We start from the raw sequence: 72,089 nt of genomic DNA, 5'->3' as shown, positions 1-72,089 counted from the left end.
ATTCTTGGGGAAAATCCTCAATTTTCCGAATGATAAAATACGGATATGCAATGCACACATGAGAAGGGACATTCGGGAATTTTAAAAAATGCAATAATGTCTTAAAACTTGCCGAATAATCAGAAAAATTTGGCCGAATAAGGACTTTTATGGAGGCCACTGGGACCTCCCAATGGGCGCCGCCTTCCTACTCAGTCGGCAATTTCAGCTACATTCAGCAATTTTTTTTTTTTAGAGTGAATTCAAAGTTCACTATATCTTTGATAAAAGTTAAATGGAAGTGCATTTGGATAAATGGAAGTGCACTTTTACATTTCCTCATTTTAACAAATTTACAATGCAAATAATGAGTTCTAATGAGTGTTTATATTGTAAATTTTAAAAAGATAATTCAATCTTAAAATATTATTTAGAAATATCTGCGAAGCTATATCACACATTAAGATTACCTGTGAGCAGCCGAGATGTAAGATTCAAATATTTTTTTCAAAAATAGTTATTCAATAAACTGTATAGAAACCCACGGAAAGTCTCAGTTTAAAAACACAAATACATTAAGAAACATGATAGCTTTGGACAGTGCACAGTGGACACATTTATAAAATTGAATCATCAATAAAAAAATTCACAGCAAAGTGGAGAAATGCATAGGGTGCCGAAATGATAAAAAAAATTAAAATAGAGAGAAGGATTTTATTACAACACAAAGTCCCATTGGTATGTATTTTTAAGTGCTTGATTTTGAAACGAACTTCTGAATACACATTCAGCACCGTTTCCCCTTTTTCTAGGCTTACGGGTAAAAACCGAAATAGTATTCTACTCGCAGTGGTTATGCCTATTTGTCGACCACACAAGTTTATTGTGTAACTAAAGCAAGACATTTGTCCGCCAATTGTAACACTCAGAAATGCCGTCGTGGAGACGGCGTGGCGTAATCGCGTGTAGGGGTGACATTAGAAACGTCAGACCTTCAGGGGTCTTTTCTGTTAAAAACCTTTCTCTGGAATCTGGAACTAGGAGCTCGAGGGAAAATTAGAGAAGAGTTGGATCAACTGTTGTTGTGTGCTTAGAACGGTCTGTCCGGCCCCTGCTGTGTGAACTTTCTGCCTGAAGAAGGAAAAAGAAGGTTATTGGCGTTGGAGCCTTGAAGAGATACAAGTGCATTGAGTTTGTCCGGCTCCCGAGTTTGGCAGAAGATTTGAGTGACTATCCTGCATAGCTATTTTATTCATTATGAATTTCAAAAGAAAAAAAAAGACTAGTTAAAGTTTTTGAACTTTATTCTCATGTGAATGAACAATAATTCTCATTGTGGCAAGTAAGGAAAAATCTGAAAAAGCATTTTACTTGAATTTGAGAGAAAAAAAAAAAGCTTATTGAAATGCAGCAGAAAAGGTATGATTATTTTAACTAATATTTTCAAAGCATTATTTTAATCTTTCCCCATTTACATAAATATATATATATCTTCCGTTAAATATTGAAAAATAAGAGTTCTAAGTAAGTTGCTGGGATGAAAAATTTTTTGTGAAAAGTTTCAAAAAAGAAAAGAAAAAGAAGAGGGGGGGGGGCAAATGAATGTGTTTTTTAGCTCTAAAATTTAGAAGAAAATGCAATTTAAAAATATTATTTAGGAACATTCAAACATGTACAACATCATTAAAATTACCATTTACCAAGCCAAAGACAGCTGAAATACGTTTCAAACATTTTTTCAACCAATAGAGAAAAAGAATAGCCAGAGCGTTATAGAATTGCATAACAAGTTTCAATTTTTAAAAAAACCGATAGGTAAATAAACATGATAGCTTCCTAGGGCACACCCGTGCAAAAATAAGGTAAATATGTTTCAAATAGAGGAAAAGATTCAAAATCTTGTCTAGAAAAGTCACACCAGTAACTCTAATGAGTGTTTAAAAAATGAGTTATAAAAAATTAAAGTAAAATGAAAGTTATCAAGAGATTCAGGATTTCTGATATTTAAAAAAAGTAAAAAAAGGTATCTTATTAGGTATCTCTAAAAAATACCACCTGTATTCAAAATTTTAAACGTTTAACCCTTCCTCAAGTTAAAATATAAAAGCTTTAGATTATCTTAGTCTGTAAGTTCAAAATGTTAACAGATTGTTTTAAGGTTGCATAATTTTGTACTTTAAACAATTAAAAACATTAGAGTGAAAATTGAAAATTTCGTCGTGAAAAACTAAAACAGCTAAAATGTTTTTTAAAAAGAAAGTCTGGAGGAGGATCTCCTACCTTTTTTTCTTTTAATAAATAAAATGATTTAGGGAAGTAGCTTAGGAGGGAGGACGGAGGAATCGCAGAACCTAATCATTTCCTTTTATCTTGTGGTAATGAAATGTAATCTAAGTTGCGTTTTTAGAAACTTACTGCAGGAGGGTCCTATGAAATCAACGAAGATCGTCTTAAACTTCGTTCTTTGGCATTCAATTTCAGGAAGTTGTCGAAAGAGAGAGCCTCTGAACCTCGTTTACCACAAATGGCCTACAATGGCACTTTAAAGATCTCAATTTTCAAAAAAATTTCGATCGAAATCACTTCGTATCACCTTCTCCTAACATCACCAATAGTCGTATAACGTTTAAAACTATATGTTTAGAACTACAATTCAAATAACGCTTAGGGAAACACTAACCGATACTCCTTTCTTAAATCGTGTGGTGTAGCAAAGATTCTATTTCGGAAGAGGCCCAGGTTCTTAGGTTCTTACCTCAAGGAGATTATCACATTAATTATTTTTCATTGAATTGCTAAATTGATTTCATTATAGATAATGCTAATTATTTATATCTGCTAATTATTAATTAATAGTTGTTTAAAACACCAATACACTCCTATTTGTTAAGTCTGGGTATTTTAAAAAGTGATAAATAACCTCAAAACTTATGCATGAGTTATATTCTTAACTAGAGGATAGAAATGCTGACATGTTTTCTCCTTCAGTATTTCTGAATATGGTGTTTGGGAGCTGACCTGCTAAGAACATTGTAAACGCTATGGTTTGCTAAGTTGGATGAGGGGGAGGAGTGGAAGGTCTTACCTAAAAATGTTTAAAACTTAAGACCCGAAAACCATTTTTGAAAACATTACGGAACTGCTTGGGAATCGGGGGCTCGCCCCCGAAAATCTTCGGAAATTAAAAGCCGAAAAACAAGGTTATAGGCTCTCTTAGAAGCGTCATGCCCTCGGTCCTTCTCCCTGGGCGCTGGGCTCTTCCCCTGGCTACGCAGCTACCCAAATCCATCAAAGTTGTCTAGAGAAATTTTTTTTCAAGACTTAAGTCCTTAAAATTTTTCCGGGGGGCAGCTCCCAAACATCATTGCAGATCGCGTAAAAATACATTTTTTGAACATCATTCGCAGAAAATTTCCGGGGAGAGTCTATGAAATCCACTCTTTTCCCACAACACTAAAAAATGTCATTCCCCTCTCCTTTCCTTAATATCACCAATAGTGGTCTATGACTGCCTTTCTGGAACTTTAATTTCACGAAATCGCCTAGGGAGTGCCCCTGAGCCCCAGTGGAACCAAACATGACTTACTATCACCTGTTTAAGTCTTCAGTTTCAAAAAATTTCCTGAGCCTAAACTCCCCCAAACATCGTCAAAGACTGTCTAATGTTTCATTTTTAGAATCTTCAGGAGCAGAAATCTCCGAACACCACTTTTTCTAGCTTAACATTACTAGCATGATATAACTCATTTTGCAAACTATTTCTCCCACACAAAGCAATTTCTCTGATTTGTATACTTAAAATCCCTATTTGTGCGCCATGGAAATGTTCAATCAGAATCAATGTACTCAGAGATACCAAAACGAATGATTACCATGAGGGTCCCCCCTCCCCCCCCCAAAGAATTATGTACAACATAATTAATTCACCATTATATTACAAAACTTTTTGAATAGAAAATGTTCTTATGTGTTAAATTTTATATGGATAAAGTACGGTTTTTTTTTCTTTTTTTCGTATTTTCCCAGAATGTCTCCTCCAAAATTCCTTGTAATTCCTCACTGCCGTTTTCTCTAGCTAATCTGCCACTGTCCACTGGACATCTGTAAATACCTACCCTCAGTGCCGGATTTAAGGGGAGGAGGAGACGGGGGTTGCCAAGGGCGGCGACTTTTAGGAGGCGGCAAAATCACCCTATTTTTATGTTTTTTTCGTTGAAACTCAATTTTAAAACTTGAAAGATGGATAAAGGCGGCAGTTTCGATATTTGTCCCGCCTCGGAAAAAAAATGTAGATCCGTCACTGCCTACCCTTTCCCCAAAAGTATCCTTAAATAGCCTAAAACTGTGTTTTTAAAACTTTAATTTCGAAAAACCTTCGGGGAGGGCCCCCGAACCCCCTATCCTTTCCTTCGCGTCAATAAAGATGGCATAAAATCTTTGTTTTTAGAAATTTCTAAGAACTCTCGAAAACCACCTTTTCTAGAAAAAAGCATATTGACTCCAGCGAAAAAAAGATGAGAATGAATCCACGGTCCTCTTGCTTCTTATATAAACCAAAGCCTAAAATCATGTTTTTAGTATGCCAATTTCAGAAATTTTTCGGAGGACAGCAGTCTATCTTGCCTTTAATCGAAATTAATGCAGTGCCCTTAGTATAGTAGCACTGAAGCACGTCTACAATTGCATGTTCCAGACTGCAATATGTAACGAATTCTGGTCAGAGATCCTGAATTTATATATATATATATATATATATATATATATATATATATATATATATATATATATATATATATATATATATGTGTGTGTGTGTGTGTGTGTGTGTGTGTGTGTGTGTGTGTGTGTGTACGTATATATAATGTGTGTACGTATGTATCTGTCGGGTCGGCAAAATGTTAGGAGTCAGTCGGCAAAATCAGTTTCAACAGCCCCCCAAACGAATGTACCTGGCGACGGCTCTGTTTACTGGTAAGACTGTGTCATTTCAGAGCAGTAGCGTAACTAGGGGTTGGCAGGAGTGGCTCTCGCGAGGGGGGCGGCAGACAGTGGAGTATTTGACTGAAAATCCTGGCCAAAAGTCCAAAATTAAAAATTTACCCGATTTTTATGAAAATTTATTCTACGATAGTTGACTAACTGGTACATTGATCGGCACCTATTTCGAAAACTTGAGTCACGTACAATTGCTCATAACCTCGGTAAAAGATAAGATTTCTATAAGTATATTCGCTTTTTTGTTACGTTTCAGCTTAATTATTACGTTTCAATGTAGATTTTTTTGTGGCTTTATAAATGAATGGAATTGAACCAAACCAATTTTACGGGATAAAGAAATGTCAGAGCTTTGTGCTAATTATAACTCAAAGTAAATATTTTTATTTTCTTTTTGTGGAAAAAAAAAAGAAAAAAAAAGAAAACTTGGTACGTGAGATTTTTAAAGGCTTTTCGCTTTAATTTATAACTAGAGAAAGCTTTTTAAATGGGTGTCGGGCTCAGTCGGGCTGTTTTGAAAGTTGCATCGTATTATTTGGCAAAGTCTCTAGTGCTAATTTCAGCAAAAAATCTTCCACCTAAAACTGCCATTTTTTAAAATGATTTTTTTTTTAAAAAAAGTGCATAATCCGATCGTTTTGCGACAAGTCATGATTTTAAACTGAATTTTCCTACAAAGATTTAATAAATTTGTAAAAAGTTATCATAAGTACTACTGAATGAAAAGATCGAAATATTTGAGCGCACAAACAACAATAAAATTTCAGACACGAGTTTCAGGGTTACGAGAAACCGCTTCATCAATGTATAAAGATGTAAGCTATGGAATGAGAATCATCCAATTAATTTCCAAACGCTTACCTCTATGCATCGCTAAAGAGATTCATTGCACCTCTAAAACATCTGTTTGCGTTCAATTATGTTAATTTTCTAATGTATGTTATTGAGTTCATAAATTAAATTATTTTGTGATCTCGCTAAGAAAATTTGCTCTTCCTTAAAATTGAGACAGAATTTAGATAAAATAAATAAATATTTATATTTTTTCAGATCATTGCTGCAAATAATGTCCCGTGGAATAACTTTCATACGGGACGGCTTAGGTCCCGTATTTTAGCTAATAAGAATATTTTATAATACGAGACAGTATTTTAAGGTAAAAAAATAAAGTAAAACGAAAAATATGATTAAACTAATTAGCACCTGTTCCTATTAACGTCGATCTGTATACTGAACTTCGTTCTATTGCTTGATTTTTTCTTTGATTTAAAGTTCTTCCAAAAGTGTACTTACAAATAAACATACTGAGAGGAATCTTTCGAAAGCTTTTGAAACATGATTGTTTATCACCCCTTAAAAATACACCATAACCAGTAATTGCCCTCAATCACAAAAATACACCCCCCCCCTTTCACTCTTAGAAGCCTGTCTCGTATTTACTGTTTCTAAATCTGGCAACCCTGCTCCTAACGCTAGCGAGCTATCCACATCTAAGACATTTTACCTACTCATTGTTAAATTGAAGTTATATTAAATTTTAGTTCCAAGTTTTTGTTCGTACAATTTTTAGCGGGAGACATCACGCTAGATAAAACTAAGGATCGACCCAAGGTACGAGTACAATATATACAATTCAAAAACAAAGAGCTTTTGAATATCCGTTTTCGAGTGTTTTTACAGTTATAACATCCTAGTTCACTTATTTTTTTACAATGGAAAAAAGGTTCTTTGTATCCCCGAAACCCTTGTCTTCAATTCTTTTTGTGCATGATTAACTCAGGGTTTTAGTGATTGAAACCAAATGAAAAGAATAAAATTGATTATTCTTTTGGTTTCAAATTTGTGTTTTGTACAGAATACTAGGATTTTTAAACCGCTTTTTCCCACCTCGAACAGTGCACTTAATTACATATCTTCAAAGGAAAACAGCCATTCGCATCAAACATGTTTACTTATCACTTGTCTAAGCATTATTGGCAAGCAGTCAACTGTGGCATCCATTTCGGATCGAGTGAAAATTAATAAAAAATTTTATATTAATTCATTGAAAAAAAATTCATTATAAATCAGTGAAACAACATAACTTCACCGTTTTCGCTGTAAATAAAGGTAAGGTGTTTATATTATTTCCTTAGAAAGTTTCAGAACCATAACATTATTAGAATATTGGATGCAGGAATTTTAGTTTACATTGATTGAATAATTGAAAAAAGTCGAAAAAGTGACCATCCTTTGTAAATTCCAGATATTCGGTTAACTACGTTAGAACTTCAAACGAATCATATTCTTGAAGAAAATTATTTTTCCTATCTAGTGATGCGTTGTTTTTTTTTTTTTTTCCTACGTTTACCAGGATCGTTTTTACGGTTGTAAACATGCAAAAGTCTAAACCGTGGATAAAATATTAAATATTTCATTTTCTAATTCAAATTTAAAAAATCGAGTTTCAAATTGTAACATCAGATCTTTCAGACAACTTGTATACCAAGTTTCGTGCCTATAAGTGGGATAGCTTCGCCGTACAGCGCACAAACGCACACAAGGGTGTCGCCATCAGAAGAGTGAAAATTTCAAACTAGCTTTGACCAGGATTTTCAGTTAAATACTCCACTGTGCGGCATTTCGACTGATTAAAAAAAAAAAAAAAAAAAAAAAAAAATAAGATTTTTTTTTTTAATCGTAGAATTTGAAAAACGCTTTCAAAAAAAAAAAAAAAAAAACCTCGCAAGAAAAAGAGCTAGAAGGATATACACATACATAGCATCTACTGAGAAGGGACATTGGGCATCATTGAAAACAATTCAAAAAAAGAAAACAAGAAAGAAAATTACAATGCTGCCTCCTATTTGTCGAATCAATTAATCAAAATATTCCAAAAAAAAATTGGGAGGTCACAACGACCTCCAGTGACTTTCCATGTGGGCGACCCTGGGGGGGGGGGCGCAATTTCTTTTGTTCGCCAGGGGCGCTAGATCCCATAGTTACGCTACTGTTTCAGGGGAATGAAGGAACGAAAAAACGGTCAGCAATGAATGCTACCTACTGGAGTTTAGGGTTAAACCATTGGATTACAATTTCAACTATCAAAATATCACCAAACAAGCAATGACTTCGTTCAAATGTAGAAGCAATTTTCACTCGTCATACCTTGACGGGCGGTTTTCTAGTAAATAAATAAAAAGCAATTTCAATCCTCACACATCGTATGAGGATAGAAGTTGCTCAAATTAATAAATAAGCTCATTTGAACATTGAATATTACTTAAAATTATCATTTCGTTCACTCTTTTCTTACTTAAACCAATTTTACGAATATTCGCTATAAGAAATAATAAAAGTTGAAAGATTCAAATTTTTACGATTCGGCGGTTTGAAAAATGTAAATAGAAGCAGTCATAATTTGACTTAATTTTTACATTGGCATACATATGTAAAATTGATTCGATGAGGAAAACGTCAACATTTTTTAAACAGGGGAGAAAATTTTTAATTTTCCATTTTGGAATTATTTTTATAGGAATTTATATTTCGTAGGATATCTAGTTAATTAATTTTGAACTTCAACCGGATCTGTACACCATTCCCTTTCTTATGCTACTGATAAAATGTTTTTTTTTTTTTTTTTTTTTTTGAGCAATCACTATTGCTTATTGTTCTCATTTGACGGTCCTCGGCGTTGTGGTTCCTTTTTCTGCTTGGACCAGGGGCCTCTGCAGCACCACCGCAAACCGGCCTCTACAGGCGCGACTGTCCCCCGGTAGCCGCTTTTCCTGGTCGGTGGCATCCATTTCCTACACACACGCACGCTCACACACACGCATTGATACGCACATTACAAACTCCCACACATAAGCCGTTACGCACGCACGTGCGCCTGCATACACATACCCAAATATGCACACGTAACATCTAGAAGGAAGGCTTGGGGGGACAGGAGTTGTTTCTGGTAACAATAAGTACAATGAGTGGGGTCCTGTCGTGATTGCGAAAAACATAATTTGAATTCAAAATTTCAGAATTCAAATTAATTTCATCTTTTTTTAAAAACTTAATTTGAAAGTAGTTTCCAGAAATCACTGCAAACTACTATATTTGGATCGAATTACTCGCCACTCTACTTTTTTTTTTAATTAATGCGCTACACTACAAAATTCTTAAAAACGTAGGTACAAAAGCGTCGCTACTTGTAGCACGCTATTTCCCAGACAGCACATATCTTCAAATATTCGTTGATATATCGTTGAACTGGTGCAAAACTCATGACATATCACAAACGGATATCGACGCAATGTAGATTTCCTCACGTAATTGGGCTTTTCCAAATATGGTTGACAAAAGTACGAAATTTGCTCAGGTTTCAAAATAAATCCAAAACATGTTTGAAAGTTTACATTTATAGTATATAGCGTATTTCTAATTTTTGTAATTCATTTGACGAGTTTTTACATGTCTGAAAACTGTTTAATCTGCTCATGCGCAACAATTTCAGTTTAGAAAAATGGCTATTTACTGACTGTAGTATGTTTCCACGTTGTCAGTTGTCGGGTTGTGTATTGTTGCGAGCGTGAGTGTGTAAATGAATTAGTGATTTCTTGTATTAACGTGAAGTAAGTAATTGCATGCTTTTTAAGCTTTTTTAAATTATGTTTTCTAAATTCAAGAAACAATGTTCTGATCATCAAGAACGACGTAGAGATAGCTTTGAATTAAAAATTCTCATATTATTATTATTATTATTATTATTTTGTTTGTTTGTTCAAATTATTGCTGTAATAAAATTTGTGAATTGTGCATACAAAAGAAATGGTTTATTGTCTACTTAAATATGAATACAAAATAGATTATCAATGATTCATAGATTACTGGCATGTTTCTTGGAAGTCTTAAATATTTAAAATTACTTTTCTAAACCGCTAAAAATAGTTAACATCAGCCATTTTTTCTTAAATTATTTAAATAAACTATACATATTTATTTATATTTGAAATTAATTTTAAAATTATTTCATTTTTCTTGTCTTTCTTAATTATTTTATTGAGTTATATTCCAAATTTGAATTTTATTTAAACTATTTTTTAAAAAATCTTAAGTATATTACTGTTTTAAAAAGTTTGACGGTAAAAAAAGTTTTTAAGACTTTCAAAAAGTGTGCAAACAGTCTATAAATTATTGGTAATTAATTTACCAAGATGCAGCAAACACATGAGAAAATCGTTGATAAATCCTTTGAAACAGGTTGTTAGTTCATCTAATATTAGTAGATAAATCCATTTAACCTCTGAAATCCGTTGAAAACTCCTCCAGAGTACAATATAACCAAAGTAGAAATATCGTTGATATTTTGTAAGCATCCAAAAAACGTTGATAATTGCTCCCAAAAATGTTGAAAGTCATATCATATCTACAGCGATTTCACGTAAAATCGCTGTGCTGGGCGGACATTTTGCTGTTTTATCAACCAGTTCTCTACGAATTTAAGAGGATTTCGGTACATGTGATCACGTTGATGTTACATTACTTCTACGATTTTGGGACGATTTGTGCTGTTTGGGTTCCGACCAGCGACCACTGAATCAGACGAACAGTGCTACCCAGCGGCCACCCAACGATGCGTTGCTATGGCGATTTCAAAATAAATTTTTTATTGGTTAATTTCTAAATTAAAATTTAAAAATTAACCAAGTGTTAATTTCGAAAAACTCCGATAGAGGGCAGTGATCTCCGAACAGTTTTGAGTTCGTTTTAGCTCTAAGCTAAAAGGGTTAAAGTGAAAAGGGCCATTTTATCATTTCTTTTGTTTAAATTATTTTTTTATGAAGCGCTGTGTGTGTGTGTGTGTGTGTTGGGGGGGGGGGGGGAGGATAACCCTCCTGCACAGTCGATGCTGTGGTAGTCTGCTGACAGTAGAAATGCAGTAACATAACAATACTGAAGTAGCATTTATGCAACATGATGTTCACTGCTGACGTGTCAGCCTTTATGCAATGCTGATGCAGCATTTTGTTTATAAAGTCAGACCAAACAACGCCGAAACACGTGTCTGCTGTAATTTACAAATTTGTGCTTCTACATACGTTGTTTGGTCTGACTTTACTATTCAGCACAAAGGTATTTATTTATCTTATTTTGTTTATAGTCTAGCCCCTGGCTCAAGCTTCTTTTGGCGCTCGCTCTTAATCTACTTCAAAATCGGTTGTAAACAAGATAAGAATGGGTTGCTTTAATCGAGCAATGGCGAAACAAGTTTTACTTGTGAAGGGTTATTGTTTTTTCACAATTATAAGTAAAAAATTTCAATAGAAAATCGGCGACAAAGTTCCTGAGAATCAGCATGCTTCCTTCTCCATTTTCTACGAGTTCGATGTGTTTGACTCCAAAATGAAACAAAATTCATGAATATTTATTCAATAATCGATTTCAAGAGTCGAATAATATCCATAATAGCTCTTGTTTCTGCTCTTTTAAGCTAAATTGTACAATTAAATGTAAAATTCTTCTGATGCGAAAGTACCAGGGACGTAAAGGAGTGGTGTGAGGAGGGCGTTGGTTTGTGAATAATTTCTTCAAAAAGGAGAAAGCTGAAAAATTTTCGTGTGAAACATTCAATATTTTATATTTTTTCTAAATACGAGAGCTATTATTTGATTCATTATGTAATATTTTAAAACTTTATTTTGTAATCTATCGGCCACGCCACGTCATTTTACACTGCACATGCGCAAATAACCTTTTCTTGTGATTCTTGTCGGTCGTGTTGGCCGCTGTTAAAAGTTTCTAAACGTCATCATAATAAATGTTCAAGGTTCAGGAAAAATACGAATTTTGGATGGAGAAAATTGTTTTTATCCCTGAGTAATTTCTTTCCGGTAAGTAAAAATCGCCATTAAAGTTTTCATACATTCCCAGATCTCTATGATTAAATGTTTACTGTATAATTGAATTCCTAACTAGTGAGTGAAATTTCCCTGCTTACTTAAATGATCTTGATTATTATAACTTTTTTGACATGATAAATGTTTTTTTAGACCTTGAGTAGTTTTCCAAAATAAGAGCTCTAAGTTTTAAAGTACTGATGAAAGTGATGAGATCAAACCTTCAATTGATTGTTTATTAATCTGATGTTAAGGAATCTGATAAAGTAAAGCATTACGATATCTGTTGGTAGTTTAACAAGAAGCACGCCTTTTAAAAGTGAAATTTTGATTGTTTTATACTATGTATTGGAAATTGTATAGTCTTAAGCTGCTCGATTACATTTTTATTGCATTGCATTTAACTTTTTAATTGGTTAGCATTTGGCTTATTAAGTCGACAATTCGATTATTTGCACTTTCCTTTTTATGTTTAGTACCTTTGCCAAGTGTGTTGAGTTTTTTAGAGAAACGCTTTCGTTCAAAGATGCTTAAAAGCAAAACGTGTGATCTACCCACTGCATTCCTTCTGATGTAGTACAATTGTAAAGCGGAATACAGCTATATTTGTGCTGTTGAATTGCCGTAAGATGTCAAAATGCTACATATTCATGTGACAGAACATTGGATTGTTGCAAACTAAACTATTTTCTGCAGATATGTTTGTTTATCTAATGGGAATAACTTTGCTGCTCATTTGTCTATTCTTTAATATTTCCTGTGAATTAAATGAAATGAGCTAGTTAATTTTAAAAATTATCTTGATGATTGATTTTTGCCGTATTTAATACTGTAGTAGAAGACCATTTTAACGCACACTTTGGGACCAGAGGTTTTGCATGAACGTGAGAGAAATTGCGTGGGGTTCTGAATAACCCTAGCAACCTAAAACTTCTATTTTCAAGTTTGCAACTCATCTGATATGAACCCGAACTTCAGTAGCTAAATTTTTAAATGCTTTATTTCAAGAACTGCCAGTAGCTAGTATCTTTCATTTGTTGAGAAAGTGCATTCATTTTTTGGAAGGTCATCTGCAAGTACAACCCAAATCCAACTGATGGTCAAATCCAAAAAAAAAAAAAAAAACCAAAATCTCTTGCATTAAATGTGAACATTTTACTACTTGCAATGTTCAATATGTATGTGATAAATGCATGTGAAATTTAACCTTTAGCCAACGGCGGTACATATGCTGTACCGACAAAAAGTGTTCTCTTCCTACGGCTGTGGTACAACGTCTGTACCAGTCCTTCCCTTCCCCCTCCAGTTACTTCCCGCAGTTGATAATCCTTTCACACACGCCTACGCAGGGAGAAAATGAATGAAACGCACTACACCCCTTTTGGGGGTCTGTCAATCAGAGGCGTTTGGCATAGTTTTGTTCCCAGTGAAGGAATGTGTGGCGAAGTTTCGAAAAAGAGGGGGAAATACTTGAAGGAAAGAAAAATTTTTGATAGCCTTTTTCTGTTTAATAACCCAATAGTAAGGCTTCCTATAATTAATAACAGCATATTTTACTGAGTACAAAACACCTATTTAGTTTAAGCAGTGTAGATATTTAGGGAGCAGAGCGCAAGAAACATCATGCATTCTCCAAAATATTTCTTTTGTTATGGTTTTATAAAAATAATTAAACACTTGAAAAGCATATCTTATTTTGCTAACTTTTCGAAAATGAATATCATGCTGAATAAGAAACAACTTATCAATTTGCGATTTGCCACGTTTCATTTATTTCTTTATTTACATTTTAACTGAAAATTATTTGTAATACCGTTTCAACAAAACATGGAAAACATTCTAAAATCAATAAATTTGAAAGAGAGGTTCAATTAAGAATCTGTGTCGTGAATCTTTTGGTTTGAAAATTGAAAGTTAGACTAAATGCTCATTTTTTTTTTAAATTATAAAAAGAGTCACTAGCACAGCCAGAATTATCTTCTAGAGGGGGTTTTCTGTTCAAAACGAGTTTTTTCATATGTAAAAGTTATTGCACTAGGGATGGCAAGAATGTAAAATCAAGGGCTCTAAGCGGTGTTTTTACACCCCCCCCTTCGCTACGCCTCAAAATCTATCTAATTGATCACTTATTGAGTGAAAAGCATAAAAACTTAATTTTGATATTTTAGAAAATATAAATGTATTTCCTTGATATTTTGTCTATAGCGAATATTATTTCAGTAGAAAGTCAAAAGGACTAAGGATATGCTGAATGAAACAAAATAAGTATGGTACACCGGGGCACGTTTACGAGGATTTTTTTTTCGCTGAATTTTTTAATTTTATGGTTCAACTTAGGAATGCTTAAACGTTATGGCCTTATAAAGCAGTTAATAAAGTATAAATTTGTGCATTCAGTTTTCCCCCTGTTTGTATTTAAGGGGCTTAAAATGTTAATTTTTAAGTCAAAGTCGGTTGCTCCTCTTTCTTCCTTGCGTAAAAAAAAAAGAGAGGTTAGGTGAAAAGATTTATAAGAGCACCTGATATATCTTACTCAGTTTTCAATGAGAGTCTAATGTCTGTTTATTTTTTTTTCTGTTAATTAATTCTTACATTTGGAACTGTTTATGCCAGTAAAAAATGAAAGAAAGAGGTTGGTTTTCTGTTTACTCATGCGTATTTTTTTTTTTTTTACTTATCTTCTCTTACTCACAAATAACAACGTACTGGGTAGTGAAAATGTATTATAAAGATAGTACATAAACAGGAAATGTTGAAAAGAGGAAAGACTTGGAATCTAAAACAAATTTGCCCAGATATTTTTCTTGTGCTTTGTGAAGGGAGCGGAACTTAATCCTTCAACAATTACTAGAGGTATTTCAACCACAATTAGAAGAAAGAGTGAATGGGGATATCAGGGGATTTGTAGGCTGTCTCTCCATATTATCTCACTCGACAGTGATTGACTTTGAAACGCCAGCTTCATATACAAAAAAGGGTGCCTTGCATGCTCTAGATAAGCGCTAACATTCTTTATGTAAATGAATACGGTGTTCAAGCATATTCCGCTTGCACCTGCTCAGAAAAGCAAACCAAGGAATTGTTCGCTATTATTGTGGATTCTTTCTTGGACACACGTATTAGTGTCATCATTTTTCTGAATAGCCAAGCTGAAAAGCAAAGTTGCCTCCCTTGAATCTAAGGTATTCTACATTGTATTTACAATGGCTTTGGTCTCAGTTGAACGCTATTTACCTCCGCATTTTAGCGCATAGATAAGGACATCTGGCATTTATAGAATCCAGTGATCTACCTCACAAATAGAGTTTGATATTTATTATTTTGTTGTCGTTAGCCTTAGGTTAGATGAGAAGCGTTATTTCAGTGATTTCAATTTTAAAACTGAACCAAATATACTTACAGAAAATCTAAACCTAGAGAACCTCATAAGGAACAAGGAGGGAAAAAAATTATTTTCAAACCATTGAATAAGTGATGACTAGCCAAGTATAGTGTCCCACTATAGTAACCCTGTATTGCGGAGAGCTCAGCGGTCGAAGTGGACATCGCCCCCTTTATGCTGTCCTATTCGGGGGGGAAGGAACTAAGAAAGCTTTGAGCCGTAGGGAGAGGGAAAAGATAATTGTATAGTTGCCGTAGCCTAAAGGTTAATGAGGTGTCATTTCAGTGGTCTTTCTTGATTTCGTTCCTTTTTCTTAAATATAGTAATCAATTTCGAGTCTTTTAATTTGTCATTAATACGTTAAAACATCTGTTTTACCAATTGAAAATGAACTTTTGTTTAACCCGTAGCAGGAGAGGTGAAAAAGTAGGATATAACAGGGGACGTGAGGTCTCGGACACCGCTCTATATACAAATGTTTTTAAAACCATGTAGTTAAGGTACATTCCTATAATTTGCCTTAGATGTTCTTTGAATTTTTATTAGAACGGGAAAAAATCATTTTTGAATTTTGAATTGAAATATACCTTTCCGAAGAAATTTTGCTAGAGTCTTAAGATTTTTTGAGAAAATCATATGCTACAGTAAATAATTAACTACTTGTAATAAAAATGAATCTGATATTTATCAATGATTTCATTTTAGTTCTTTAATATATACAGAACATATTAGAACAAGAAAATTGATTGTATCACGCTGCGGGAACATTTTGACAGCCCTTTAACTTTTAGTATTTTGCGTCATATTTCGAAGCGGGATTCAGCCTTTATTGTCCCTAGAACATCATTGTGTAACCTTAGTGGACATTTCAAACAGATCTCAACCTCATCTAGAATATTTTGCATCTCTTCCGCATAACGCGGATAAGATTAATGAACCTATATTCCCGGTTCTAACGTTAAGAGCCATGTCTACTACTGCCGAAAATTGTAACACCGAAGGGGAGGTGAGGTCTCACAGACCTCTTCTAAAGAATGCAATAAAATTTAAACCAGATACACTTACCTAAAGATACTGATAAGCAAGGGGGGTGCTCAATGTCCAAAAACAAAAGGCTATTGGGGAAAAAACCATTCAATCGGGCTGAAAATGAAATAGGAGCGATCAGATGAACTTTTGAGCTGTCTGTGAGATCTCACCTCCGCTCTTAAGTGTTAAACTTACATAAACTGCATTTAAGCAAAAATTAACAGATACTGGTACCTCTTGCGACCTTTTGTGTGCTGCTTAGAATACGAGGCATGAAAACAGGTCAGTATTTTTTGGTAAATTACCAAATAGTTCATTTTAAGAAACAAAATTAGTAATGAAGCCCCGGTTTTTACATTTTTCAAGGGGCTGCGTTAAAAAAAGGTACAATATGCGAAAACGTAAAATACAGCAAATACATAGAATGCTAGAATCAAATAGACACAAAACTAAATGTAGTAAAGAGTAAAGATGACTGTTTCAAAAGGTATAATATCTATATTTTAGGAAGAGAGCAATATGCTACATGTCATTTTAGATCGTTTTAAGATTTTGACACATTTAGTTGCAAATCTGGGCATTTTGGTTGAAAGTAGTCCGTAGCAGTGCTTTGTTTTTTAGTCATTGAGTTCAAAGTAAAAGCAGTATCATCCAGTATTGAAATACTTTGCAAGTTTTTTTTTTGGTCTTTATGAGAAATAAAATAGTCTTTAGCTAATTAACTCTTCAATGCAATATTGAAAGAAAAGGTGGGCTGTGCTTCTGGTTCCTCTTGTTTATCTTCATTTGACAGATGAAAAGTTCATAAAATGGGTAACAAATAGCACAATTATATTTCTGTTTTCATAGATTTAACTTTCAACAACAAAAAATTATCATTTAAAAAGTACAAATATATTGCCTATTTTAGAATTTTTTTTTTCTTTTTTATTACTTCCCATACAAAATGTAAACTGCAGGAAATTCATTAGTAAGAAATTTACAATCGGATGTAAATTATAATATTAGAAAAACTTGGGCCTAAGGAAAAAAACTTAAAATGCGGTCAAAATGCAAATTTAGGGATTGCAAAGACACCTTTTTCAATGCAAAGAAGCTCTTCTTTGCATGTGTTCCTTGTAACACCAAAACACGTGTCTGCAGTAATTTGCAATTTTTATGCTTCAAAATGTTGGATAATTGATTATTTTTATTTTCAGCTCAAAGATATTTATTTGTTATTTACTGCAATATCTCTATAAGTGCTCATGGAAGTTCAAAATAACCTCCATGTTTTCATAATTTTAACATCTGACTTGACTCATTTATAGCAAAAAAGTATCATTATATGACTTTTGTTGCAGAGTTTATTTGAACAAAATCCTGTGAAATGACCCTTATGCTATTTATTTACAAATAAATGAAATTTAATCTCTTAAATTTGAATTTCATTTGTGTATCATGCCTCTTTTCTTATTGGTTGCTTGTGTCAGTAGTGACAGATTTTTAAACAAAAAAGTAAACAAATAAGATGTATTTGTTATTGTGAAAGATCATAGTCTGGTAAATGACGACATTTGCCAGGGGATATCAACAATCTCAGAATAATTAGGTCGGTGAAGGACCAAATGTTTAGTTATACAGTGATCTCTCACTTATACGCGACCTCTGTTATACGTGTTTTTCACTTATGCGCGTTTTTCTCACGGGCCCGGCCAGCGATATAGGAAAGCAATGTTATCTCTTGTTCATTTATACGCGAAACCTAAAATTTACCTTTCACTTATGCGCGATAAAATGTTTTCAAGTTTTAGTTAAATTGCCTATTCACGCTTTGCTTATCGGAAGATTTGTACCCTTCTTAATGTCTCTTGGAATGCTTTCACACATCTTTATTCCAATGTTCAAAATGTTTCCAAGAACGCGTTTTTTTTGCACAAGTGTGCGATTGGGGGTGCAGTTAGTCTTGTGATTGACATCGAGAGGGGAGAACGGGTTGCATGCAAAAGGGTTGACCTTCCTAAAAGTCGTGGTTGAAGCGGAAAGCATTGACATAGCCTATCGAGGATCTTTTGTATCCTCACAGACTATGACACTGATCACGCGACAGTTTTTAGGTTTTGTGGAATTCGCTTACATACTGTACAGTGTATAAAAAATGACAAAACGTGCAATTTCAAATTTTACATTTTTATTAAATTACAATGCATAAATGGAAATTATGTGCGCATTTATTCATTAGTATCAGTAGTGTACTATTAGTATTACTATAACTGTTGATAACTTACTGTATTTAAGCTTATTTTTGGGGTCTTTCACTTATGTGCCAATCGCACTTGTGTGCGAAAATTTCGTTCTCCCCTTTGGTCGCGTATAAGTGAGAGGTCATATTTTAAAATTTTACACATTCATCACTATTGCCAGTGAAAGTAGACATTCTCCAATTTCAATTTTACTTGGTAGCATATTATTAAAAAATTATGCATTCTGTAGGATAAGTATGAATGTCATTTTGAGCATTTCTAATATATTTTTTAAATTACAGAATAAAATGTCTGCTCCGAACTCGAACTTGCAACCACCTTTTTCATATCCAAGTAATCAAAACACCTATTCTCCTGTTAGTGAAGGCACTGTGAACCGGCCTTGTCCCGGACAAAATGCTATGATTGGACCTCCGTATGCACAACAACAACCTGGAAATCAAGTCATATCCCCAGTGAATGCATCACAGCCTTTATCTCAATCAAGTGTGGCCCCACAAGTTGCTCAAAACTATAATTATACTCATAATAGTTCACAGGTGCCATTTTCAACTCCTCCTTCTAAAAGTACTACAAACTTGGGTGCTCATATTCCTGTCAATCCACTGCATTCTGCTAGTCCAAAGAACCCTGTTTCTCCATATGGTGTGGAAAAACAATATTATTCAGTGCAAAATGGACCACTCTCCCCACAAAATTCTAATTATGGGGCAAGTATGAATGGCGGTGATTCGTCACAAATAAATGGTGTGAATGTTGCGAATCAGGTTGGTCCTAATCAGAATGTATCAACTGCAGCTCCATGGCAAGCTGCATCGTCGCTTATGCCTCCCAGTCAGAATCAAATGTTGCCAACTTCAAGTAGTGGAATAGTTTCATCTCCACCTCACCAATTTTCAAGTCCATCTCCACAGCCATTAACTGCTGATGGCAAGCCAGTGCCTACATTATCACAGGTGCCTTCACCAGGTAATACCAAAATTTGATCAGTTGAACTTCATGTTAGTTTCATTTTACAGTCGACTTTCAATAGCTCGAAGCCTAATAACTCAAATATACCTTTATCTCGAAAATTTTCGTTGGGCCCTAAACTTTTGAGAAGGCTTTGAGAATGACTCATAACTTGAACTACCAATAACTCGAAGGTTTTAGCTGGTGCATTGGGACTTCGAGTTATCGAGAGTCAACTGTAATTTATCTTTTGGGACACATCTATACTGGCTCAGTCGGAATTTTTCTATGTTTGAGGGCTGCTGCAAAAAAGTTTAAAAAAAAAGGCTCAGTCTATGTATATTTTGATATCATGTATATCATGATATATGATGTATATCCGATATTTATTTTGAAAATATCATGGTATGTTAGAGTTTGGGTATTTATTTTTGAAACATATTTGCAGCATTAAAATTATATTTATTGAATATTTTGAATGTTATTCATTTAGTAAGAAATATAATTGATAAAAACTAAAAATTAAAATAATATAATTTATTCATGCAATGATTATAAAGTTATAGTAGACCATGGTAGCCATGATGATTATGCTTCGGACTCTTAACTGAAAGGTTCGATGCCAGCCTGTCGAAGATCTGTTCGTTAATAGTGACTGGGGCACATTAAATATGTCGCGATCACAAAGTTCTCTGAGTGAATCAGGGGCGCCGACTTGCAAAAATTATTGGGGGAGCTGGAAGTCACCAGTGGTCCATGAGGTATGTAATCCCGCTGACCCCCCCCCCCCCGGCCCTTTTTTCAAAAAAAAAAAAAAAATTCAGATTTTTGAACCTTGAAAATGCCAATGTACATATTTTCTGGTGTATATGATTTATACAAACAAACATTATGGGGCATGGTGTTTTCAAAGTCAATCTAAGAATTGGTATACAAATTTTCTGGTTCAATTGGATCATGTCAATTGCTTTCAGTGAGGGATATTTTTACAGTTCTATTTTGGGGGAAGTTGTGCAGAGACGTGGCTAGGCCTTTATATAAGGTCACTTGCCTTGCATGGAAGGGCACTCTCAGTGGCTCTGACCTACAAACAATATTTTGAGGGGGGGGGGGCATACCACAGGTCTAACCCGGGGAAAATTTCTAAATTGGAGATGGAAAAAGTACGTTTTATAGTTTTTTAAGCATTTCAGATTAATATATTATCAACATTAGAACCTTGAAAACTCTACTCTTGCTAACTCAACACATGTTTTGGCTTTGAAAAAAAGAAAAAAACACATACCAGGGCCCAATACAGGCTGATTTTGCTACCGTTTTTCGGTACCTTCACAAAAATCTCTTTTTGAAATCGGTATTTTCACAAAAATCAAGTAATAAAATCAGTAGCTTCACAAAAACATCGAAAATTTCCCAAAAATTAGCATTTTAAAATATAAAATTTGTTTCTCTGTTTAAAACAAAACTTACTCATAAAATAAAAGTCTAAGCAGGTTTATATGAACAATCGCTTAAATAGAAACCTTTTTGTAGTATTTTAACTATTTTTTAGCTGTTTCTCGCCTAAGTGTATTCAATATTATCGCAATCTTTCAACATCTGTTTTGGGAAACTATTTTTCTCATAATTTCCTATATTGTACACAGTACATAGCCTATTAAGCTGAAATTACGATGGTATTTTTCATAATTAGGTTTTTCGCTCCCCCTCCCCTCCCCAAAAAACGAAATCTGTTAAAAATAATACTAGATGACATTTACACTTTTCGAACTAAAATTTCTCGAAAGCAATGCTGATAAAAAAAAAAAACTTTCACAAAAATAGAATGATGCAATACTTTCACAAAAATAGGTAGTGAGAAAAAAATCCTGGATTGGCCCCTGCATACAGTATTTTTGTAAAAAGTTAATTTAATCTATAGTATAATAATTTTGTTTTTGCACTATTACAGAACAGTGAATCTATAAAAAGATTGAAATTATATTTAAATAAATCTTAAACTATCATTAAAAAAATAAAGCATAAAGTATTGCTGTTCCACTTTGATTAATAAGTTAAATAGCTAATTTAAACTTGCTTTGAATAATGCTCAGAGTTCATTAAATAAAAATAATATCCCAAAGTTAATTTGTTTAATATCTTTATCTTTACTAATAATAAAGCTCAAAGTCTCTTTGTCTGGATATTGGGATCTCTGTGATGCACTCAGCGCCTAAACCGTTGGGTTGATTTTCATGAAATTTGACACAAACCTTCTTTGTAGCATGGGAGTGTGCACTTTGAAGCGATTTTTCGAAAATTCGATGTTGTTCTTTTTCTATTCCAATTTTAAGAAGATTTTACCCAGCAAATTATCATAACGTGAAATAGAAAATTACGAAATTATCATAACGAGAAACCATAACATAGACGAGCAAATGGACATAGCAAATTGGCGAGAAGTTCATTATTCATTATTTGTAAATATACAGGGGAACCAAAAGACCTTTTTATTTACGACAACGGGCAAAGCCGTGCGGGTACCACTAGTAGTTAATAAAGTTGATATATTATGTAAATAGCTGGTTTTTATAGGGTCTTATACCCTAAAAATATAAAAGTATCTGAAAATAACTAATATAGTATGATAGTAATACAGTAATAAAATAGTACTAATATTTCGAAATTTTAAATCCAACTTTCTGTATGTAGTTAATTCTCTATTTTACAGATATTTTGAAAACTGCTTTAAATACCATTATTAGAAAGGTCCTTAGAAAGGTGCAAATGTCAACTGCCTGACTAGATTACTGAATTTGAAGTTGTTAACGACTGATCAAATACCCAATTCATCCAAAATATCTCGGTGGTTATGAAGAACAGCCAAGTTGTTCACTCGCTTCTACTCCATTGTTGATCGAACAGATTTTATCCGCAGGTTCGCACACTGGGACAAATTCTAAGTGCTCGCAGCACCGTAACACAATCATTATTCACACCACTCGTTTTTAGTTAACCTGTTTTTTAACATAATAATTATTTGTTTTAACTCATTACTGAATGTATTTTACAAGGTAACTATCTTCAAGCAAGGAAAACAAAATATATTAAGACAACTTTGTGAGAATAGAAAGCATTAAATACTTAATTTTCCTAAATTATTGGGGGGGGGGGGGGGGGGCTCTGCTCCTCCAAAATTTTTTTTGAGGGGGCTTGGGCCCACTCAGGCCCCATGGAGTTGGCGCCACTGGAGTGAATCAATGCCTCTTGGGGGTTCTGAAGGGATTGTTCGGCTTCTGGTTTGGATGAAAAAACAGAACTGTTTTCTAGGCCTCATCCAACTGGTTAAGCCACAAATATGTAGTGATAGGTACTAAGGTACTAGGGATAGGAGACGCATCACAAAGAACCCTGTATTAGATATAATGCCAGAATTTCTCATATTTTCAATATTTTTCAAAATATCATGATTTTATACTTTGCCAGCAATTGACATTGCTATAATTCATTAGTATTTAGCTCAGGGTTGGTCATTTTGCTGTCAAAAATACTTTTTTGTGCCGGGACAGCGGAAAAAACAATGGCGAAAATGGAACCCCCCCCCCCCTCGGCAAAAATGGAAAAAATGGTCTTTCCTATCTGGTTTTGATCGAGAATAGTTGAATAATATAGGAAAACATTAACTTGTTCTCCCTAAAGAAATAATGCAGTTTTCTCTTTCAATGAGAAAATGGATAGATCTGAGTGGGGAAAAAAAAACCTGTACGAGAGTTGTTGTCTGAAAAGTTTCCGACCTAACAAATAAAAACCATATTTACCTTCCAAGCTGACTGTTATTTTTCAACATAGTCTCCTTGTATGTCCACACACTTGATCCAGTGATGCTCCTATCCTTTTAACCCATCCAAATAGTACAATTAGTCTTTCTCTTCGAAATAACTGTTGGCAAAGTTGATTACCTCTTCATTTGAAGAGAACCTTTGTCCCCCAAGAGCTTCTTTCAGCTTAGGAAACAAGAAAGTCACTTGGGGCCAGGTCTGGTGAGTAGGGTGGGTGCTCAATCAGTTCATACTAGGACTGGGTGATATACTGATATATCGTCATTTATCGACATATATCTATTACCGCGGTAATGATACTTAGATTTCTATCCGTCCAATATATCATTTGAAACGGTCTCCGGATCCCATCTCCCTATAAAGTTTTCAAAAGCGGGACCCTTCTAAGGACCGTGCCCCTAGTTTCTAACAAGGCTGATAAGTAAATGGGTTTTGGTTAAAAAAGCATCTTAATGCAGCAATAAAAAATTAACCAATTGAGGTATCAACACGATTCATAATTCTAATTAAACATAAACCATTGATATTTCCCTGAAAAAAAGGTTTGTGAAAAATGCTGAAAAGAAATATTTGTATTAAAAAAATGAAAAACAAAAAAACCTAATGAGACTACTTCTGTTGTATATTTATCTCACTAGCGGGAGCACAACTCATCCCTTTTGGACCCTTAAGCTGAAGGAATACAACTTATAAGTCCCAAATTAAAAGGGAAAATATTGACTTCGTTCATAACGCACGGCACCACTTGAAATGGAATTCAAGTGCATATACCAATTTTAAATAGTTATCACTGGCAGCCCTGACGTTACAAAATTGAAATTGATATTTTCGATATCCCTGTTGTCGCCAGACAGTTTCTATGCATGTGCAGACATAGTGTTTTTTGTGCAGACATAGTGTTTTTTGATATTCAAAAAGAAGAGACTAAATCCTTTTGAAATAACATCCCTGATTCTTTCAGTTACATAGTCTGCCTCTTGCCCCCCCCCCCCTCCCATGGGCATATCCCTGCTTTAGCAATTATTATTGGGATAAACTACTTTAATATTTAACTTTTAAAATGCCCAATGGCTTCCCTCTATTGCAGATCTCAATATACAAGTAATATAGTTAGGGAAGCACATCCCCCCAACTGTGACAACACCCCTCAATTGTTCTGAGCGTCATCCCCCCTGAAAAAAAACGGGCTCCCCTAGTGAAGAGTCTAAAATCCTTTAAAAAAAATCTTCTGATAGTTTCAGTGATATTGTCAGCCTCATGCCCCCCTTGAAATGGGCACCCCAGCTTTATCATTAGAATAAATTGCTGGAATATTTACATTTCTAGATTTTCATAGGTTTTTCTCTATTGGAGATCTTTATATATATATATATATATATATATATATATATATATCATGATGCTAGGGCCGCCAATCTCTAATAAGTACGATGGAACCCCTCATTTTAATTTTAACCAAGCCCCCCAACTGCCCCCCCAAAAAACAAGTGTTCCTATTTAAGAGACTAAAACCTTTAAAATAAGTTCCCTGATAATTTCAATGGCATAATCAACTTCAAGATCCTTCTCCCCCCCCCCACCAAATGGGTACCCTGCTCTAGGCATTATTATTTGTCTAAATTGCTGGAACATTTGCTTATCAAGATGTTCAATGACTTTTCTGTATTGCAGATCTTATAATGTATGTGATGTAGCTGGGGTGCCAATTTCCCTCCCCAAGTGCGGAGGCTCCCCTCATTTTTATCAACCTCCCCCCCCCCCAAAGAAAAGAAAAATGCTACCATCTTTTTAATGGATTAAAATCCTTCTGTAAAAAATTTAATGGCATTGTCTGCGTCATGACCTCCTTCCCCCTGCAAGGGCTGTTATTATTCTTACATATTGCTATTATTATTTGCATAAATCCCCCCTCAAATTTATCATGCTTCTTCCAAAACGCTACCTTTTATTGAAGAGACTAAGCTTCTTTTTAAATAACTTCTCTGATAATTTCAATTGTATACTAAGCATCAAGACCCCCCCCCCCCCCCCCCCCCCCAATGGGGACCCCTGCTTTAGCTATTATTATAATAAACCAATGGAATATTTTCTTTTCAAGATGTCCAATGGCGTTTCCATGTAGCATATCTTAATTAGCAGAACTAGGCGAGCTCATTCCCCCCGACTGTGATGGCACCCCTCAGTTTTACCAAGTCCCCTTTTTCCTCAAGAATTGTGACCCACTATTAAAAATACTTAAATTTTTCTAAAGTAATTTCTGCAAATGTTTCTGTGGTATAATCTGCTTCATGACCCCCCCACCCTCTGATACAAACACATGATAATCCTTGTTGTAGCTATATTATTAGAAAACATTGCTGAAATATTTATTCACTAAGATGGCCTATAGCTTCTCTCTGTTGCAGATACTTATATAATAGGTTTTGCAGTCCCCCCCCCCCTCCGAGTAAAATGTTGAATTTAACAACCTAAATATATCGATATATCGAAAATATCGATATTTTGAGAGTGATATATCCCTGTATTAAAATTCTGATATCGCCCAGCCCTATTTCATACTTTAATTCATGGATTTAAGCCATTGAAACGGCTGAGGTGAGTCTTGATGAAAAATAACCATCTTCATATGAAGGTCGGAAACTTTTCATGCAACCCTCGTATATCTCTAGTTTGGTAGATGCATTTTAAATATTAACTCTACTTCTTAGCAATATTAGCTCATGCTACAGAAGATCGAAGTCCTGCAAGTACAGCTGCAATAGAAAGTTATCTCAAACTTTTCTTTTGTAGAATCATCCAAAACGGTTTGCCAACTACTATCCTTATGAAACTAGTTCATTCTAAGGTCATACTGAAAAAACAAATAGGTTTTCAAAGATGATATAGACTGATATTTAAGTGATGTTTTATTTAAAGAAATGTGTGTTTTAATTTTAATTTATCTCAATTTCTTTTATTTTATTGTTGCATATTGATTTAACAGGTATAATTAAAAAAAAAGAATGTTTTACAGTAATTGCTATGTAATAAACAAGCTAATTACCTTTACATTATAAGCAAAAAATTATTTATGGATCTTCAATAATACAAACTGTAAATTTTGTTAGTAACATGTAAAAGATTTAAAAACAAAAATGTTGCAAATATTTAAGTATTAAAGAAATTAAACATTAAATTTATTTTGAACTGGTAAACTATTGAAAAAAATTCTTTATGAAGAAAAATTTGCTTTTTCTTCACATGCAACTTTTAAAAAATGTGTCGATAAGTTGTTAATGCAAATCTTATTTTTGCCGCTTTGGGAAAAACCTATTTTTGCCAGGCAGAAAAAACAGTGGTTTTTTCCACCCATAGCAAAAATTTGCCTGGAAAAATCTGGAACTAATATCAGTTCCAGATCTAGGGGGGGAGCAAGCCGACCCCCTACTCTGAGCGGCAACTTCAGGAAGTGGCAAATTTACCGTAGTTCTGTGTTTTTTCGTTAAGACTCCATGTAAAAACTTGAAGGAAGGTGGATAAGGGTGGCAGTTTCAAAATTTGTCCAGGTTCAGAAAAATCGAAAAATCCAGGACTGACTTAATTTGTTTATGACTTCGCTATAAGTTTAGGCATAATCTTCAGACTAGAATAGAAATGTAGAAAAAATTTTGCTACACTCTACTACATGTTTAACAGGGTAGTCAAGTGAGTCACTATTGTTGTGATAAATTGTACATGCTCTGTCTTTGAAAGGAATTCTAATTATATGCTTTTTTTAGTTTTGAAAGAAGCTTAAGAGTTGGGTTGGTAATCAAGTCTTTTTTTTTTAAAAATTACAGGCTTGCCCCTGCCTTATGGTACTCAGAATAATTCTTTTAGTCCACAAGTTACTCCAGGAACTTCTCGTGAGTAGATTTTTTTTCCAATTTTATCTGTCATGTTTCATTTCATCTTACTTAAAAAGTAAGGCAAAACTTGATTTCATCGATTTACATGTTTTAAAAATTCTAATGAATTTTTTGCATTTTGGAGCAACGATATGTACAGTAGGCGCTGCTTAATGTGATCACGGTTAATGTTATAATTCGCTTAATGTTATCAGAATCACGAAGTCCCAGAACACTTGTATGTTAACACACGTTAAAAAAGTCGGATATTGTAATCAGCGTCTTCGTTTATTGTTACCACTTTTTCATAAACTTTCAATTTTCCCCCCGTTATTTGTTCCTCAATCAACAAAAATACATAGGCAAACCCTGACCGGACTAACTTTCTGTGTAGCATTTTGTGATTTTCAATAGCAGTTCAAAATTTTTCTAGGAATGAAGCTACAGAAAGTTTGCCCCCAGTGACCACAGACTCCCCCTAAGAAAACTTTCTAACTTTCTTTTGCTACTAAAAAAATTTAGTCGCTGGGCATGTTCCAGGCATTGATGTAGGACCTCCATTGTTGCCATTATTTTGGAAGCTGTTAAAGAATTGTGGGGAGATTGAAAACAAAACGAAGTTAAAAATTAAAATTTAAACAACAAGCAAAACCATGCTGGAAAAGATAGAAAAGCTGAATGTGCTTTGAAACTGGTTTAGGAATGTCAGGGAAAACGGTCATATTTTACTTTAACTATTACTATGTGATTAAAAATTGCATAGTTTAGCTTTAACTTTTTATAATTCAGATATTTCCATTCTGTTAATTTAATAATTTATAATTTCAAACTACATTCAGTTGAGTTATTGTGATTTTAATTTGAGGTTGCCAAAATAAATGCACCTTAATTGAAAAAAATTCATTATTTTGTGTCTCCTGGATTCTTTTCGGTTATTGTTATCAGTCGGTTATTGTTATCAAATTACATTTGTCCCGCAGTGATCACATTAAGCGGCGCCTATTGTATATGATTTTAAAGTAACAGAAAGTGGAGTTGTATTGATATGAATTAAAGTGTACATTCACACAAATAATTTTTTCTTTGCCATCATACATGTTTCTGTTATATCAACAGTAGAGAAGTCCAAAATTACAAGAACAAATAAAATTAAAAATTGTTGATCTCCACATTGCTGCCCGAGTTTCACTGAGTAAAGTAAATCACCAAACGAAAATATGGATGAATTAAAGTATGTTTATGGGTTAGGTGCCTTCAATGCTTTCTTTTATTAGTTCTGCACTGAGAAAACTTTTCAATGCCCAAGAAGGTGATGCTAAAAGCCAATGTTGTTAGTAAATCTGAGTTAACAGGAAGAAAATATATATCATTTGCATTTTAGAAGCTTATTTTCTGACACTTTTAAATTTAAAATACCTTTTCCACAATATTTCTGTTCTTAATTATATCATTAGTAAAATTCTTAAACCAAAATCAAGGACGGATACAAGAGAGGGGCAGTGGGGGTGATCATCCCCTCCTTGAGCCGAGGTACAGGGACTTTCTTCAGGTATATTTACAATATTAAATTTCCAAAAGCATAAGTTTACATAAATCTCGATGGCGTTGTAAGAAATGGTGCTCTTCCCCGAAATTCAAGTCTTGAAAACGAAATCGTTATCCATCTCTTATTATTGTGATCTAGAGATAGGGACCAGAACTTTCTACAGAATTTTTTCGAAATTGAAGTTCCAAATCCTCAATTTTTGTTTCAACTGTCGGACACCTTTGATTACGGAAATGTAAGCATGAGGTCCAGTACACTCCTCCAAAAAATTTTTAGAAATTGAAGTTCCAAAGAGTAAAAAGTAGAAAATAATCGTCCCCTCCTGAAAATTTTCTGGATCCGTCCTTGACCAAAATATTAGTGTTCTAGAAAAAACTTCATTTTTTCTATGCTAAATCAGCCTCTTAAGTGCTGATACTTCTCGTATTAACGTAATGTATAACTTAATTAGTATGAATAGCTTCAGATCAGCTGAAGATATTTGCTTATTAATTATTATTTATAGCTTTATAATTATGACTATTAATTATGTACTTATTTTGTTATGGCTTACCTAGGGTGTAATTGGAGAGCAGGTATTTTTGGCTCAACTTTAGGCACTAAAAACATAATAACACTTTAAGCAGCATGCATCTTTTTATTAACTATTCTTTGAGTTTTTTTTTTTGATAGAAGCATTAATCTGGCTTTCTAGTTACAAGCCATCGCTTTTTACAAGAACTATAACTTCTACCAGACTAAAACCAATTTGTTTTTTGTCTTTGTTATGTCCATAAAGAACTTTATTCCATGCTTGAAATTGTAAAATGTGTAATTGAAACACTTGAAGTGCCTTTGAGGATATTTACTTATTGCCATGTGTTACCACCACACATGTTCCATGTGTGAGTTATTTCCATGTGTGTTATGAAAATGAGATTCTTAAAATTTTAACCTTCTGATGCTTGATAAATGCTGTGCATTCAATTGATAGTGTTTGCTTTTTAACTTTCTGGCATGTTCTAATCTTTTAGAACCTCCCTCTGCCCGATCCTCACGAAACCCTTCTCCAATTTCCTCCCAGCGTTATGACTATATGGAGGGGCAGTTTTCAAACAAACCTAGTAGGTAGATTTTGGTTCTTCAAAGTAATTCTTGCAGCTTTTATGCTTTTTTTATTTGAACTGGATGTGATGAAATGCTTTTAATCTGCAATTTAATTTGTACTAACCATTCTGTGTGTGTGTATGTAGTGTTCGATGTTCATATTGAATAGATCTAAAAGAATTACATAGTAAAACTTCTGCAATTAATTTACATAACCAAAACAAGTTGATTCTGAATCTACAATCATACAAGTTTTGTAGTAGTGGAAAAACTCTCCCAGTTACAAAATTTCTTCATGAAACACTGTTTACCAAAAGGTCACCGTCCTTGTTGGGAGAAAGGATAGAAAGCTCATTATGTTTTGAATATGCCGAAATGTCATCGTTTATCCTCGTTCTACATTTTCATACCTAATTTGGTAAAGAATCACTTCATAGTCACCTTATTGATTGGTGGGTGAAGCAGTTTTATGTTCGTGTTCTGCTCCTAAGTTAAATTATTTGTGCCGAGTCAAATAACTTGCCATTGCTGTGTTGGCCACTGAAATCCCTAAGTCCAACTTTCCCACTTTCCGAAAAAATTGATGAGCTTATTTGAAGGTCTGAATAAATTATGCATTGTGCCCTTTTGAGTCCAGAATATGAATTCTCATCAAAACATTTAAAAAGTGAATATAGACATTTAAATTTTGTTAAAATAAAATATTCCATTGTAACTTTGCCACTAAAATCAAATAAATTTATGCCAAATGTAATATTTAAAATGATATATATTTATTACATGTTTGGATTGTCATACAAGGAAAATTGAATCATATTATAAAAAAGCATTTCTGATTGATGTATGTTTAATAATGCAATAAATAATAATGTTAGAAGTTGATTTTTTAAAATAATATAAAATAATTTTAAATTCCAAGTAACTAATCTAATTTTTAAAAGCTTAGTGTTAAACTTAGTCAAGTCTATTTCAAATTTCCGATAAAGCTTCAAATGAACCATTAAAGGGAATTATACTGTCACCTGCGCAGACCTAGTTAATACAGATGCATACACAAACATCCTTCACAGAAAACTTCCTAAATTTGCAGATAATTTTGATGTTTTTAAACCACTTCCTTCATTGAGGGTCATCTGTTGCTCTCCCATTTTGTAGTTCTTCCAGTTAATTCTCATTAAGAAGCAAATATAATGTAAAAAAAAAAAACATGCTAGGATTGAATTGTGGCACTGCACTGGCATATAACTTTATATGTTTGCTGTTGGCGGCTACACAGGACTTGAGGCACGTTTTTTCCCGAAAACTTTTAAGACATTGTTTGAATTTGTATGCACATACAGGTAAATTGTACAAAGTTTTCTTTTTATTATGTGAAAGATAAAATTTAATTGTTTATTTGAAAAAAATACATAAAAATGTTAATTAGCAAGTGAAAAAGCATTTCATAACACTAAATTTTTTCAAAGCATGTTGAGGTCTATAAAATTGGGCTCTATCATATTTTAAATAGTTTTTCCTTTTGCTTTTATTCTTTCTATGCTACATTGAAAATTATTGCAGAATGTGAATGTTGATAATTGTGGTAGTATGCATGTTTTAAGTATTTGTTTTTATTTAAATAATTTCTAATTTCTAATAGGTCCATCAAATTCTTCTATGAATTTGCAAAACATGGGTTTAAATCCAAACCCTGGTCTTTGCCCTCCTAATTACAGAAGCTCTGATAGTGGGCCTCCAGTATCATCAAATATGTCAACAGTATATTCTGGGACGAATATGTCCCCTAACAGTTCCCCTGCAAGTTCACAGTCTGGAGCAGGCATGGCACCTTCACAGACTGGTCCTGTAAGGCCAAGATATCCACAGCAAGTACGTTGATGTTAATATATAGCTTCAATGTCTATTTTTGCATATTCTTAACTCTTATTACCAGGTTTATGCTCTTTGCTTTCCATGCTCTTATTTTGCTGATTTTGAGTAATTGTTAAAAATGGGGTGTTCCTTTTTTAAACTTTCAAAGTTGAAATGTTACTAATGAATTATAATTAATATTCAACTTAAACATACTATGGCAACAAAAGTTATTGTTAACATTAAAGGATTTAGTGAAAATTTTCATGAATCCTTAAAGTATTTTGTAGTGACTTTGTTTAGAAGTATTAAAGCAAAATTGGTGAGTAAATTATATTGAAGATTTTTCGGAATGAACATGCAGGTAACTGTTAAGGACTTTTTGGTAAATATCCCAAGATATTTGGAATGTTTGTAAATCAATCTTCTAAAATCGTTTGGCTTTGAAAAATACCATTGCTATTTAAAATCATCAATCCGCATTATCAAAGAAAGGTTCAAATCATCAGCATTATCAAAGAAAGGTTCATCATTTTTGTTAATTTTTCTGATGTAGTCAATGAGAAATAGTTGTCATGTGTAAGTACTCAAAGGAAATGTTGAGTACCACATACCAGAGCCTGATTACTGCATGGACATGTGGGATACATGCCCTTGGTTGGATGGGGGGCTCAGAATGTAAAATTTAATCAAAAGCTTGCTCTGTTTATTTAAAAAAGTTAAAAATCTGTATTAAAAAAAAAAAAGATGGTGCATTGATCACAGGGAAATAATTTTTCTAAATCAGCAGTAAAAAAAAATCTAGTTTTTGTTTAAATGTTATGTTTTGCTGCTGTTTGTCTAGATAAATGCATAAAATTTTCATAATTTAATTTTGTAAAGTTTTCTTTAATTTTGTCCTTACAGTTAAAATAATCTAGGAAGAGTTCACCTGCTGAAATGCTTATCCCCTAAGGCCCATGTGGTCATTATTGACCTGTTCTTGAGCTATACAGTAATCCATCGTTCAGTGGTGGCTCGTGCCTTGAAAAAGTGAGGAGGACAGATCATGGGTCACTCGCCCCCCCCCCCCAGTTTTTGAATTGTTTAAAAAAAATTTAAAATTTTTAAAATTATTTTTTTGTGTTAAATTAATGAAATTAAATTTTTTTTAATCGCTGGACAAGCTACAAAATACTTAAACTAATATAAGTAAGATAAATAAATACCTTTGTGCTGAACAGTAAAGTAAGAAAAACGTTAAAAAAAAGCATTAAAAATTGCTGTAATTGGCAAATTTGTCCTTTTTTTAACGTTGTTTTTCTTACTTTAATATAAGTAAATCACGAAGAATATTAATCTCATGTTTATGTCCATGATTGCCAGCAGGGTGGTGCACTTTCACTCCCTGACTTTCACAAATAAAATTTATTTAATCAAATAGGGAAAAGCTACAAAATACATCATGAAAATTTTTAATCTCACTTTCATGTCCAGTACGCTTTCCGGAGCTGCAGTACGCCTCCCTTGCAGCACCGGTAAGGGGCTGCAAAAGAAGCACTTTCACCCCCTGGCTTTTCAAAATAAATAAATAAATTTTAAAAAAGCAATATTAATCGAATATTTTTAGTAGTACTATTATTTTTAATCTTGAATAACAAAAAATTTGAATGAGTAAAATTAATTTTATTTTAAGCCAGACCAAATTACAAAAGTGCAAAAATATTGTGACCAGAGAAATATGTAAAAATTATAAATTAATTAACTTTATCAAGTATTTGCTTTAAAATAAATAAAATAAAAATAGATAAGCAAATTTAAAAAAAAAAAAAAAAAACTAAAAATAAATAAATTAAAAAAACTAGTAAAAAAATTCTTAGTGATTTACATGCTGGTGTACCCATCTGCATGTGAACCTGGCGGAACTTATGGGCCAAATTCAGAATTTTTATGCAGACAAAGAAAAAAAAAATCAAACTTTTTATTTTCTTCAAATTATTGATAACTTGTCACATTTTCTGTAAAACTACATAAACAGTAATTTAAAATAAGTAATAATTTCTGTGTAACAATGGGAAGACATGTTTTGAATAAAAAAATAATCTTGTAATGATAAATGCACACATGTACATCCTACAACACAACACACAACAGTGGTGCCGTGGTTGTAGGACCATATTTGGTTACATTAGGGACAGCAACCTTTCGAAGTTAAAAATGCAATTTTAAGCGATTTTTGAACACAGTTTTAAGCAATAATGTAAGGTATTCAGAGACTTTCCCTGGAAATTTTGCGAAATTGAAGAAATGAAAGTTGAGATTTTCTGTAGTGTTTTTTGGCGAAAGGGGGGGGGGGGAGAGGAGGATTCGAAGAGAGACTCTTTTATTTTTAGACAGACTTATGAAAAAAAGGAAGAAAAAGGATGGGGAGGGGGGGGGGGGTAACTAGCTGACAAATTAACCGTAACTATTGAAAATTTTTAATTCCAAGATTTCATTTTGAAAGAAATTAAGATTTACCTTGACATCAATATTTTTTTTCGAATTAAAATCTCTTTTGCCCTATTGTGTTTCTCAGATACGTTTTGGTTTTACAGACAAGTTTAGCAACTAAATTAAAAATGTGAAGAAATAAAAACTTTTAAGGTATATTCCAGATAAATAAATAAACAAAATCTACAAATAATGACTCTAAAAATCGTCATTGTAGTATGCTAATTACTTCAAGACAAAGAGCCAAGAAATTAACAAACGGTCTTATCTTGTGCAAATGAAGGCTCCTTCCTTTATTGTATGTTGTTTATTTTACATAGCATGAATTGTGTAACGAGAACATTCAAGCTATGTAAAATAAACAACATACAGGCAGGGTATCGGTCTCATCAAATCCTGCTGTAAATATTGAGGTTCAATGCTTTGATGTTGAGGAAAAAAAAGAAAAGAAACCAGATAAAATCCAGGGAGTGTAGGAAAAAAAATACGGTACATTTCATTTTTTTTTAAAAATTTCTAGTACATACGCACAAAAAAGGAAAATAAATAAAAAGTTATAAATTATTGTCTGAAAAAAGTGAGGGGGCCCGGACCTCCTCTGGCCCCGCCCACGAGCCGCCACTGCTGTCGTTATATCACGCTTTTCGGGGACAAAGAATATAAATAAATAGAAAAGCGCAATATAAACAAAGTCATTAAAAATAGTTATCCATCCAACATACAAGTAAATTAACATTTGTTCTTTTCGGCATAGTTTTCAAATGGTTTCGATGTAATTCAGAAATGTACTATCACACATATTAAAATTTAAACAAGATTGAAGTTTAAGCAAATTTTCAAAATCAGAAAGGTAAAAACATCAAATGGTGAATGAAGATGATCTTTCTTAGCTACGGCAAGATAAGAGTGAGCATTCCAATGAACTCTTCCCTATTATTCCCAGTAGACTTTCTAATCTCTTCGATTTGCTGTAGAAAGGATGTAAAAGTAACCATATTGTTTCCAAAAAACTTTTTCGCCCGTCCAGGTCATGCAATTCTCTATTTGCGTGCCCAAGCACAAATCTTTTCTGTACTAAAAGGTAGTCAGAGAAGGACATATGTTTTATTCTTCTTGGGCCAGTATGACACTTGCCTGCTGTCTTTCACTCATGTCGTTAGTATTAATACAAAAAAAAAAAAAAAAAAATGTTTTCAAACTATATCTTAAACTAAAAATTCTGTGGGTATGTATATTTGGATGACAGGAATTGCCACTGCTTTTCCAGCAAATCCAGGAGAACAGAAGCATCTTCATTTTGCTCATTGACAAAATCAAGAAGAAGAAGACCTTTTCTGAGTAATACCATGTGTTTTCATGAATGGTTTCAAACTTAAGTAAGGTTTCTTTCAGGCTTTAATATTTCGGGAGACAGAAGAAAAGAGCGATATATCTGAATGAGCGACATAACAAGGGGCTACTGTATTTGGTTACCTTTTTCACAATTGATTAAGGTTTTCTTTCACATGTATCGGGTTATTTAACTTAACAGTTATAAGAAAGAAAGTAGTTCAAAAACTAGTTTTGAACTTTTAGTTTGTATGATCTAATTAGTTTTTTAACTACTTCTAGATTCATTTGGAACAAAACCTTTACAATATTTTTTAAAATTTCATGAAATTTTTGTAAAAGTATGAATTTTGTTTCAAGCCCCCCCCCCACACACAAAAAAAAATAAGTCCTTGTTTTCTTGTATTTTGAATTGCTTTGTTAAATATTGCAACTATATTTTGCTAAAAATTTGGTTATTAGATTATTTATTTCTGCTGTGACTGATACAAAAGCTTAACAATACAACTGTTTGTAGCCTCGATTGCTTTAAAATCTACTCCTATAAATAATCTTTTTTTTAAATTTATTTTTTTTCATAGGTTCTTAAAAATATTTTTGTGTTGCATTTTTAATTTTAATATTTTTTTCTAAAATTTGCAGGTTGGCTATAACCAAATGCCTTCTCAATATACTAGTCCAGTGGTTAATCAGCCTGGTGTTATGCAGCCGCCACCAAATTCTAGGTTCAATAAATCACCTCGGTCTCCGTATCAGCAACAGCAGCAGCAGCAACAACAGTATCAACACCAACCACCACAGCAGCAATCACCATATCAAAGTGGTATGCCAGAAGGTCCTGTTGGTGGAGTTTCTGGATATGATCCTCAGTTGCATGCGAAAATGGCTGGCATGAGTGTAACTGGCAGTTTTTCTCGGCTTTGGGTAATTTTAATTTTTTGAATTTTTGGGGTACATTTTAAAATTACAGATCTTTAGTAAGTAAAATTCATTGCATACACCTCTTTAAGATTATTTTGATACTTCAATCACTGTTGTCAGAATTTGAATCTTTGTTCTACAAAAATAACACTGCACAGTAAAAAAAAAAAAAAAAACCCTCTTAAAATGTATCTGACACCATTCTTGCTTATTCTTATGTAAAATGACCCCCTGATTCTCGATATGAACCCTCCCATCACCCCCCCCCCCTTTTTGATGGTTGCGCCCCCTAATTGTAATTTTGTAATAAAACATCATTCAAAATAGAATTTCTTGTGTTTTTAATTAAATTACCCATGTGTAATTAAACTTTAACAGTTAACTTTGAATTAATATGGTTAAAAGTTATTTTTATGGTTCAAAGTTAATGATAGGGGTACTTGGGTTTGAAAAGCTTGGCCTTTGATGTAGTGGCATTGAATAAAATAATGAATTACAATAAAATTGATGCAGCTTAGAAAGTATTTTTAAAATGAGATATTGAAGGGATAAGAAAGTTAATACCAAATATAAATGACAGTACTGTAAAATTTAATTCACTAAAATCTTGCTAAAAGTTGGAGAAATGCTAATTTGTGGATGTTGAATTCCAGATATTGTGGTTGTTGAGCAAAAAATCCTACTATTTATCAAAGCATATGCTTGCATTTTTTCCATTGGTTGCAAGTGCTGAATGTACAAATTATTCTATGCATACATAGTCATTGGATTTCTTTTCCTACATGTAAATATGTATTTAAATGCTGTAATTTCAAAGTGGTTTTGTAAAGAAAAATTCAAAATAGTATCTGGCAAAAGTTAGCAATTGCACTTAGATTTAAGAGGCTAAATTTTTTAGGGTAATGACAATATAAATCTTCTTCAAGACCGCAATATCCTTCCTGCAATGCCTTTAGAAGCACCAAAACCAGTTCTTGCACCAGAAAGACCAAACTGCAGCCCTGAGTAAGTTTTTTCCCCTTTCTTTTCTTGAAAAGAGTGATGTAAACCAATTATAGTATTTTATTACAAAACTTCATTAAAGTACAACTAAAGAAATTTTTTGTACATTTAAAATTGCAGGGTATTTAGGTGCACGTTAACGAAAGTACCAGATACTAGTTCTCTTCTACAAAAGTCCAGATTACCATTTGGAGTTCTGATACATCCATTCAGAGATAATGATGTAAGTGATGCTTATTTTGTTTTTATTGTAGTTGTAACAAAAGTTATTGCTTAAAAAAAAGTTATCTAAAAGTTATTGCTGCAAAAGTGACTTTTAAGTAAATTGCTGAAAAAAAAATGTTTTCCTTTAAAACATTAGAAAGTTTTGAGAATTTTAGAACTTAACCAATATATTATGATACTTGTGTTATAGTGTATTGTTAATACTTATTTGTATTTATGTTTTTCAAATACAATAGACCCTTGTTTTACGCAGGGGTTATGTTCCACGGAAATGCCGCATAAATCAAAACCGCGTAAATTGAGACTTAATACTAGTGTTAAAATAGGGGTTAGGTTCCCTAAATGAAAAATATACTGCATGCTAGTGATAGATAAATATATATCATAAGTTTAATGTGTACTTATATCGATACGTATATGCTCAACAGTGTAAAGAACACATAAATTTACTTAGTCTTGATAAAAAGGAGCTGTTTATGATAGTATTTTGGCAGTCATTAAGAATTTTCCGCTGTAGTTCTTTGCAGAACATTGACGCATTCATGGTATCTCGCGACACTTCTAATGGAGAGATCATCTTTCACTAACAAATCAGAAAAATCATTAGCATTGTCAAGAAATTGCTCAAAATTTTCACTGTGAACGTTTTCAGATGTGTGTCATTGATGTCTAGATGCTCGTTGATTTTGTCCTCCTCTGTCACTCCTAAAAGCTCTTCTTCCAGTGTGTTCTGAATTTGTGAGTTTAATTTTACTTCGGGTAAGAGCTCTGAAGCAATCACATGAAATGTCTCTAGTGGTCCAAGCTCGCTTATTAGCACGCCAAAATGCAGTTTATTACATGTAATATGCAATCTCAGGAGTTTGGATTTTTAAAGAGGGGAAAATTCTATCTCTTTTCATTGCTGCATCCACCTAGAATCGAAACTCCTCTGCGTGAAATAAAATGAAGGTGTCAAATCTTAAACTGCATATAACCGAAACCGCGTAAAACAAGGGTCTACTGTAAATACATAATGTATAAATATTAATTTTTTTTTCTATTTATTGGTTTTGTTTTTTCCTGGACAAAAATTAAATATCTTTTAGATAGGACTCATATTTAGCAATTGATTTTGATGTTTAAATGATTTAATGAAGAATAAAAAAACTTGCTTGAATTATACTGTGAAATTTTCTACATAAACATATGCTTTTCTATTTATTATAGGTTTTACCTGTCATACAATGTAATACAATTGTACGATGTAGGAACTGTAGAACATACATCAATCCATTTGTCTCATTTATTGATCAAAGGAGGTGGAAGTGTAATCTGTGCTTTAGAGTTAATGATTGTAAGTGATATAACTTTCCTTCTGCTTGAATGCAGTAAAAATGTTTAGTTCAAATTGTCAGTCTTTTATTTAAATTAAAAGCGAGGAATGCATATGTGTATACATTTATATATGTTTGAAGCTTACGAATAGTAAACTGTAATTACTTGAATATTATTAATTATTATTATTATTGTTTTTGGTTTAGTCCATCAGTGCGATTTTCATTTTGTGTTTGTTTATATTGTTATTTATTTTGGTTAAAATCCTTTTTAGCCTAAACTATTTTCTATTCTAAGGTTACTTTAAGCTAAAACAACTGTTTCTACATTTTAATTTTGTTAGTACTGATATTCATTTTTTTTTTACAACAGTGCCTGAAGAATTTCTTTATGATCCAACCACAAGAGCCTATGGCGATCCATCCCGTAGACCTGAAATTAGGAATGCAACTATTGAATTCATAGCTCCATCCGATTATATGGTAACAAATTTTTGTCGCAATTTTTCACAATTGTGTTGCTTTTTGTTAAAATTAATGTTCCTTAGTAGTTATTGCTTCATGAAATGTCTTCTATTAACCAACAGATATGATGATAGTCTTAAAGATAATGAGACTCATAATGTCACTTAAAGGTTCAAATCTCATAACACCCAGCGCAAATCGTAACAGCATAGAGAAGCTGTTCATGGCAATTATGCTCTACAGGAAAGTGCACTTGAAGCTGCCAGTATATGACACCACAGTTTCAAAATTATATAACTAAGAGGGCAATTAAGGCATATTAAGCTGTGCAGGGATCATTAACAATATTATAAAATCTTACTAACACTGTAATATACATTTAGTTCAAGTGTAAAAAGTATTTCTGGTTACCTATAGGGAAATTCTTTTTGTTTAAATACCATCCTGAAGTTAATCAAATGCAAAACTTACAATACATAAGAATAGCAAAAATATTTCATTTGTCTCGTAGACCGTACCAAGTTGAGTATCTTTATGGAAGTTGATGTGAAAGTTTTATGTGTTTCATGTTATTGAATTTTCATTTATACCATTATTACTCTGTTTAGTGCTGCATGTAATGTAAAGATGTGTCAGTTTTTGAAATTGTTTATTTAAACAACTTCACAATACTTCAACATGTAACTTTGAACTTTTAAATACAACCATTAATTTCATTGCAATTGGGCCTAATGAGTTGTGGTTGAAAGAAGCTGTTACTTAACTTATAGCTATCTCTTTAATGAACCAATATAAAGTTGAAAGTATTTTTTTTTTTTTTTTTTTAAGTTTTCATATACAAATTTTGATATCCAGACTAATTGAAATTTGAATTTCTGTGTTTGATTACAAGATTAGATCAAAAGCTGTCATTAACTAATTGTTTTCCTCCAATTTTCAGCTCAGGCCTCCCCAGCCTGCAGTTTATTTGTTCATATTAGATGTTTCACATGTTGCAGTTGAAACAGGTTTGTCTTTTTATTACTTAATCTTCTCCATAAACCAAACATTTTTCAGTTTTTTTTAATTTTAAAATATTTTTATTGTGAATTTATAATATCCAAAAAAAGCTGCCACTATGAATGATTTATTAAATTCATTTTCTCACTTTGCTTAGCAACATATTATTAACAACAATAACTAAAACCGTATTGATCTGGGACGAGTGGAAAAAGATTATTTGCTTTACTTTAATTAAATTTTTGATGGAAAATTTCATAAACAGCAATATTTCTTCTTTGTATGCTTACTGTACATATGGAGCTCACAATAATCATAAGGGCAGTAAAATGTTTTGTGTATAGCATGTTCGGTTAAGCTATACAGGTATTGTTTGCTTAATCGAATCAGCCTATTATTAGGACCAAAATGGCCCCATCCCAATGTGGTCTTATTAACCGGAGTCGACTGTATTGACAAACAGAAAAAAAAAAAAAAAAAAAAGCAAGTACAGTTAAACAGCTGAAGTTATATTTTCAGTTTTTAAAAATTAGTAGGATCTGACTCACTATTTAATTAAGGATGAAAATTTCCCCATTTTCATTATGTGGCATTTCTACATAATCTTCACATTTTCTCTATTAAAGTACAAAATAATTTTTTCCTTTGTATGAATAAAATGCAACTCTGAAATTTAACTACAAAATAGTTTGTGTTTTACTAGAATATTTAATTATTTATTCTTTTACGCCATAATTTCATAGCATTTCTTCTAACTTTTTACTTTTGATTACAATTGCTAACTTAATTCCAATTGGGTCTGATAAGTTTAGGTTGAGGACAGCTGTTGCTTACCATAGATGTCTTAAATTGCATCTTTAAAAAATAACTCTGAAAATAAAAATTTGTTTTTCTTCCATAGTTTTCTACACTGAATAGTTGAAATTTCATTTATTATTTTTGAAAGAGTAGTTTAAAAGTTGTCATATAGCTTTTTGTTTTTTACCTTAAGTTTCAAGAATGAAAAGAAATAACATTCTTTCATAAAAAATAAATTAGTGAAATAGTCTTGTATTGTGTTGCAAAAATAGTTGTTGGAAAATTGTGTATTTTTTGAGAATCTGGAGCTATAAACATGTTTTCCGAAATTTCCAAAAAATAATTTTTACATTCCAAGAAGAAAGAGCAAATGAACATCCATAAGATAACACAGCTTTAAGATAATTTATGCTTATGTGACTGACATGACTCAAGTATTAAAATAACTTTTAATGTTTTTTTTTTTAATTGTTTTGCTGGCATCTTTTAAAATTAAAACATGGCAAAAAAAAAAAGGAAAAAAAAAATCCAATACCATTTCAAAACTTTGTTTGTGGGTGTTTTCTTAAAGAAGTGGCATTTTTTTTTGTGTGGCAAACCTTTCTAGTTATTGGTAGTTCTAGTTATGGGAAGTTCTCATATCATTCTCATTGGACCCAATAAAAACTTCCAGATTAAGGAACATTCGAATTGTAAGGCATAGAGGTATCGGGAGTTGGTTATAATACTATGAAATTAATTTTCATCTCTTTTTTCAGGATATCTTCATACATTTTGCAAAATTTTACTAGACAGTATAGATGAATTGCCTGGGGATTCCCGAACACGTGTCGGATTTATGACCTTTGATGGAAGCATTCATTTCTATAATTTAGGTGAAGGTTTAAATCAACCACACATGTTGGTTGTTTCTGATATTGAAGGTATGTTTGCTGGAATTTTAAATAATATCATTTACATAACTCAAATGTGAATACAGTTAAACCCCCTTATAATCGAAGTAGTAAATGTCTGAAAAAAAGTTTGATGTATGGAAATTTCAATGTATAGAAGAGATCTTCACTTTGTCGTAATTACTTCCAAAACGTTAAAGTGAATTTTTTATGTTACTGTTTCTAATTCACGTGTGAATCACATTATATGAAAGCTAAGAATTAAAAAGAATTCACAAGGAAAAAATATTGAGTACTGGGAACTTTTTGAAGAACAATTTATCTAAGCAGTGGTTACATTGATCAGGGTTGTATTCCAAGAAAAAAAAAAGAAATATAAATTAATAATAATAATAATAAAAACATTTGAATTTCTTTTTGAACAACCAGTTTTGAAAAAGTTTAGTAAAGAAATGTTCCTGTTTATTCAATGCACTAAAAACTGCATCTATCAATTTTCCCTTTAACCCCTCTTTTTTCATTTATATTTTTTTCTAAGCAAATATGTATACGTTTTTCACAATCCTACCATTATAATTTGAAATTTTGAATCAAATATGTACATAACAGCTAGAGTTCAAAACTAATGGGTATGTGTAATAAACTCATTCATCAGTCTCTTGTTTTAAGCAAAAGTGATTTCAATTTAACAAAGGAAAAATCTGTCTAAAATTAACACAGCATATTTGCTTGTACTAAGCATATGAAACTTTAATATAAAAATGATTTTACAACTGATTAATTGGCTATGATTGGCTGATAAGATAATCAACAATGTGGCAAATTACCGATTACTGCCAATTAATTAGTGCATCACTATTTTTAACCATTAAAAGTTAAGATTAAGTTTTCCTATTGTCTTTTTTCTAAAAGAATTCATGTTGCTCTTACTGTAGAGACAAACTGAAAACCTGTTAGGAGCCCTGAAATTGATTTTTTCAATAATCAGCACAAAAAAAATTTATCAGGAAAATCGGGGCAACTATGCAGTCTCTATTTTAATGTACAGATTTTTTCTATATATATAGAGTTTTTCTATGAAATGGGCATAGGATATTCTAAAAGTTTGATATACAGAAAATTTCAATATGTTTGATTTTATTTGTAGATTTTTTTATGTAACTTTTTTGAAAAGTTTATAAATTTTTATTTTTATAGATGTATTTCTTCCATCTCCAGACAACTTGTTGGTGAACCTTCATGAAAGCAGAGCTGTAAGTTTTTTTGGAATTACTGATATTTTTTTATATCATGGAGTTCAATATTTTATCAAGAATGAGAGAACTGGAGATATATGACTTAAAATTGAGTGGCTAGTTTTATCTTGTTATTGCAAAGCAAATGATAAAACTGAATGGGCAGATGATGACATGGATGCATGATGCATACTACAATGCTGTTTGTCCTGCTGGATTCTAGAAATGTATCAATTGTGCTGCTTGATTTCATAGTCTATGTAACGAAAATCGGTGTGTCAAGGCCAAATAGCTTTCTCACTCCACTTTTTCCCTTTCTGGTCGTCATGGTCATTGCACTATGAACCTTTCCCCCCATGTTGCTTCATGGAGGAAAATTCATTGTGCGGCTCATTTCTGTATACGCCGTAGACTTACTTATGGGGGAGGGGGGCAGTAGTCTTGCATACAGGGTTAAGTTCAGACTCGGCATAAACGGTCTAGCTCAGACTCGGCATCACTTCAAATTGTAGGTTCACTCTTATCAAAGCTGAATTTGATGCTGCTTAAATAATTGCTTTAGATTGTAAAAATGATGTTATATGAACACTTAACTCATATCAAAACAATTTTGGACACAAATATATTGTTTGTTTTATAATTAATAAAATATTTTTCTAGTTTGACTTAAGATTTTGGCTTGCTGTGGAAGAGTAGAAAACAAATTTGCTGGAAATAGGAGGGCAAGTACACGTGATCAGTAATTTCCACAGTGCTTACTGTTGGGATTTTCATGAAATTTTTGTCTCATTTTTAACAAACGAGGACGTTTCATGAAAAAACTTAAATAACAAAAAATTTCTGAAATCAGAAAGAAAAAAAAAGTTTGACATATAGCTCCAACTTATGTGCTTTTTCATCAAAACTTGAAATTTTTTAAATTGATGCTAAAGCTGAAGTTTTAATTATTTTTAAGGCATTTAAGGCAGTTTTTAAGCTTTGTATTTTGGAAACAGTATTTCTCATCATGGATTTACATTTAAAGAAGGACTTTGAATAGGGCGTTTTTAAATTTTTTCAATAAAATATGTAAAATCATCTTCAGAACCATTGTTTTCTTACTTAAATATTTTTTAGACATCTATGTATATCTAAGTTTATTGGTAATATTTTTAGACATCTACATATATCTAGGTTTATTAGTAAATCCATAGTGAATTATAAGACCTTTTTTTTTTCAAAAACAAAAGACATTAGGATCTTTTTTAAATTGAAAACTGGTATTTGTATCCATTATAAAAAGTTTTGAAAATTTTTCAATGTAATTTTTGATTCAGAAGTTGAACCCTTTTTTTTTTGGAAAACAATGTGTATGAATGACAAGGAAAAAGGTCCAAAATATTGTTATGATTGACTGAAAGTGGGTTCGAGATTGACGGGTTGTCAACCGCTGGTCTATACAGTCGGATCCCAATTTAACGAATTCATTGGGACCGAAACTTTCATATGTTAAATCGGGGTTATTCGTAATATCAGGGTGCTTAAAAAAATTAAAAAACGGCACTTTATCTAAAAACCCTAATAAGCAACTGCTCTAAAATATCCATAACTAGAAAGTGTACTCTTTTTGTTCAGCATTCCGCAGCTTACTACACACTAATTAATTTGACATTTTGTTGTACTGAGCAATAGATTTTGACAATTTTCTTGATATTTGACTTGAAAGAGTATCTCTTTCAACTTTATGGAGATAAGAAAATACTGTGTCATTTACAGCCTACTGCATGTTTTCAGTTTCCATTCCGTGTAAAGCATTGGAAAAAGTAAGTTTTAATGAAAGTTTCAATATCACTTTCTGCTACAGAATGGCTGATGATTGGTTGTCCACTCGCCGTTCAAACATTACTGATTACAAGAAAAGTCGTTTTTTGTTTCACACTAGATGAATTTATCATTTGGAAAACAAAACAATATTTCCTAATTCAAAGTAACAAAAATTTTTTTATCCCGGCTGTTAAAATAGTATGTTAATTCGTGGTTTATCATTCTGTGAATAGGGGTTTTTGCATTTATTTTAGTCGGGGGGAAAAAGAAAAATTTCTTAAAATGCGAAATTCGTTAAATCGGGGTCCGACTGTATTATATGTACCATGTAATAAAAATCTACCGTTTTTAACACTACTAGAGGTGTACCTGAATTGGCAAGTTGGTATACAATGATCTTTGGAGAAATTACTTCCTATTTCTTTATTATAATAATATTTTAAACAAGGAGGTAATGTTATTTTTCAGAGTACAGTGAAACCTGTGTATAACAATACTGTCTACAACAATAAACATATCTATAACGATATTTTCCTTGGTACCAGCAAAATATCAGCATAAATCATCATACTGTCTATAACAATATTTTTTTAGGTCCCAACAGTATCGTTGTAGACAGGGGCGGCAAATAGGGGGGTCAAGAGGGGGCGGTTGCACCCCCAAATTTTTCACTAAGAATAATAAAAAAAAAAGGGTAAATTCAATTTAGATAACTTAGAAAATCATTTGCCTGCAATTTCAGAACAGAAAAAACTGATTGAGAATAATGGTTTGCCTTAACTAAAGAAGTAATCTTTTCATATGGATTAAATATTTAAAAATTGTGTAATCTATGTTATGATGGTGCATCTTGTATGAGATGTCCGGACAGTGTTGAGACTGCGCAATTTTGACACGTAAACTCCATATCATTTTACGTAAATTTAATGCTCATATTATAACTTAATGTTTAGCTAGTAAGTGTTCATTGTTTCCCTGTACTTGAAACACATTTTAGCAACTCGATATATTATATTCTTTCATAGAAACTTTTTGAAAAGATATGCTCTTTTTAAAAAACTTCCCATATCAAAAGATACTTTCACATCAACAAATATATCTTCAGGCTCTTTACTTGACAATCTCTGAGTGACACAAATGGTATTCAAGAGTTAAACCTATAAAAGCTCCCTGGAAGAATTACTGGAAAGTGATCTTCTCAATTATAGAAAATCTAATGTTATTTTAATATGTATGACTTTGTTTGAATTTTTGTTTACTTTATATCCTGCAGAGCGTTTTGTGTACAATGCTACACTCTATCATAAAAATTTCAATATCAATTATTGGATTGATAATTGAAACTCTGTAATTTTCGCACTAATGCATACTTGAACCAAGTGTAGAACTTTGTGACAGAACCTTTTATAAGTTTTTATTGTATGCCAATGTAGAAGAGGTGACAAAACCCATATGAAGTTGCAGTCAAATTATTAAATTAATATTTTGAATAAAATAATCAATTTCTCAAGAAATTGAGGCAGGATTTGATGAGATACATTTCTCTTTGGTCTTAAATTCAATATTTTGTAAGTTGGTTATTGAAAACGAAAATGAAAATATTACACTTATACACTAGCGCAGCCAGAAATTCCTTCTGGAGGTTTTTTTTAAATCAAAAATACCTTCTAGGGGTTTTTTTTTTGGTGAAAAATACTTTTTGGAGTGGTTCTTTTGATCAAAAATACCTTCTGGAGGGTATTTTGGTAGGTATATTTTTTGGTTTTTTGTAGGTATATTTTCTAGAGGGTTTTTTTTTTTTTTTTGGATGAAAAATATGTTCTGAAGGGGATTTTTTTTAAAAATCAAACAGCCCTTTCCTATGCACAAACTGCTGCATTAGAATTTGCGTTTATGTTAAAACCAATGTCTCTGGGGGGTGTTTTCACCCCCCCTCGCTGCGTCACAACACTTACAAGAAAAATTCATAGCAAGAGGGAAGAGTAATTGTTTTGTGAATAACGACTATACTTTTTAATGACGCAAAATAAATACTAGCCCATTTTAAAAAGCTTTCTTGGTTATTTCAAAGAAAAATATGAAGGAAGTGTGTTTTTTAACATAACTTTCTTGCTTCCATTGTTTTTGGTCTATTTCAATCTGGTCAGTCATTTTAAAGATGACTTTTGTGTCTCAGGAGGTTAGAGAATTACTTTTGAAGAGAAATGTGGCAAGCAAGACCTTCATCTTTAGCTACACTGGAAATAAAGCAAAACACTATTGAATAAATATAGTTCCAAAATTTTCTGTTCTTCCTGACCCCAAGAATATCAGACTAAAACTTTACTAAAAAATAAAAACTAGTACCGAAATATTTTGCGAGATAACTTGTCACAAAATAAATTTGAAGCTTTGTTCGCAAATATTTTAATTGTTCTCAACAAGCCTAATTATTCTTAACATTAAAACCATTTTATTATTCCTTCGTTAACCAATATTTATTTTATACTGTACTGAGGAAATTCATGCTCAAGAAACTCGACCCCCCAAACGAAATGCTGAAATGCCGCCCCTGGTTGTAGACAGGTTTTACTATATGTGGATAAAATACAGGGTCTTTGATTGCTTTGTAAAGAAGTAGTTTTAGCAGTGAACAATCCTTTATTAAAGTGCAAAAGCTTTAGTGTTGTGAAACAAGTTTGAGTCAATTATGGAGACATAAAAATTTTTTTCTCTTTGGCAAAGTGATTATTTTTATGATTTTTCTACAGTGCCAATGAATATCTTCTGTTCTAAATGGTTATCAGGTTTCCTGGCGAACCTTCTATTATGGTTTTTTGTGCATCATTTCAATTGTGATTTTCTCGTAATGAAAAAAAATATAATACATATAATTCATTTTCATTATACCCTATTCTTATATTGTGCTTTTGAGTACTTGAATAACTTGTTGTAATTTTGAAAAGTCAATTGATTTTTTCGTTACAATGCCTGATTAAATATTGAAAGATGCATTTAAAACCACAAGTTCCCAGAAAGTATTTTTATTTTCAAATAAAAAATTCATAATGTTATTAAATTTACCTTATTTTTTTAAAATAGACTTTATAATCGGATCGATTGACAGAAACCTCAGTTAATCAAAGCTTGGTTAATGGAGGTTATACTGTATATATCATTCACAGTTCATCGTATCAGGGCTTGTGCTGTAGAAGTTATTTTGTAGAAGCCAATCAAATGTGCTCACTTAGCTAGAAGTTTGAATGTAGTTTCTTTTGCATAATGTCAAAGTTTGACACATCAATGCTTTTTGGTGAATTTTTCTGATTGGAATTAATATAACCTTAAGTATATCTAGATAGTTATTTTTCATTTGTTGTTATACTTAATTCTCATTGTATATTGGTATATTTTTTGTAGTAATGCAGTTAGTAATTATGTTTCCTTTGCCAGCTCAATGTTCAGACATTTTATTTTACAGTTAATTTCAGATTTATTAACCGATCTTCCAAAACGATTTGAAAACAATGGCGACATAAACAATTGCCTTGGGGCTGCATTGCAAGCTGCATACAAACTAATGGTGTGTGTTTTTTTTAATTTCATCAATAAAAAATGATTTTCCTTTCAATAAAAATGACTTGTTTTTTCTTAATTTTAAAATTTAGTCCCCAGTTGGCGGTCGAATTACAGTTGTACAAGCATGTTTGCCTAGTTTTGGACCTGGTGCACTGAAGAACCGAGAAGATCCGAACTTAAGAGCTGCTAAGGTAATTGAAAAATCTTTTCAAAAATTTCAAAATTTCTTTTTGAAATTTAGACATGACAATGAAAAATGTAATTTTCAGTGACATTTTGTCATTAAATAATTTTGTTTTTTGGGATGATAAATTATTTTTTTTTTGCTTTCCAATTATTAAAATAAAGCTTAGCATAAGGGTCTCTTTTGAATTTGTAGACTTTTAAGCAGGGTTCGCCGATATCAGGAATGGTCCGCTTTTCCTGCCAAAGTCCGTTTTTAAGGTAAAATCCGCTTTAGACCGTTTAACATTTTGGTCCGTTTTTATATTGTTTTCCCTTAAAAATCTGGTTTTAAAAGTTTTCATTGGGTTAAAAGATACTGTATGCTGATGTAGGTTACGCCCAAACACGCGGCTGTGGCGCCTTTTTTCTATTGAACCAGACTTTCTCGTACTTCGCTTCAGATTGAAATCATTACTCCTTCAACTGCTGCTGCATGGAAATTTGCAAATGGAGAGGTTTTGGGGATTAGTTGTATGACGAATCAAAGCAGGGTGCTACCAATATTTCTCCAGGGTTTGTACGCCCTGGAAAAGTGCTTATTTTTTTAGTGCTTCAAATTGGTAGAAAATCATTGAATCAGTGCAATTTTCTGAACTTGTGTTCGATATGCAACATTGTGAAAAATTGCTTCCTGTGTTTGTGAGCTCAATCTTTTTGCATCTTGTTAATATTTTGACAACATTATTTTAGATTAGCTTATTTTATGTTAATTTTTATAGATAATAAACTCCTTTTTTTCGGAATCATGGCAACATCAAACTTTCTCGGACTTCGGCGAAATTTGCTTGTTGTGTTTGAGATTTCAATCTCTTTGCATCTTGTAAATATTTTCTTATGTTTGGCAATCGAAAATTGTTTTGACATACCCCATCTTTGATTAGCTTATTACATGTTTAATTTCATCAGATAACAAACTACTTTTTGTTTCGGAACCATGGCAACATCGAACTTAATCGGACTTCGCAGAAAATTGCTTGTTGTTGTTTGAGATTTCAATCTTTTTGCATCTTGTAAATATTTTGATATTTTTGGCAATCAGAAGTGATTTTGACATCTATATGGATAATAAACTTTCTTTTTTTTGGAATGATTCCAACCATTCGAGTAAATGCAACATTGCATTTATTTGAACTTGCTTCTTGTGTTTGAGGTTTCAATCTTTTTGCATCTTGTAAATATTTTAATATTTTGGGCAATCAAAAGTTATTTTCACATATGTTATCTTCAACTAGCAAATTTTATGTTTAGTCTAAGTAAATCTATACTAATATTATAAAGAGAGAGAGTGGATTTTTGTACGTTTATATGTTCAAGGTAATCTCCGGAACCATTGCAGCTATTTGAAATTTTTTTTCACACATGAAAAGTGCACTCTTACTGAGTGACATAGGCTATAAATTATGCATATATGTACTTATACGAATTTTCTTAAACAATAGTTGGTCTTCACTACCAGTTTATGTTTCGCACTGTTTTGTTCTTATAAATGTAAAAACAAACCCTATTCTACTGCATTCGCAGTAACAAAATGGCTGAAGGTTCATTGCGTGCTGAATGCTTAGGGATGGAAACACGTGAGAGAAAAAAAATCATGTGTTTAAGGTTATAGAAGGTAACTATGGTAAATGTACGACATTCTAATTACCTTTTGGACATTGCAAAATCATTTAGAGCCACCAAATTTTAGTACTTCAAAGATTATTTGAACGAATTATAACTGAATTTCGTTCTAGGCAAATTAGTTTTTGAATTCAAGTAGTGCAGATAGACAACATTAATCCGTGTTTCTAAAAATTGTAATTTTGCATGCATTTTGGTATATAATTTAAGGTTTTTTATTCATACTGTAATGGAAATGAAAAACATCTGCTTAGGAATTTACTTAGGTACATTTAGTTCTTGAAAAGTTGTTTAGTTTTCTAGAAAATTCTCAACTCAAACAGTAATTGCACGTAAGTACCATTTTCAAAGTTAAGAGTTAAAACAATGAAGAACAAAGAACGATTGATAGGAAAGAAATTCACAACCAGGAAGAACTGAGTTAATATTATTTGGAAAAATATTCTTCGTGGTGACCGTATTTAAGCATTTAAAACGATATAGTTAAATAATATAGCTCACAAATCAATTATCAGAAAATATCAGAAATTTCCAAAAAAAGTGGAGGCATGTGAGAAAAGCAAGTTTTTTGATGAAAACGAGTAAAATTCATCCCGGGAATCAAAATGACTCACCTCTTAGCAGAACATACAATATTCATACTACTAGCAAATTGGAATTTTGTCACTTAAACGATCATTTAAATCATTTTCCAAGGTCCAGCATATTTCTAAAGTCTTTTGACAGTTAAAGGTCTTGCCAAACAATCAATTAGAATGTGCATCACTTAGTTTTATAGAGGAAGACAAACCTTGGAAACTATCATTAATTTGATACATGTAACTTTCTGACTCCACTCCTAAACTCAAATTATTTATAACTATTTTAACTTTTATAACTACTTTTAGATCTTATTGCTTTATGACAAGCATTTAAAAAAAGATCTCTCATATTGCAAGGTGAGCGTCAGCAGAAACACGAAGATTGAGTAAGATTGTCATTCAATGTCAAACGATATAAACCAAAATCAAATTTTTCAAAAAAAAAAAGGGGCAAAATTGTCCGAAACTCAATAGGGGACTTCAGTTTGCCACCACCACAGAGAATCAAAGAAAACAGTTCAATAAAAACAAGATTAGTTCATGAAAACGAGGAACGCAAATTAATGTTTTATGACATACCCAATGGAACTGGAAAACTTAATAAATTCAACACTAGACAAAAATCGATCAACAGACAGACTGGCCTTTGCAATGGTTTTTTATGGAACTGCCGGGACTTCATGTAGTGAATAAAAAAACTGACTATTCCACATTAAAACAACTTTAAATATCTCCTCCAGGAATTCTCCTTCTGTTTCAAAGGAAAAAACTGGCAATTGGGAGAATGCAGGCTCAAATTTACATTCAATGTGTATATCACTTAAGCAGCATTTGCATATTTTTAGGTTTGGGGACTTCAGTAAAGTATTTTCTTTCCTACTAATTTTTATATATACTTGAATACAGTTACAACACCTTGGTGGGAGAACAACTAATGCATACATATGAAGAAATGATTTGGATACTTAGCATACTAATAAATGATTTGGCAATCCTCTAATATTTTTGAACTTGGGCAGTAGCGTAGCCAGAAATTACCTCCTTAGTTGAGTGTTAGATCATAAACCTTCATCTTTATATAAACTACCATGTTAAGTTTAAAAATGTGTGTTAAAACCAAGGGCTCGGGGGGGGGGGGGGCTCCCTCCTGGCCAGTAAACTGTATCTTCTCCCAATATACCAAAGGACAGCCCGGTTATCGCATAATAACCGGGCTGTCTGGTATATTGCATGTTGTAGTTTTGTCTTTGCCCTGGCTTAGGTTCAGCAATTTACTGCTTTATGTCTTTTTGTCTTGCAGTACCTTATATCAAAATGAGTTCTGTTCAAATTGGTTGCATGAAAATTTTTGTAGATGACTATGTGCTAAGTTGTTAACGGTAATAACTATCTAAAAGGTCTTAACCAGGTATGCACTGATTCATCGGTCACTTAGCTGATTATGTATAATCAGCTGATTGATGTATAATCAGCTGATTATGTATAATCAGCCAGGCACCTGTTAATTAGTAGAAAATTTATTTTTCAATTAAAATTACCCTGTAAGATCTTTAGTTACATGCCTGCTTGTCCCCCCCCCCCATCCAAAAAGTTTGTGTAGATAATGTAATTCAATGGACAAAAAGTTCAGTTAAACAGAATATGATAAAAGAATTGTATCTTTAAAAATCATTATTATGCTCAATTAACGAATTATCTTCATGGATTTAGCAGCAGGCAGCTAATTTGCCTTTTGTTGCTTCCCTGAGTTTACCTATGAATGGTCCTCTCAAGGTCCTCTTTTTAAACCTAACTGGTCCTCTTTAGACCCCTTTTTGATTGAAAGAGGTCCTCTTTTACCCTTTTCTATGGCTAAAATGTGTTGGGAGCCCTGCGATATATATCACGATTTATATCTGATATTTATTTTTAAAATATCATGATATTTTACTATTTTCAATATTGATTTTTTCTACTGCTGTATTTTCAATATTAAAATTGTATTTAGTAATATTTTTCATTCATTATTAAGAAAACCCGAAAAGTCATGCACAATATTTTTATGATGTATTAATACATCATTAATACAGCAAAGTAATGTAATATTTCTTTTTTATTTTACTCATTTTTATTATTAGTAATGTAACAATTGTAAATCATATTAAAAGTAATTAAATGTTAAACATTAGTCAGGAAAAAAAAAAAACGTCTTACGACTGTGCACCAAATAAAAAAATGCATATTTTTTATTTCTGAATCACATAACTGTAAACGTAGCTAACAGAAGAAAACTGAATAAAACAGCTAATGCTAAATCAACTTATTGACAAAAATGTAAAATGAAATATTAATTGTAAGTAATGAGAGAAACTTTAATTTTAAATCCTCATATTGTAATAATAGTGTAAGAAGATAAAGAGTGATTTAAAGATGCATTTACTATTTGAAGACTTAAGTTTGTGTTGATTGAAAATATCAGATATATATCAAAATATCTGATATATATCAAAGGATCGGATATTTTCGAAAGTATTATGATATTTTCGAACCCTGCTATTTAGCCTTTCAACAACTTCTGTATTGATTTTATCAACTTTGCATGAAAATTATTTGAAAGTTTTTTGAGGGTAATAACACAGGCCTGCTTTTGAAAAAAACAAAAGTTTTTGCTGATCTTTATACTATTGGTGTGCTAATTTCGAAAATCTCCTCCATTTTTCTCCATCACTTTACAATTTTTAGGAAAAATTAATTTTTATATTTGATGAAATCCAACACCAAAAATAATATTTTTGAACAATTTTGCATGTGTTATATGGCAACAGTTTAGATGTATGAAAATCAGTTTCCAGATTGCACAACCAACCTCTGGTCAGTAGAAAAGTGCATAGTTTCCTTGAGTTAAAGACTTTTTGCATTGAATATTGCATTGAATATGGTGCAGTTTCTAGAAGGAAATCACTAAAATACTACTTTATCTAGTTAATTAAGATGTAGCATATCTAAAATTGAGATTGACCAAAAGGAGCAAATAAGGCACATTAAAATTTGAAGCAAATTCCTTTGAAATTTCTTTTTGCTGTTCTTGTTCTATCCTTAATCTCAGGTCTACCCCTTCTTAGCATCCGAAAGTAATCAATGAGCATTTTCCTGTCTCAAATTTTCCAATATTTGCACTCTATATCTTTCATGTTTTGTTGGAACCTCTCAGCCTGTTCTTTTCTGACATCCTAAATTTTCTGGTAAAACGTCCACATTTGGATGAAGGAAATGTGATTTCTAGATAATCATCAACCAGCCCAATGCTTGGAATTTGTCTAATATAAATGTTGCATGAAAATCCATGAAAAATTGAATGTTTCAAGAAAATGTGCTGCAATAGAAAAGTTTCATTATTTTTCCTGAAATCAGCATAAAAAAATACTTAAAATCCAGCTATTACTTATCTTATATTTTTTTTCATTGAAGGCCTGTAGAATCAGTTACATTTTATGTTTTGGGACATACAAAGAAAAGAAGATTTCAAAATTGTTTCTATTTTTCTAGGATGTTTCGAATATTGGTCCAGCAAATGATTTTTATAAAAAGCTTGCTTTAGACTGTTCTGGGCAACAAATTGCTGTGGACCTCTTTATGCTTTGTTCGCAGTATGTTGATATTGCAACAATTAGTAAGTATCTTTTATCCATATCATTTTAATTGTCATTATCACTTAAACTTTTAAGTTAAACATTGTTAGTTGAAGAGTATACAAGTATCATTTCTTCTTAGAATTCTGTAAGTTACAGACAATAATAGGTGATTAGGGTCTTAAAAACAAGTTTATCAAGTAATGTAAAAGTCTTTTTGGTTTCAGAAATTCTGGTATAAGGTCTTCTTTGAGGGAATGATAGCCTTTTAATCAAATTTAAAATCTGGTCATATTCATTTTTTGCAGGTGTGATTGTGTTCTGGGTATATACCGGAAGTCCGGTACTGTCTGTTGTGCTTTTATCTCCTCATCTTAATTTTTTTTCCCATTTCTCTAAATTTTCGGCAAATATATATGTATTAAAAAAAAAAAACATTCGTGTAGTTCTGTTGAAATGTAGCTCTAAAATTATTTTACTTTAACAAATTCTTTTTTTTCCCGCTTTTATTCTGTTGATGCCTTTATTTTGAAAAATGTGATCCTTTTGCATCTGATAGGAGAATTGAATTTTACTCAATTTTGATGCTTACTCTGCTTTGTTAGAAGGCAAATACATGAAATTGATTTACATTTTTGTTAAAGTAATAAATTCAAAATTTTCAAGCAAAATTCTGAAGCATGTTTAGGCATTTTAGTAATTATTTAAATACGAGTCTAAGTTTAAAAAATCCACCCAGGAACTCACAGGCATCATTGTTTTTATTTGTTTATATTGCATTTTCTTTGAATTTCTAATGAATGTGACGTAATACGTGGGTTATTTTTTTTCAAGGTCCGATCGATCACAAACTGAAAACCAGAAAGTCTAGCCGATGACGCTGTGCGTAGATTTGTTGCGCAGTCTCTCAAGTAAGATTGTGCAGTGCATCAGGTCGCTGTGATTATTTTGGAGGACCCAGTGAATGAGTAAACATGTCTCGAACAGTTGCGTCTCCCGCTAAGTGTGAAGTGTGCTGTAATTCGATTTCTGAATGATGAAGGAAGAACAATTCAGAACGAACATACAGGAATGTTGTCATCAGGCATTGTCCTTCTCCATGACAATGTGCGCCCACACACTGCTGCTTTAACCAAAAGCCTCTTTCTGCAGTTTCGCTGGATAGTGTTTAACCATCCTCCATACAGCCCAGACTTGGCGCTATCCGATTGCCATCTCTTTGGTAACATGAAACACTGGCTATGAAGGCAGATGTTTGACTCCGATGCCGAGCTGCAGACCTGTGTACAGAATTGGCTAAAAGCACAGGCGGTTGCCTTCTATGACGAGGGTATTGAAAAAATGGTACCACGCTACGGCAAATGTTTTAATCGGCACGGCGACTACGTCGAAAAGTAGTTGGAAGGTGTATATACATTTTCCAAATAAATGAGTTTTCATTGTCTTTGTGGTCCTCATTTCGCGATCGATCGGACCTTGAAAAAAAATAACCCTTTTATATTTGTTTTGGTTTTACAGTTGAAAACATATTTTGACACATAATCATTGACACATACAAAAAAAACCTCTTTCTGGCTTTTCATCTGTCGTAATCTTTAAATATTTTTTGTAGGTTGCATCGCAAAGTATTCTTCTGGAAATATTCATTATTATCCGGGCTATCATCATCAACTTGGACAAATTCAAGTTGAGAAATTTGCTGGTGATTTAAAAAGATATTTAACTCGAAACATAGGATTTGAGGCTGTGATGAGAATAAGGTGCACTAGAGGTAAAAAATTTAGCTACTCTCTCTTTCTCTGTTAAAAAATTCTTATTTTAAATTTTATAATGATGTTGCAGTTTTTGATCTTTAAATTAACTGCTGATTAAAAAGCATTATTTTCTTGTTCCAAATTACTACATAATTAGTGTCTTAAAATAACTTTTTTCTTTAAAATGTAAGCTGTCATCTTTTTTTCCCCATTATATGTATCCATTATTATATTGTATTAGCTTTTTTTCCCATTTGATACCTGATGCTTTGTTTAAGATTTTACCCACTTCTGCATAGTTTAATCAATGATACTGCAACATTTAAAACTTTTAGCTTATACATTAATACTAAATAGTTAGAAATATAAAGCCACCTGGGCAGTACAATTAGCAAATACTCTGGGCCCCTTTATAGTGCATTGATTTTAATTTTTTATCCTTGCATGAGGCCATGCTCATCATTTCAAATTTGTGTGAGTCAGCAAAAAGAATGCACTTGCTATTTATAACAAGTTTGAAAAACAGTAGTGTACGTACAAACATTTCAAAGCAAGGAAAGGTCCCCAACACTCTAAATGAAAGGCTTGCCTGAAGTCCCTACGCGTTGTGAGACCTTGACTTTATAATGTGTAAAGATGTTACAGCATCTGAGCTTTTGAAATTAATTCTTCAATTTTCAAATTTTGGTAACGTATGAAATGAAAATGAAATGCAATTCTGTATCAAGCAGTACTGGGTGCTAACCGTAACGTATGAAATGCAATTCTGTATCAAGCAGTACTGTGTGCTAACCAACCTTCGCTCACTTGTCTTTCGTCTGAAAAATTAATAATGTAACTTTATCAAAGTTTGATTTAGCTACCGTTACTTGACACATGGAAAGGTGATATTTTTCCATCCCCTGTACTTCAACATTCAGAATTGTGATTTAAAACAAAATGTGTCTTCTTTTTTTGTAGAACAAGTGTGATAAGACATCAGCAATGTCTTCAATCAATGTTCTTCACAAATAGTGCATTAAATAACTTTACCTTAAGAAAAAAAGATTAATGGATAATCTGCACCTTCAAACGCTTAAAATGACTTGAGCTTTTTAATTAAAAAACTAATTTTTAACTTTGCAATATCAGCATGAATCGCTTCATATCAGAAAATTTGATCAAAATAGAAATAGCTGTAATAGATAGCCAGGCCCGCACCAGGATCGATGGGCGCCATTGTGCAAATACACTGGTTTTTGGGGGAAATAATAGTAAACACGTGGAGTGAGGTTTTGTAGACAAATATAAAATGGAAAAGAATATGTTTGGAATTTATTTGAAAAATGTTTGAATGTTTAAATTTGAAATATGGTGTACGTTTTTACTTCATATCTCGAAATTATTTCGAGCTCAGCAACTCCTCTGATATGCTAATAATGCATTTTTGAAAAAGAAAATATTTTAAACATCAAGTTAATGCCATTTTGAATATCTGTCTAATTTCTATGTGATGAACAATTGATAAAACTTTTTTGCCTGTCAAAGCATGACAACAGGAGCAGTGACACAGCTAGAAAATGGTTTTAGGGGGGCACCTTGTAAAAAAAAATCTTTTAAAAAGAGCGGTGCGGGGGTTCTCCTCAGAAAATTTTGAAACTTGAAGTTTTAAAAAAGCAATTTTGGACGGTCTTTGGTGGAGAAAAAAAGGTACAAAGGGCTACACGGAAATTTGTAGAAGTTGAAGCCTTAAAACGCGATTAGGCCATATTTATTGACGTTAGAAAAGATGAAACTCTGGGACTCTCCCCGATTTTTTTTTTTGAAAAATAGATTGAAACCAATTTCTCCTCTCCCCTCAATTTTTCGAAATTTAACTTCCAAAAAAGCAATTGTGGATAACTTTGAAGATTTTTACAGAAGAGAAGTGTGGAACTCTCCCCTGTAATTTTTTTCAAAATCTAAGCCCTAAAAACAGAGGCAAGTTTCTATGATATTAGGTGGAGAGGTTTAGAGGCAATTCCGCTTACATTTTTCTTAAGTCATGTTTAAAAAATCTTATTTCTGCAATATTAAAGGAAAGCGGTTTGGAGGCCCTTGCCCGAAAATTTTCTGAAATTGAAGTCCGAAAAAAAAAGCGATTGTAAGACCATATTTGGTAACATTAGGGCCAGCAATCTTTCACCCAAAATTCAATTTTATGTTATTTTCAAAAGCAGTTTCAAGCAATGGTGTTTGGTAATCGGGGTCCTTCCCTGGAAATTTTGTAAAATTGAAGATCTGGAATCGAAATTTGAGATGCTTTGTAATGCTTTTAAGGGGAGGTTGGATTGATTCAGAGCAGTGGCATTTTTAAAACTTTTTTAATTTTAGACAAACTAGGGGAAAAAAAAATCTGTGTAAAAAGAAATAGGATGGAGGTGGGAGGTAGCTAACCAATTTGCAGTAACTATTGAAAATTTTTAATTTAAAGACTTCTTAACAAAAGAAATTAAAGTTTTACCCCAACATCATAAGTTTACCCTAACAGAGCCCGGCACCTTTTCGACTCTGGCGCTGTCATGCGACGCACGACCTTGCACATAGGGATGGCGGGGGCCCTGTAAGATAACATAGTTGCCAAATAAGTTCATTTGTATTTTCTATGTACAATTGGGATTTTTTTTCTATTACATTTTAGTAATATGTTAAGAGTTATTTCCAGACAAAACCTTTTATGCATTATTGAATTTTATATTCAGTTAAAGTGTGCATTTTGTTTGCAGAATTTTAATGAAATGCTTTTTATCATATTATTTTGTAGGACTAACAATTCATACCTTCCATGGCAATTTCTTTGTAAGATCTACAGATTTGTTATCATTACCAAATGTAAATCCAGATACTGGTTATGGAATGCAAATAGCCATTGAAGAAAACCTTTCAGAATATAACTCAGTTTGTTTCCAGGCAGCTGTTCTCTACACATCTAGTAATGGTATGAATTTTGAACATAGATATACAAATTTCATTTGTGTAACAATTTTGATTAAATTTTTTAGTATATGCATGATTTTATAATGTTATTATTTAGCATAACATAGTTGTGTTAGTCTTAGTGTATTTTAATATTTGTTTTAATGTAGTATTTTCGTTTGATTAAGCATAGTTTATCATAAATTTCCCATTAAATGTCAACTGCAGCTAAGCTATGGAAACATTCTTGTATAAAAAAATCTGTTTTCTATTTCACAGTTCTTTAATAAGAAAATTCCCCCTTTCATGTAGTCCCCCTCCCTTTTTTAAGTGCAAATTTATTAAATTAGAAAAAATTAAATCACTTTAGATGGTGTACAAGTTGTGTATGTAGATGTTATTTTTTCCCAAAATAGAGAGAGGGAAGATGTGTACTTGCAAAACCAAATTATCGGAGTATGCCCCTTAATGTGTGAACCTGGCACACCATGATGTAGATATGTATCATACATGGTTGGTGTGCTGGTAAAAGTTTTGTGTCTTCTTTATAATCTTTTGTTTTTTTGAGCTTTGGTCTTGTGGGAGAAGCTGACTGGGGAAACGTGTTACGCTCTTTATACATTCTCCCAGAGATATTGCTAGTTTTTTCTTTTTCTAAGTGTGAAAACATTCCTTGTCATTTTTTGTGGGAGTGAAATTCATTTTGGAGAAGGGGAAAAAAAAGAAAACTTCTAGCTCTGTAAAGATGAAATGAGATATGGGAGGGAAACAAAAGCTCTGTTTTCTTTTGATTTTTGTCATTTAGAATATTCAACATTTATTTTTAAAAAAATAAAACATTCTAATGAAATACTTGAAAAAATCCAATTTCCTTCCCCTTTTTCCACCATGCTGAATATTTATTTAAAATACAAGCTTGAAACTATGCTTGAATAAATTTTTGAGGTGTAAAATACTCCTGTAGAGGCCTAAAAAGACTTCTGGTTCTATGCTTCCCTCTATGTTTTTGTATTGAAATTAAAAGGTTATTGTAATGTGTTTTTTCTGCATAGAAAAGTTTCCAAAAAAATGTTGCATGTTATAGGTGAAAGAAGAATAAGAGTTCATACTCTGTGCTTACCAGTTGTATCAATCTTGCAAGATGTGCTGGGAGGAGCTGATCAAGAGACAATTATTGGTTTAGTTGCAAAAATGGGTGCGTTTAGAACTTGTGCATTGAATTTGATTTGTCTACCAATTTGTAACTATTTTGTTTTACTTTTTGAACTGATATCCTTGTGTTTCAGCTGTTGACCGAAGTGTCTCGTCATCACTAACAGATGCTAGAGATGCATTGATCAATGTTTGCCTGGATGTGTTAGGTGTGTACAAAGTAACAATGGCTGGTCAAGTAGCCGGTGCTCTCATGTCTCCTTATTCGACACGACTGTTGCCACTTTTTATCCTTGCTTTACTAAAACATGTAAGAACTGACTCTCGATTCATCCTTCTCTAATGAAATTTTGTATAAATATTAGTTTTTGTTATTTTTTTAGATGGGTAGATGTAAAGTGAATAAGTTTCATGTGTTCGCAGTAATAAAGGAGGTCCATATTAAGGCGCATGATTATTGCAAGCTAGAAAATTTTTGCTTGCATTGACATAGATAAAAGAGTAAATTTTGAGTCAAAATGAAACTTTCTGTACTTTTGAGCAGGGTTCATTGATTTAAATCAGCTTGATTTGAATTAATTGATTTTTTAGCATATTCATTGATTAAAATCAGTTGATTTTATGTTTATATATATATATATTTTTTTTTTTGCAGTTTTAGAATGTGTTGCTTTAAATATAACTATACGGCATAAGACAATCTTAACTTCAAGAGTTAATTTAATTTGAATCAGGCATTTGTTTTAAAACTGGTTTACTACAAATTTTTGAAGATTTAAAAAAACAAAACAAATCAATCTGATTTAAATTAAAAAAATACCATTTTAATTTAAAAAAATGAATTTCTTGATTTAAAAGAAAGAATAAGAAAAATTACAAACCTTGATTTTGAGATGAACTGTTATCTACCTATTTATATCACTTTTCATGGTCAATATCAGATTTAAAATTATTTATTTATATATATTTAAATTTTTGCTTCATGACCAGTCAGTTGATCTTGAACTTGTGATCTAAATTTTTGAGTGTCTATATTTCAACAGGGTGGGGACAGATCAGGAAGATCAGGGAAAAGTCAGGGAACTTTATTAATCAGGCAAAAGTCAGGGAAATATCAGGGAATTTTGAAAAAATAACAAAAAATCAGGGATAATTGATTTTATGAAGAAAAAAAATTTTTTTTTCTTTACAAAATTAAGTATTCTAATACCCTATGCATTTTCCGCCAATTAGCTGTTCAAAAAAATTAATGAGGTGCGATTATACACTGCTGCATATTTGTGCATCTTTTTTCCTCAAAGTCAAAGTATTGAACCTTACTTATTAACCACAGGATGAACTTCCTAAGATTGTTTTTGTGTCTGTTAGGTTGTTTATTTTACCTAGCTTGAAATTTCCTTTTACGCTTTCAATGCTACGTAAAATAAACAACCATACAGGCAAAGAGGAAGCCTTTAATAATGCCTTAGTTCTTTTGCCTTTATTTCATTGTTTCGAAGTAATAAAGTACTGTAATCACAGTTTCAAGAAGAAGTCTTTGATTTTTGAATTAATACCATAAATGCTTAAAACTTATTACTTCTTCGTGTTTTTAATTTAATTGCTAAAATTGAACTTTCAATTTTAAAAACTTGGTTTTTTGCCGTTATACTTTTTGTTGTCACCGCAGATTATAAAGATTTTCTTTTCTTCGGACTTAAATGATTCTTTAATTTTATAATCAAGTTGCATTCTTCTTTTATATATTTTGAAATTAACTAATTGCTTTTTTTTTCTTGCATTTCAAAGTTGTTTGATACAAAAGCAATCTAAGATTTTTTTTCGTTACTTACTGAAATCATTTGAAATAGAGTTAACTTGTGTACTTAAGTAAATATCTTTATTTTTTAATTGTTAAAATGCTGTATTCGTTCATTAAGACCTATGTTCTTGATTAGAGAAAAGCTCCCTATGAATGGATGTCAAATGGTTTCATCTGTTTTGCATAAATATGTCAATTAGTTATATAAGAATGACTACATTACTTCTGTTCTTTCACTATTGCTTGTTATTCTTGCAACAATTATTATACTGTTTTAAAACTTAGTTCAAAATAATTTCAGTTACTTTTTTGTTCTATCATAAATACACATATATTTTTAAGAGTAATTTGAATAGTTTTTTTAAAATTCTCATGCTAAGTGGTTTCTGAAAGTAAAGTTTTTTTTTTTTTTAAATTTTCTATAATCTTTCCATGTAGAAAAATTTAATATACTGTTTTGTAGGGTTTTTTTTCCCAAAAATGGACTTGATATGTTTTCTTTAACCATTTTATTAAAAAAGTAGCTTCTTTTTAAAATATCTTTAGTTCAAAAACTTTACACAACTTAAAACGTTTAAAATACTGCATTTTATACAAATATACAATGGATTTCAAGTAGAGCAAAGAAAGAAAACCACTATCATTGGTAACGTAAATCAGGGAAATTTGGTGAACTTAATCAGGGAAAAGTCAGGGAACTTTTTTTCACAGTTTTTGTCGCCACCCTGTTCAAGATCTTATTTGATTTTTTTTACAGGAACAGTATAATAATAAAATTGTTATTAATATTTATAAAATTAAACTGTGTATCTTTTAAATAGTATGTTAAAGAAAGTTAAAAATAAGTGTAAAGTGTCTGAATACAAGACTGAAAAGGATTTTAATTGCTTAGGGGCTGTCCATAAATAATGTCACTCATTTTTTCTACATGGTTGACACCCTCCCCCATTGTCACAAAGTGTCATTCTTCACTTGCTGTATTCCCTCTCCTCAGGGTTGTGCTATTTTGTCTACCCCGGAAAAAACCTGGAAAACACTCCCAGACAAAATCTCATTTCTTCCATTTTGTCCACTTTTTCAGTAAACTGAAAGTTTTTAGTTAAAAATTTGAAGTTTGAGAACAATAAATAATTATATAGGTTCTTCCTATTCAAGTAATATTTTAATATAAAAATAGCATACATGAATATGTATATAAGCGATTGTAGAATATTTTAAAGTGAAAATGAAAAAAGTAAAATCAGTTGAAGTTCATGTAAGTGTGTATATAAATCAAACGAGTGTTAAAATAAATTTTATGCATGTAATAGCATTTATTAAAGCAAACACATCAGCTATAAATTTTAAGATGTTTATCTTTGATATGGAGGTTTATCGCTCATAATAAGTGCATTTATAAATTTAAAAAGTAGACATAAAAAGGTTTTAAAGGTTAGAGCCTAAAAACATTAAAAATCATATTTGAAAAAAAAAAAAAAGAAAAACTGCTTGATATTAATAAAGGAAATGTTGACATAAAGTGAAATCTGTTCTTGCAACACAAATACAAATGTGATGATAAGCAACAGGCTCTGACTAAGCTGTTCCTAGTCAATTTATTAGTCTCCAATGAAGTTTAATGGCCCTTTTAAAGCTATCAACCCCCTTGCTCATTATAGCCTCCTACGGTAGTGTTCTGAGTATCCTTAACCCTACTAAAATAGTAATTTTTCTTAATTTTCTTAATTAAAATATAACAGTAATAAAATGTTTTTAGTCTACATAAATCTTTGTTTTGTATGAATGTCTCCGAGCATTTCATTTGACTTTCCCATTGAAGTTAATTTCTTCTTCATTGTATATAATAGTCTAATCCCGCCCAATAGCTTATTATTCATTGTTAAAATTTGGTACTTTTAAGTAAATTAAGATCCAAAATTAGTTGCACCAATGTGTAATTAAAATGTTTTTTAGATTTATTAAATTCTAAAGTTAATCATTCATAATCGAAAATTTATTAGAATTATATACTAATTTTATTACACCATAACAATAAATTTACGTATGGATAATCAATTTATTTTTCATTTCGTCCAATTTCTTCCGGCGTCTCGGACTTTTTACAAAAAAGTGGACAAAATAGCTACCCCGCCTCCCCTCCCTTTGTCGCATGCTATGCTTTTTTACATAACCAAATTGTTTTTAAAAATGTTTGTTTTCACAGTTCTTACTACCCTTTCCTCCCTCTTGTAACAAACTCACAATTTCACAAACCATCTCCCCTGCAGTGCATGACATCCTTTGGGGGTTGTGATGATTTTGATTTCCACTTGTTCAGTACAACATCTTTTATATGAAAGTTGTCTTAGAAATATGCAGTAGTAACCTAGTTTTTGGAATTGCTGATCTTGTGTGTGTTTTTTTATTTAATGTTTTCAAAGTTTTCATGTAATCAAATTTCAACTGTTTAAGAATATTCATTTATTAAAAAATGTACATAAAAATACTTGCTATGAATAAATCTTCAATGACCGTAAGTGAGTACAAGAAGATTTTTACCCCTATATCTTATGATCTGATTTCCTTTGCAGGTTGCCTTTCGTACTGGTGTAAGTACAAAACTAGATGAGAGAGTGTTTGCAATGGATCGTATGAAATCTTTGCCTCTTATATATTTGATGAAATATATCTATCCCACTTTATATCCCGTTCATGCGCTTGATGAGAAGGTAAATATATTATGTAAAATGTTTTAGATGCTAATTTATAAAAATATGATCCCTGTAGGTTAGTTCAAGCTTAACTTGGGTTTGCAATAATTTTGTTTATCTTACATTCAAACTTTGAGTATGTTTTCATGATCTGTAATGAGCTAATTATTTTTGTCTTAACTAATTGTCTGTGCTTGAATAGTATTTTTAAATCTAGTAAAAAGCATGTTAAGTAAAAACTCAATCCTGTAAAACTTATTTTTTATTTATTGATTTTTATGCACGCCATACCACTTCTCAGAGGTTAAATAAAACTATACAAATGCTTATTACATGAAGTTTAATGCAAAATGGTTGGCTACATATTAATTGTAAACTGAACCAAGGGCACTTAGTACCCTGTCATTACCTGCAATTTTTTTTCAAATGGCACAACATTTTTGCTGGAAAAATGCTTAATATTGTTGTTGCAAATTATAGATAGGTGTCAATAAAAATTTCAGTCATAAAGTTGCTGAATTTTAAATAATATGAAAATATATCAAATGAAATAAAGTTGTGGTAGTGAAATGATTTTAATTAGCTTCTCCTTTATTTGTATATTTTTAGAATGCCATTCACCAGGATGATGATGCTATAATTCCTCAACCTGTAATTCTGCAGTTATCAAGTGAAAAAATTGATCGTCATGGAGCTTATATTCTGGACACTTTTGATGTATTATATCTTTATATTGGAAAAGCCATTAATGATCATTTTTGCACAAATGTCCTCAATGTACCTAATTTTAGTGCCATTCCAGAAAATTTGGTAAGTTAATGCTTTTATATCCTAAAATTTCATTAAAAATGGCAAGTCATTCGAAAGTGTTAATTTTAAAAAATAAAATTGCTGAATTAGTTATTTAATTTTTACATAATTCATCATGCAATCATAAAACAAAACAACTGGATAGAGAAATTCGGCACAACTTGTAAGAAAGAAAATGTTCATGATTGCTGTTCAAATTACTTGATTGCATTTTCTATTTTAGCATAAGTGTGTCGGGTTAGCAGTCTTCTCCTGCAAAGTAATAGTCAGCGATTACATGTGAAACCTATACCTGCTCACATATTTATCTAAGAATCTCCCCCTCTAATATTTATTATTTTAACTCTAGCTGCCTTTCCATTTGTGCCGTTTTCCTGTTTTCCCCAAGAAACCCCCAAATAGATTTTAAAAAGAAAACTAAATTAAGGAATAAATATTCTTTTTTCCTAGGGGAAAAAAAAGGTGCTGTTTCACTTTTGAACATGAAATTCCGTGTAGATTATATCACCACACTTAAACTATGCTGTTGTCACTATAGTAATTCTTGTAGCTTAGAATTGTGCATTTTCCAAGATGCAGTAAAAGTGAAATGAAAATCAATATTCTGATATTTAAAAAAATAAATAAAATGTTTTACTATGTTTTTAAAGTGGTGTTTATATGCTTCTATTATACTCTTCCAAAGAGTCAATATTTAGATCTTCATTCGTAAGCTATGACTTGGTGACATATAATTTTCCTGTGTGACAAATAGTTTTGTGAAGCTATATGTCATAGTGTTCATGGTATGTAAAATCACTTGCTTGAGAAAAGCTTTTTATCTTTAATGCTTGTATGGCACTACCTAATGTAACTTTTAGTTACGATTTGCATTTAAAAACTTGATTCTAAGGTTGTTTCTTTGTTATTATTGCATGTAGTTTTGAAATGTTTACTTTTGCGTTTCTAACGTTTTCATAACTTTTACTAGTAAAACTTGCAGGTATGAAAAAGTAAAAAAAAATATATATACGTATATATAAGCCTTGCATATCAGTTTATTTCCATAACATTTATGTGGCGATTCCTAATTAGTGTCTTAATGGTATTTTACACTAATCATCAGTTATTAGTTTCTTTTGTCTTACATCTATGTATTACCCAAGTTACATAGCTGTATCATATTGCTCAACTTTTATTTCTTTGTAATTTATTTAGAATTCCCTACCTGAATTACCAACTCCTGAATCAGAAAGGCTTAGAAGTTTTGTTTCTTGGTTACGAGATCAAAGACCTTTCCATAGCCCACTCAAAATAATAAGGTAACAAACATTTTAATGTATTTAAAAGTGACTTTTTTGCTCAACTGCTCAACTTCCTTTTGTATATAGTCAAACCCAACATGTCCTATAGTTGTCTTTTTTTTCTTTTTTTCAATTTTTATTTTGAAACTTATCAAATGACATTGATTATCTATTTTTTTACAGAGAGGACAGTAGAGATCGACATATATTCGTACAGTATATGATTGATGACCGGACAGAATCTTTATTTTCCTATTACGAGTTCCTGCAACATATACGGCAGCAGATATCTAAGTGAAGAACTTTCGTAATGTGTGTCTGAAAGTAAATTTATTACCTCTATTAGATGTGGGACTGATATCAGCACATTTATTGAAATCTGAAAGGATGTTAAGTATTTTCAGTGGACCAAAAGGAAGTTTTAATCTTAAATTTTTAAGATTATTGAAAATTCACTCAAAACAAGTGGAAGTGCGTGCAGCATAAATAAGAAGTTGTTGGAAAAAAACTCTCAATCAAATAATACTTTATTTTTTCCCAACTTGTCTTTTTTTTTTTTGTAATTATGTTTACGATATATGCTGTTTTGAAGCCAAATTACAATTTTTTGTCTGTGATTGGATGAATTCGAATGTTTTTAACTCAATTCACATAATTTTCTGCTCAGTGATTTTCACTAAGAGCAGAATTTAGGGAAAAAGGAATGTTGTACATTTGTTACACTTATATTCACTCACTCAAGTTAAATGAAAAAGTTTCTTACTTCAAAATCTGTACATATAAATGCAATATATAAGCGTTATGAAATGTTACGTCTTTCTCATAACTGATTAAAAATGTAATTAAAGTTAAGGCATTGTACAAAAAATAGCCCTCGCTGAAAGCTAAAGAGTATGTTGCTAATTGAGAACTGTTGTATGATCATTATCTGTGATTCAAAGTCCACTGTTACTGTAAAGAATAGTGAGGATCAGTAGCAAAGTTTTTGTTATGAATAATGAGTTTTTATAAAGTTTCAAAATTCTTTTGAATAAAATGCAATAAGAAATATACATTAAAGTTATGTAAGTTTGTAACTTTTGATATTACATGCAATTTGTTATATACACAATCATTTTTTTATTATTTTGCTCTCTAAAATAAAATTTCATTTAGGCTTTTTCTTCACCTTTGAAAATTTTAGCTGTAAGTGTTGCTTCACATTTAATATTCAGTCTATGTGTTATGCATAATAAAAGTACCAGACTTATGTGATTTATCATAAAAAATATTACTATGATGTTTCACCAGCAATATTAGTGCACAAATCTCTGAGTATTGTTTTTTTTTTTTTTTTTTGGTATTTTAGGTATTTTATTTATTTTATAAATTGTGTAGATAATTGTCTGATTTTATATATTATGTATGTAAAATTAAGAGCTGTTTGGGAAAGGAATTTTGTGTAATAATTCAATGTGATAAATATTTTGCAAGCTTATAAATTATAAATTTGCATTGTTAAAATTTTTAAAAAAATTCTAAAAGTTTTGTGTGTAATTTGTTTTAGGAAATGCAAAGAAATGCATAAAATATAGTATTTTACATTAGTGACACTCGGGATTGTTTCGTTTGAAAATCTAAACTAATGACCCTTATTGTATTTAAATTTTATTCAAAAAAATATTTTATATTTTTTGTTGTTTTTGCAAGTTTTCTTTTTTTTTTGCTGCTTTTTCAACTTTGAAAACTCAAATTGAAAATAAACAAAACTGTTAAAGCTTCAAAACAAAGTTGATTTGTTTTAAAATTTTATTTTTCAGTCTTGCACCATTTTTGCAACAAATAAAGGCAAACGTAAGTTTAATTGTATGTGGGCCGTCTAATGCATTTTAAATTATTTTATGCTAAAATGCTAGTGAAATTAATTTTTCCATATAATACTGATCAAAGTATTTTTTTTTTTTTCAGGTATTGAGCACGTTTTATGTATTTTAGTGTTTTAAAATTCCAATTCTTGATACATAATGTATCACCCTGAATTTCAGAGTTTTATTTAAAAGTTTAATATATTTACATGAATATTTTAAAATTGTATTATACTTTATCTTTTCTGTTTACATGTACTTGTCATATTTTATGATTTGTTATAGTAAAGCTATTTTTCAGCATTAGATTTTCAAATGTAAAAAAAATGAACAATATGAAAATAATAAAAAGCTCATCAAATTGATGATTTTTCTTTTTTTTCCTGCCGAAAATGAACTAATGTTACATAAAGTTGGCATTATATATTTTTAAAAAAATGATCCTCAAAGTACATGAACTTAAAAATTTATCTTAAGGGACTTGGGAAGGGAAAAATATATTATATATACTCTGAAGTGACAAAATAACTGGTATACCTTCTTCTTATCGTGTTGCACCTCCTCCACTCCGCATAAGTGCCTGAAGTCGAAGTGACATGAGCTCTACTAATGCAAAGAGTAATCTTGGAGGTAGTTTACTCCACGAATCCTACAAGGCAATTCACCAATCCATAGTAGTGCGAAGTAGGGGTCATTTCTCCCGAATAGCATGTTGGAAGGCATCTCAGATATGTTCAATAATGTTCACGTTTGGGGATTTAGTTGATCAAAGGATATGTTAAAAGCAAAAATTTCAGAGCCTGTAACAGCTCTCTGTTACAGGCTCTGAAAACGACGAAGACTGAAACTCTCAAGTCTTTTGTTGACATAAAGGGTCCATGGATTCATGAGGTTGTGACCATACTCATGCAGGTTCTTCTGCTTGATGCAATTGGAAACGAGATCCAGCCAACATGTTTCCAATACTCAACAGTCCAATGGCGGTGTTGGCGGACTCAGGTGCTGCGTAAAGCTGGATGTCATCTAGTCAACAATGATACACAAGTAGGTCTTTGGCTCTGAATTCCCAAATTTCTTATAGTAAGTTGAACAGTTCTTACTCTGGCACTTGTTGATGCTCCAGCATGGAATTATGCAGCAATTTGTGGGAAGGTTGCTTTGTTAATTATCTATGTTAAATGATTCTTGTTAGCCATCTTTGGTCACTCTCTTTGTTGCTATTTTCCTGGCCATGATTATGTCTTCTACCTCTTACTGAATTCCTTGCATTCAAGAAGCACTTGAGAAATGGTCAAAGGAAAAAAAAAAGGAGGGGGAAGGAGGATCAGGGATGCTCTTTAATTTTTTGAAAAGGAAATGTCCTAAAAAAGTTCAGTTGTAGACCATCTTTGTTGAAGTTATGGAAAGAGGAAGGGTTCTGGCAACTTTTGCCCGGAAATTTTTTGAATGTTCTCAAAACTTAATTATAAGCCATCGTAATAAACGTTTGGAAAAAGGTTTGCATTCGTAGCTCCTTCCCCGGGAGTTTTTTCGGAATTGAATTTAAGTTGTTTTTTAGAAAGAAGTTTTAGACGAGTTTTAATGATGTGTGTGTGTTGGGAAGGGGAGGGGGATAAGGGGTACTCCCAAGGAAATTTTTGGAAATTTAAATCCATAAAACAGGATAGTAGATTATCTTTGATGACAAAGCCAAATGCTTAAAGACCCTCAACCGGAGATTTTTTAAAAAATTGTAACTCCTAGAAACAAAATTTTATACATTATGTAATTACGTCATGGAGACAATAGGCACTCTGAAATTTTTTTTTGCAATTAAATTTGTAAAAACCAATTTCTTGGCTATATTTGAAGAAGTTAGGGAACTGGGTAGTAGAGAGGGTTTCCAGAATTAAGAACAGTAAATACGGGACAGGCTTCTAGAAGTAAAAAAGGGGGTGGAGGGGTGTTTTTGAGACGTCTATTCAAGATAAATCTGAAAAATTCAATCACAACAAAGCATTAAACCTCACAAAATGTCGCCTGGCAAAGTATATCAAGAAGTTCCATCCAAAACTAATCGAGTCTACTTTCCCGTATACCCATACTACTTTCTAGTACCTAATCAATATTCTCAAAAATAGCTAAAATCGCAAATTGTTTCAAACATTTTTTAAATATTTTAAGCTGATTTCTAGGAATAAAATATTCCTCACTCATCTGAAAAAATTAGATGCGTAAAAAAAATCTGCCCATATCTTTATGTACAAACATAAATGACTTAGAGTTTATTCGCCGAAAACAGAATACCTAAATTAAAAATTTAGCATGAAAATAAAAACAAGTGTTATCAACAATAATTATTTCATAGTTAAAACCATAGCTACGGAGTTGGAGTCAATCTCATTTTTGGATAAAGGAGTTGGAGTCGAATATCCAAGAATCGGAGTCGGTCATTTGTACGTGTATAAATTTTTGGCAAAGCTACGAAGTCAGAGTCGAAGTCGGGGAGTCGAAGTCTGATTAATTGTTGGGCACAGGAGCCGGAGTCGGGTACCCCTAAATTCCCGGAGTCGGAGTCTGGCCTCAAGAGCTATTTCCAACAAAATTTGTTTGAAGTAAATCCGCCTTCAAGTACGGAATCTACATTGACTTTCAGTTTCCCCGTAGGCGCTAATGTTAAGAGATTTGAACTGTTCAAAATTGAATGGAAAATTGTTCAAATCAAAAAGATATTTTATACACAAGTTTTTCATCAAAAGCTTTTTCCTACAAAGTTTGTTTGAAGCAAATTCGCCTCACAGTTCGGAATTGCCTTAAATTTCACTGTAGACGCTAATGTTAATTTTTTTTTGAACTGTTCAAAGTTGAACAAAAAATAGTTCAAATCAAAAAGTGAAATATGGGAATGAGGTGTCCTCGCTGAGACCTTTCGAACAAAAAAAGTTTGTTCGAATCGGACTATTCATTCAAAAGTTATTAATGGGACAGACCGACCCCTAGACATTTTCTCCCATCTCAATACCCTACTTTCCAATTTGTAATTTTTCGATATTTATTTAATTATTTTATTTATTTTTGACTTTTTTTTAATTTTTCGAGATATTTTATAGATGCATTAAGCCTTCTTTCATGATTCTTTCTTCTTTTTCTGACTTATACTGAGAAAGTAGGCTA

The 72,089-nt window shown here is 32.0% G+C and overlaps 1 protein-coding gene across 2 annotated transcripts; it reads left to right on the top strand.

The window, feature by feature from the left end:
- Positions 1–11,717: 11,717 nt before the first annotated feature.
- Positions 11,718–69,301, top strand: LOC129235106 (protein transport protein Sec24A-like). Of its 2 annotated transcripts, XM_054868791.1 has the most exons (24): positions 11,718–11,840; positions 18,782–19,469; positions 27,088–27,153; positions 29,695–29,784; positions 31,407–31,636; positions 36,062–36,343; positions 37,239–37,345; positions 37,463–37,565; positions 38,777–38,903; positions 39,257–39,366; positions 40,289–40,355; positions 41,904–42,068; positions 43,236–43,291; positions 48,537–48,638; positions 48,724–48,825; positions 54,586–54,709; positions 56,281–56,439; positions 59,205–59,378; positions 60,441–60,551; positions 60,643–60,818; positions 64,880–65,017; positions 65,609–65,809; positions 67,007–67,110; positions 67,276–69,301. In XM_054868791.1, the coding sequence occupies exons 2-24, from the start codon at positions 18,788–18,790 to the stop codon at positions 67,388–67,390; spliced, it is 3,591 nt and encodes a 1,196-aa protein (XP_054724766.1). In that variant the 5' UTR covers positions 11,718–11,840; positions 18,782–18,787; the 3' UTR covers positions 67,391–69,301. The 2 variants fall into 2 exon arrangements, with proteins under 2 accessions (XP_054724766.1, XP_054724767.1); XM_054868792.1 differs by lacking the exon at positions 29,695–29,784.
- Positions 69,302–72,089: the final 2,788 nt, after the last annotated feature.

Source organism: Uloborus diversus, chromosome 2 (genome assembly GCF_026930045.1).
Source record: "Uloborus diversus isolate 005 chromosome 2, Udiv.v.3.1, whole genome shotgun sequence".
Classification (NCBI taxonomy): domain Eukaryota; kingdom Metazoa; phylum Arthropoda; class Arachnida; order Araneae; family Uloboridae; genus Uloborus; species Uloborus diversus.
Note: the sequence above shows the minus strand (reverse complement) of the source record. Positions and strands in the feature narration are given on the sequence as shown.

Excerpts from the sequence above, each read along its gene's own strand:
- LOC129235106 (XM_054868791.1), top strand. The coding sequence starts at position 18,788 with ATGTCTGCTCCGAACTCGAACTTGCAACCACCTTTTTCATATCCAAGT. Across the intron at positions 39,367-40,288 it reads TAGCTCCATCCGATTATATG|CTCAGGCCTCCCCAGCCTGC; the intron begins GTAACAAATTTT and ends TCCAATTTTCAG. Across the intron at positions 43,292-48,536 it reads ACCTTCATGAAAGCAGAGCT|TTAATTTCAGATTTATTAAC; the intron begins GTAAGTTTTTTT and ends TTTATTTTACAG.